Source organism: Brachypodium distachyon, chromosome 5 (assembly GCF_000005505.3).
Source record: "Brachypodium distachyon strain Bd21 chromosome 5, Brachypodium_distachyon_v3.0, whole genome shotgun sequence".
Lineage (NCBI taxonomy): Eukaryota > Viridiplantae > Streptophyta > Magnoliopsida > Poales > Poaceae > Brachypodium > Brachypodium distachyon.
The window spans coordinates 20,699,517-20,750,919 of NC_016135.3; the positions used below are offsets into that span (position 1 = coordinate 20,699,517).

General features: G+C 45.2%; 7 protein-coding genes across 18 annotated transcripts; 5 read left to right on the top strand and 2 right to left on the bottom strand.

Moving 5' to 3' along the window:
* The first annotated feature begins 2,033 nt into the window (after positions 1 to 2,033).
* Positions 2,034 to 10,840, top strand: LOC100840186 (eukaryotic translation initiation factor 4G). 2 transcript variants are annotated; one of them, XM_014903409.2, is made up of 10 exons: positions 2,034 to 2,200; positions 2,621 to 2,804; positions 2,904 to 3,022; positions 3,330 to 3,455; positions 3,577 to 3,641; positions 3,729 to 3,785; positions 4,267 to 4,473; positions 4,554 to 8,938; positions 9,984 to 10,178; positions 10,262 to 10,840. In XM_014903409.2, the coding sequence occupies exons 2-10, from the start codon at positions 2,644 to 2,646 to the stop codon at positions 10,569 to 10,571; spliced, it is 5,625 nt and encodes a 1,874-aa protein (XP_014758895.1). In that variant the 5' UTR covers positions 2,034 to 2,200; positions 2,621 to 2,643; the 3' UTR covers positions 10,572 to 10,840. The 2 variants fall into 2 exon arrangements, with proteins under 2 accessions (XP_014758895.1, XP_014758894.2); XM_014903408.2 differs by having other exon boundaries at positions 4,321 to 4,473.
* Positions 10,841 to 11,148: 308 nt separating this feature from the next.
* LOC100827542 (casein kinase II subunit beta-1) lies at positions 11,149 to 15,310 on the bottom strand. Its single transcript, XM_003580208.4, has 5 exons — positions 14,873 to 15,310; positions 13,693 to 13,911; positions 12,512 to 12,621; positions 12,249 to 12,414; positions 11,149 to 11,689 (listed from the first exon to the last, which is right to left on the bottom strand). Exons 1-5 carry the CDS (start codon positions 15,078 to 15,080, stop codon positions 11,559 to 11,561), a joined length of 834 nt encoding a protein of 277 aa, XP_003580256.1. The 5' UTR covers positions 15,081 to 15,310; the 3' UTR covers positions 11,149 to 11,558.
* A 2,555-nt stretch (positions 15,311 to 17,865) lies between these two features.
* On the top strand, positions 17,866 to 22,581 carry LOC100827844. Of its 2 annotated transcripts, none has more exons than XM_014895949.2 (13): positions 17,866 to 18,076; positions 18,168 to 18,462; positions 18,924 to 19,453; positions 19,537 to 19,626; positions 19,707 to 19,946; positions 20,134 to 20,355; positions 20,478 to 20,784; positions 20,871 to 21,193; positions 21,292 to 21,401; positions 21,483 to 21,577; positions 21,671 to 21,747; positions 21,902 to 21,998; positions 22,185 to 22,581. In XM_014895949.2, exons 2-12 carry the CDS (start codon positions 18,201 to 18,203, stop codon positions 21,995 to 21,997), a joined length of 2,352 nt encoding a protein of 783 aa, XP_014751435.1. In that variant the 5' UTR covers positions 17,866 to 18,076; positions 18,168 to 18,200; the 3' UTR covers position 21,998; positions 22,185 to 22,581. The 2 variants fall into 2 exon arrangements, with proteins under 2 accessions (XP_014751435.1, XP_003580257.1); XM_003580209.4 differs by having other exon boundaries at positions 22,215 to 22,581.
* Positions 22,582 to 25,724: 3,143 nt separating this feature from the next.
* On the top strand, positions 25,725 to 30,951 carry LOC100840495. 8 transcript variants are annotated; one of them, XR_002960819.1, is made up of 5 exons: positions 25,726 to 26,684; positions 28,445 to 28,525; positions 28,804 to 28,934; positions 29,767 to 29,924; positions 30,187 to 30,951. XR_002960819.1 is itself a non-coding variant. In XM_014895484.2 (2 exons), exon 1 carries the CDS (start codon positions 26,073 to 26,075, stop codon positions 26,667 to 26,669), a length of 597 nt encoding a protein of 198 aa, XP_014750970.1. In that variant the 5' UTR covers positions 25,727 to 26,072; the 3' UTR covers positions 26,670 to 26,684; positions 29,767 to 30,128. The 8 variants fall into 8 exon arrangements, 1 of the variants encoding a protein (XP_014750970.1); XR_002960818.1 differs by having other exon boundaries at positions 28,445 to 28,511; XR_002960821.1 differs by lacking the exon at positions 28,445 to 28,525 and having other exon boundaries at positions 25,725 to 26,684.
* Positions 30,952 to 31,658: 707 nt separating this feature from the next.
* Positions 31,659 to 34,370, bottom strand: LOC100840796 (cationic amino acid transporter 6, chloroplastic). Its single transcript, XM_003581429.4, has 5 exons — positions 34,013 to 34,370; positions 33,699 to 33,921; positions 33,278 to 33,608; positions 32,957 to 33,188; positions 31,659 to 32,396 (listed from the first exon to the last, which is right to left on the bottom strand). The coding sequence occupies exons 1-5, from the start codon at positions 34,368 to 34,370 to the stop codon at positions 31,855 to 31,857; spliced, it is 1,686 nt and encodes a 561-aa protein (XP_003581477.1). The 3' UTR covers positions 31,659 to 31,854.
* A 2,918-nt stretch (positions 34,371 to 37,288) lies between these two features.
* On the top strand, positions 37,289 to 39,133 carry LOC100828152 (berberine bridge enzyme-like 18). The gene has a single exon (XM_003580210.4). The coding sequence runs from the start codon at positions 37,387 to 37,389 to the stop codon at positions 38,938 to 38,940; it is 1,554 nt and encodes a 517-aa protein (XP_003580258.1). The 5' UTR covers positions 37,289 to 37,386; the 3' UTR covers positions 38,941 to 39,133.
* Positions 39,134 to 40,680: 1,547 nt separating this feature from the next.
* Positions 40,681 to 51,024, top strand: LOC100841102. 3 transcript variants are annotated; one of them, XM_003581430.4, is made up of 18 exons: positions 40,684 to 41,106; positions 41,190 to 41,277; positions 41,870 to 41,948; positions 43,385 to 44,580; positions 44,666 to 44,767; positions 44,841 to 45,003; positions 45,074 to 45,337; positions 45,407 to 45,478; positions 45,557 to 45,658; positions 45,734 to 46,102; positions 47,303 to 47,367; positions 47,446 to 47,596; positions 48,158 to 48,552; positions 48,646 to 48,741; positions 48,858 to 48,927; positions 49,010 to 49,292; positions 49,483 to 49,808; positions 49,905 to 51,024. In XM_003581430.4, exons 4-18 carry the CDS (start codon positions 43,388 to 43,390, stop codon positions 50,862 to 50,864), a joined length of 4,611 nt encoding a protein of 1,536 aa, XP_003581478.3. In that variant the 5' UTR covers positions 40,684 to 41,106; positions 41,190 to 41,277; positions 41,870 to 41,948; positions 43,385 to 43,387; the 3' UTR covers positions 50,865 to 51,024. The 3 variants fall into 3 exon arrangements, with proteins under 3 accessions (XP_014751549.1, XP_010240196.2, XP_003581478.3); XM_014896063.2 differs by having other exon boundaries at positions 40,681 to 41,106; positions 45,074 to 45,478; XM_010241894.3 differs by having other exon boundaries at positions 40,681 to 41,106; positions 41,201 to 41,277; positions 45,074 to 45,478.
* Positions 51,025 to 51,403: the final 379 nt, after the last annotated feature.

A 51,403-nucleotide genomic window follows, 5' to 3' on the forward strand; every position in this document is an offset into this window, starting at 1 on the left:
CACTTTTATTTGTAGCTGATTCTTTCAAACACTATGTATAAATGCATGTGACTTGAATGTTTAACTCGTGTGGAACTTTATAATATATTTGTTGCTATTCTGTTTCTTTGGTGCTGCTGTATTCCTGCTATTTTCTGTGCTGTGTTGTATTCCTGCTATTTCTGTACTACAGGAATATTTATTTTTATACATAATTCATTTATTTTTTTCGGGGAAAAATAGTACCAGTGGCGGTTATAAACCACCGCCACTGAACATATAGCGGTGGCGGTTAGACACCACCGCCACTGGAAACGGTTCTAGTGGCGGTGACCATAGACCGCCACTGGAAATGTCCAGTGGCGGATACTGCGCCCGCCACTGTTGTACTCCACGCACTTTTCGGGTGGTGCCGGAGGGATTTACAGTGGCGGTTTGGAGGTCTTCGGTGGCGGGTATTTTACCCGCCATTGGTGATCTCGGTGCAGCAGTGGCGGGTATTTTACCCGCCACCGGTGCTAAAACCTCTAGTGACGCAGAGTTGGTGGCGGGCGTGATCACCGCCACCAACCCCATTTTTTTACCGCTACTGGAGGGGTTTTCTGGAGTAGTGCCGGCACCGTAACCAAACGCATCCTAAAATTATAAGCCATTGACGTACAAAAGAGGAGGTATTAACCAACTAAAAAAACTAAAAACTTTTTGAAAGATGTACGGTATGACTTCTTCATATATTTGCGTTCATTCTCTCATTATTGTTAATTACTAGCAGAATGCCCATACGCTGTCACGGTTCAGGAAAGCCACTTTTGGGTCTTCTTCTTTTTTTTCTCTTTTTTTGCCTCTTGGGCCACACCCGTTCTCCCTCTTGGGCCAGCTTCCTCGAGAGCGCCCAGCCCATGTCCGCACGAGCACTCGTGCTCGTCTTCCTTCTCACGCCAAAAGCAACACACACGCGCGCCGGCCGCCGCAATCTCCGCCCTTGACGACGCCTCCTCGACCCGCAACCCGTCCAGGTGCTCTAGACCGTATCCCACGGCCCTTCCCTTCATTTTCCCCTCCTCAATCATCCCCCATAATCACGGCTGAACTGCCTTAGCGCGCGTTGTCGTAGCGGCTCCCGTTGGCCCAGATCAACATGCCGGGGATGAGGGCTGAGAGAACGAACATGTTCCCCTGTTTTCTGTGGAATTAAACGGCCGCTGAATCGCCTTAGCGCGCGTTGTCATAGCGGCTCCTGTTGGCCCAGATCAACATGCCGGGGGATGAGGTCATGACGGCTGAGAGAACGAATCTGTTCCCCTGTTTTCTCTAGAATTAAACAGTGCCTGAAAAGATGGAGCCTGCAGACCAGCGCCGCCGGCTCTCGGATGGAAGGAGGCACCGCATGCTGGACCATATTTTTTGTGAGGAATCAATCTGCCGTTGCACCAACAGATAATGAGCATCACCAAAGCGTCAGAGCAAGGTCGAAGGTGTGAAGAGATACCTTTGGGCTTTTAATTGGGTTTTCTTCGCTGCGTCAGGGGAAGTATTTTTTATGTTGGATTAGGAAGGGTCTCCTATTGGGGAGCGCCAGGAGGGGGGAGCTCGACGTCTGGAGCAGACGAAAGAGTGGTTTGCGTGCGGGCAGACGATGTGGGTCTCGGGGGCTTGACGAAGAAAAGGGAGAAAAAAATGGAACAATCCATATTTTTTACATTGGTAGGTATAGATAGATTCGATGTGGGCTCAAAAAATTTATAGGAAGTTTGACAGACGACGGTGAAAAAACGGTCCGTATTTTCTTTAGACACATACATAAAACTGACGGGCACCACACGTCATCATGACCCAGTTACTATACAGTGGATCCGATATGTCAGCAAAACTAGCTTTGGTTAAGATAGCCATAACCATAAGGGGAGTGGTTAAGGGCTTAAACCCCAACCACTAGTCCCCGTTGCTAATCCTGGCGAAAGGCGGTTAAGCACCGCCCTCGATCAACACGCGTCGCCTCCTCCTGCTTGGCTGCTTGTCGCGTCCCTCTCATCCCCTCTCCTCAGTCCCCCCACTCTTCCCTCCAAATTTCTCCGATCTTCTCGCCTTCCTCCCCAACTGCCCGCCCCCCTTCCGTATCCACTTCCCTCCCTTCCCCTCCCTCCCCTTCACCTCCTCTCGGCTTCCGATCCCCTAACCTAAACCCCTGCCGCCGCGCCACTCCGCCGCTCCTCCATCTCCTGTACGACTCTCTTGGTGATGTCTTTCGCCTGTTTCATATTGGGCGTTTTCCCCTTTTGGTAATCTCGGTTTTCTTTTGATGCCGCGGGATTATCGCGTGTCCGGATTTGGGTTCGCACGAGTATATTTTGCGGAGGATTTTTCCTGCATTTTGTGATATCCTAATGGATTTTGTGTCACGGCTTTGATCGTATTTGGTACCATCTCCACCGAATTGCTCTAGTACTTTTTAATCCCCTAATTTTCTTCCTTGATTTTATTTTGACGCACAATGCGGCCAATTCGTGCCCAGATTTCTTCGAATTTCCGTGGAAATTTTCATTGCAATGTGGTCCAATCGGTCGAACCCTAGCTAGATTTTTATCAGAACTAATTGGGATGAAACCTTCAGCCGATTGTTTTTTTTTTTTGGCAAATGCAGAGGTCGAATCGAACAGGGGATATATGTACAGGAACCAGTTTAGGCCGGATCGCTTCAACGACCACACCAACGCCGCCCGAAGGCCCGGCCGTGGCTTTGCCAGTGGCACGCACCATTGGGTCGTCTCTGGCGGCCGCGGGAACGCGGCTCCAGGCGCGCGGCCGCGTTCACCACCCAACCGGAGGTAAGGGAGTGAGGCTCGTCAAGCGCCACTTGGCTTTTGTTGACGAGAGTATAATTAAGGTGTTGGTGTGTGTAAATGGCATGTGGATTGCATTTGCAGCGGGAGGCCCGGGAGCGTGCAGCAGTACAGGCCAAGGTCACCAGCTAGCGCAGCACCCCAGGGCCAAGGGAATGCCACTACATATGCTTATGCTGCGGGTGTCGAACCGATGAATCGATGTATGAATGTTTGTGTTAAGAACAATTTTGTGGCTATCGCTTTCCTTGTAAATGTACATGCATCACATGCGCAAGAAACATGTTTTTTGTTTTGCTGCTAAAATCATTCAAATATCTGATGTATGTAGCCCTAAACCTTGAGCACTTTTTTTTTTCTGGCCAGTTGTAGCCCTAGCAGATATTGATGAAAGATTATTTGGAAATGAAATAATGAGGCTGTTTTTGTTCGTGCGATAATAAGCTTGGATTCGGGAATGTTGCTAAAGTTGTCTTTCTTATTCACATTGTCTGATGATTTCTATTTTAGCATCTTTAGGATCATTGGAGAACCAGAAGCCTTCTAATGTGACTGATCAAAGTGATGTTCTGAACTTAGAGTCTGCTGAAAGAGCCAGGGCAGCAGATTCTTTGAATCCGACAAAGCACTCAGAAGGTTCGCTCTGCTTCTCAGTTATAAAAAACAGGCCATAACATCAAGAAAGCCCCCTAGCCTCGTGTGACTTTATTGTAACTTATGATGAGATGACTTATCTTCTTGGTTATATTGACTGCAGGATCTTCATCCACTGCATTTACTCTTCAGTTTGGTACTTTAAGCCCAGGAGTCATTAACAAACAAGTATGGCATATCTTTGATTATTGGTTATGGTTGCTACTTTTTTCAAAGCTCTGCAATGGTTAACACTTAATGGTGATATTTTTACAGTGTATTCCCAACTCAACCTCGGCCCCTCCAGATTTTAATGAGAAGAAACATGACAAGGTCCTCTGATTTATCATCGGTTCTCCTACTGGTCTTTTTTCTGCACTTAGAACTGCTGACTCTATTCTTAAGAAAACCATGTGTAATGAATGCTTGAATTGTTTGCTTGTTATTGACTTGTAAAATTTATTACTCGTGCCGACGCCAAGGCGTTAAGGAATCTGTTAACTGAATACAGTTTGATTTGATTTTTTTAGCCTCTTATGCTTTGCGCCTTCTCGCAGTTCTTGTAATACAACATGACACGCATTTCGGTGTGTGTTCAATAAGGAAAAATGAATACCCTTCTTCTGCTCATCATACGGTAGCCATGCACCTTTGCTGCTGTTGTAAATCACCATGCTTTTGTGTAGCCATGAAATAATGTACTTGCATCTTTGGATCATCATGCTTCTCCAATTTGGAATTGAAATGTCACATGTAGCATATACGTGCCTTCCTATTTGCATGTTGCACTTATCTGTATATTTGATGTTGTCAGGCACCCCATGGATTATTATCTGATTATAACACATTGCCCTTACCACCTGACCAGAAGCAGCAAAAGAAAGAAGCGGCAGATAACCAGACTGATTTGATCGACAAGTATGATGGTGTGCCTGCTACAGTTTCATCTAATTCATGTGCAGTACCGGATCATGAATTACCTCAGACACCAGTGCTGAAATCTGTTCCCCCGGCTGAAAAAGTTAGTACCTTTGCCAACTCGCTCTCAGTTGCTTTCACAATTATCTCATAACATAAGTGTACCTTTTATGTGGTCTACAGGTATGTATAGATTCATGTAAGATGTTGGCCAGGAATCCCTCTTCCCCAACCCATCAACAGTTGCAAAAGCAAGACGGAAGGAAAAATGTGATTAATGCTAGCCAATCTGATACTATGCACAAATATCCTTCTACGAAGCCCAAGATAAGTGTGCAGATTCCAGCTCCGTATACTCCCAACATAGCACCGCCACCATTTATGCTTCCGGTAAATGGAAGACCGTTGCATGTGGCTTTCCAGCAGAAACAACCTCAAGTACCTGTTGAATTCAGGGGCCCTGGTGTGCAAATGCAGTCTATTGGTTCTGTATCTGGCTCCGTGCCTGTGAAAATGGCCATGCCTATGGGTAATGCGCCCCATGTACCACCATTTTTTGTTCATGGTGCTCATCCTCGTGCATTACAACAGCCAGCCTTCATTCACCAAGGACAAGGTATGGGATGTGCACCTCCAGCTTCTCCTCACCTTCCTCAACTTGGCAACATGAGGATTACACAGGAGTTATCTCAGCATCAGCCTAGAAGTAGTGATGAACAGAAGAGAACTATCAGGATAACTCATCCAGAGACACATGAAGAGCTCACGCTAGATAGACGTGGTCATAGCTATATGGATGCTGTTTCTGTACAGATGCCTCAGCATAATATGAACCAGCTAGTTCAGCCTGCCCCAACATTTTCTCCCCTCCATAAGGTGTATTACCGGCCAAACATGTACAATGCAGGAAATATCTATCTTCCTAACACCAGTACTGTTCCTGTTTCAAACCGGCAAATGTGCCCCAAAATGCAGCCACCAACACATAACTTTGATCCGACTAACAGCCAGGCAATTACTTCTATCAGTCCTCCTATGGCAAACCCTTGGCTTGATGCTAGTTCCAGGCCACCAACCAATTTATCTGCTGCCACAGAAGTTTCCAATTTCAAAGGCTTAGTGCCATCGACCATATCCCCTCCAGGTCAAGGTGCACTAAAGCCATGCACTATCTTCCCATCATCTCAGACAAGCATATCTACCTGCATGGCAGAAACTCCCATGTTTTTAAGGCATTCTGGTGAATATGCTTTGTCAAGTCAGCAAAGAGTTCACAAGCTTGGGATGGGAATTTCTCAACCTGAAAGGTTAGTTTCAGAAGCAAATCGCAAACTTTCAGGTGCGACATCTGGTATAAGTTGTAATATGGGTCCTCAGTCAGTTTCAACCCAGCAGACACAAACTGGTCCAGCTTTAGTAGGTCATGCTACATCTGCTGCAGATCCTCAAATTATGTCAGCCTGTAACATAACTTCAGCATGTGTAGCAAGTGGTCCATCGTCAGTTAAAGCAAAACCTATTATTATAGAAGAAGAATCATCAGTATCTGCAGTAACTTCATCATCTGATTCAAAAGGCCAGTTATCTCACATTGTGCCTCTGCAGTCTGAGACATTTGTGGATACTGAGGCTTCTTCCGGAAGTGGTAATGTCATTTTGACTGTAGATTCCTTAGGATCAGAGACATCATTGGCTGGTAAGAATTTAAAATGTGATGGCAATAGCATTTTAGGGAAACCTCCACTCAAATATGCACAGCAAATTGTGCCGCCAAAGTTTCCATCAACTAGCATAACTACTGAAGATCTCAAGGGCAAAGTTAATCATGTTCCTTTTCCAGAAGAAACTTATGAAGTGAATTTTTCACTTCCTTTGCAAATCCATAATGTGATTAGAGAACAGCATGTTTTAAATGCTGGAGTGACGTGCTCCAAGTCTAAGGCAGAACACGTCGATGTGACAATGCCAGGTGCTGCTTCTGGTTCGGAGAATGATACTGATGTTACTAAATTGGTGATATTTCATGCATGTGTGGAATCAGGTGATTTGCATCTTTCATCATCCAATGGTGATCTCCCTCAATCAAATAAAAACAGTCTAGCTTCATCAGATGCACAAATTGGACCATGTGAACAAGAGAATAAGCTGGAAGACAGTGTACAGGACTCTCTAAGTATTTTCATGAATACAGCTATAGTTTCCAACTCAAGTATCTCTAAGGGGGAAATGAACCATGATAGTATTGAATCAGGAATATCTAGTCATTGCTCTGCTGCTACTTCAATGGTGCTAACGAAAAAAACTGTTTTGGAGGCAACCAGAGCCAAAACTACCCATGGAAGAAGAAAAAAGAGAAAGGATATACTCCATAAGGCCGATGGACAAAAGTCTTCTGATATTTATTATGCACCTGGTTCCGCCGATGAGAATTTTGCCAGCACTAGTGTAGAAGTTGTTGGGAGTTCTTCGACAGTTGATCTAGCAGAGACCTGTACACTAGATACTGAAATGGGCGCTTCGACAAAAAGTAATGATAACCAGAACAAAAATGATTTCTTCGATTGGGAAGGTGATATGGAAATCTCTAGTGAAAAGTTGAGAGATTATAGCTGCAAGCATTCTAACAATGTGGCAGAAGTAAACAAAGATACATATGGGTATGGCCAGAAAAGGTACTCTCAGGATTTTCTTTTAACAATTGCGCAGAGTTGCGTCAGTCTGCCTGAAGGTTTTAAGATTGGTTCTGATATTTATGATGCAATAATGAACAACAGTAGTGAACATAATCCAAACAGGGCAAGGATAAAAGATCGAGTTTCAGCTAATCAACTTAACCGCCATATGGCTAGCGGCAAGCTTGATGAGAATAACTGGAGAAAATCATATCATTCTCCTGTTGCTGGACGTGATCCACTTCCTGACACCATTCATCGACCTTCCATTTCTAGTTGGGATACAGCACATCGTGCTGGGCGTGGATCTTCAAGAAGTGTTTCGCAGACCCAGTCACCCAACCAGTATACTGGTGAGATTCTCTCCAGAGCTATGAAAGAAGTAGCATCTCAACGCAGCATGTCACGTGGTTCTGTTGATCAGAGGTGGCAACATAGAACTAATGTTCAGGGTATGTCATCTCCTTCTCAAGTTGCTGCGCCACTCATGCACAAAGCTGAGAAAAAATATGAAATTGGTAAGGTGTCTGATGAGGAAGAGGCAAAGCAAAGGCAGCTGAAAGCTATTCTCAATAAATTAACCCCCCAAAATTTTGAAAAACTTTTCGAGCAGGTCAAAGCTTTGAATATTGATAACATAGTTACACTTAACGGTGTCATTTCTCAGATATTTGACAAAGCCTTGATGGAGCCCACCTTTTGTGAGATGTACGCCAGTTTTTGTTTTTCCTTGGCTGGTGAACTGCCAAATTTTGTCAAGGATGACGAGAAAATCACTTTCAAGAGACTTCTTTTAAATAAATGTCAAGAAGAATTTGAAAGAGGGGAACGAGAGCAAGCTGAAGCTGACAAGACAGAAGAGGAGGGTGGAATGAAACAATCTGAAGGGGAGAGAGAAGAGAAACGGCTCCGGGCACGCAGGCGCATGCTAGGAAACATCCGTTTGATTGGGGAACTGTACAAAAAGAAAATGTTGACTGAGAGAATAATGCATGAATGCATAAAGAAGCTACTGGGTGAGTACCAGCACCCAGATGAGGAAGATCTAGAGGCATTATGCAAATTGATGAGTACAATAGGTGAGATGATCGACCATGCCAGGGCAAAGGGGTTTATGGATTTATATTTTGACATTATACAGAAGCTGTCTGCAAATTCAAAGTTATCATCACGTATAAGATTTATGCTGGAAGATGTGATTGATCTTAGAAACAACAAGTGGAGGCAGAGAAGGAAAGTTGAAGGGCCAAAGAAGATTGACGAGGTTCGCAGGGATGCTGTCAAGAAAATGGGCCAATCAACTAGGTTAGGTTCTTCTCCTAATTATAACTCATCTGCCACCTCCATTAGCTCAGCCTTAAGACCAGGGCCTCCACTGGATTATGGTGTTCGTGGATCTTCTGCTTCTCGTGGATCCTCTGAAGTTCGTGCATATGGATCCCACAATGTTAATCTGGATGCAAGATATCAGACTTCAAACAGAGCCATGGCAGTTCCACTCCAACAAAGGCGGTCTGATAAATCCATCCGCCTTAGTCCTCAAGGTGACTTGGGAAGAGAAATGTCACTTTGTGGGAAGCCACCAGGTTCAAACGACATTTTGCCAGAAGTTCCTTTGAGCAGTCATCATGGTCAAACATCAAAAATCTCAAGACAAAGTTCATTTACGGGAGCAGCAAATAACCAAACAAACTTACAAGCCACTGCTGATACTCCTAAAAGTCAGTCCTGGGGAACTACAGATCATGTTTCACCTATAGTATTGACTTGTGTCAATCCTGTTGGCCAAATGCATACACCCTCCACAGTCATTAAGGATATTTGTTACGAAGCAAGAATATTCCCGGAGGAGGTTCTTCAAGAAAAAGCAATATTGACCATAAAAGAGTTCTACAGGCAAGTATGCATATGTTTTTGAATGAACTCATGCTTCCTTTTATATGCTTTAGAATGCATAATCATATTGCTCGCTCTTTTTATCACGAAAATGATGCGGGCGACCACCTGTCCTTGTTAGCTCCAAGGTCGGCACTTCTAGATTTTTATTTCCCATCATTTGTCAAGTATGGTTAACTGACTAAATATTTAGTTCCCAATATCAGTTGTAACTGTATCAACACTCGATTTTTATTTTGCATGCCATTTGTCAAGTACGGTTAACTGGCTAAATATTTGTAGTTCCCGATATCAAGTTGTAAATGTATTACAACACTAGAGATGAAATCCATGCAGCTATTGACTGTTTTACGGGGTACCTGACAATGTTTGGTTACATTTTTCACATGGCTTTCTGACATACTCTAAATCATTAAGAACTTCCATAACTCTGCCCTTCTATTACGCAAGAATTTCATCTGCTTGTACAATTTATTTATTTCATTCATCAATATTTTTTCCTAGACATGCCTTTTTTTTCCATAGCACAAGGTCATATAAAGATGTTATTGGCATGTGTATGTGGCATTACTTAATCACAACAGTAGTCTATAAATAAATTTGTTTAAGCATTTAGAAGGAATGTATGTTCTACTATGAAGTAGGAAAGACCCAAAATTGAAGTGAAGAGGATTTAAACCTGGGTGGTGGGATTTTAAATCTGACTTCCCCGTGAGCTGAGTCAGGCTCAGTTCCTTGCAATATTCTGTAAACTAAAACTCAGAATTTGACATTTTCTCATGTCCAATGATATGAGCGATAGTGACTACTAAAAAAGTTAACATGTTTTTTTTACATATGTACTCCCTCCATCCCATAATTCTTGTCTTTGTTTTAGTTCAAATCTGTACTAAAACAGCGACAAGAATTATGGGACGGAGGGAGTACATGTTTTCTGAAGCTGGATGCCTATCTCTCGTAAGATGGCCCAAAGACTAAGATTTGCCACTAAGTTGCTGTTTAGTGTCTTCGTGGTTTCACCCTACCATGTTTTTTTTGTGTCCAGTGCTAAGGACGAGAAGGAGGTCGGGCTGTGCATGAAAGAACTGAACGCTCCCAGTTTTTACCCTTCACTCATATCACTTTGGATCAATGACTCGTTCGAAAGGAAAGACCTGGAAAGGGAACTTTTGGCCGAGCTTTTGGTGAACTTGTGCAAATCTCAGGAGAGTCTGCTAAGCCAGGGAGTGCTGCTCCAAGGGTATGGTCCATTTGCTCAGTATTCTCCTCTCTTGTACCGTAGTGGTGTCAAAGCTGCTTGTAAGTGCCTGCTTCTTGTGTCAGGTTCCAACATGTTCTTTCAACCTTGGAAGATGCGGTAACTGATGCTCCGAAAGCAACCAAGTTCCTCGGGCGGATATTCGCCAAGGTCATACTGGAAGACGTGCTCTCGCTGACTGAGATCGGACTATTGCTACAGGACGGCGGGGAGGAGCCAGCACGGCCTGCGTCGGACCAGGGGCTCGCTTCTGAGGTTCTGGGGAGCATGCTGGAGTCAATAAGGGTGGAGAGGGGCGACTCTGCGGTGGACGAAATCCGTGCAAAGTCAAACCTGCACAGGGAGAACCTCAGGCGACCTGGCCTGTGCGTCTGATCAGGATAGGGAGGCGGAGTGGGTAGATCAGTAGCGCTTCTTCTGCTAGGTTTGCTGGATCCTAACCTTATTAGGAAGAAGAAACGTCACAAGAAATTTTGTCGGGCCTTGCTAGCTCACTTAATTATCTCTTATTACCAAGTTACTATAGGTGCACTTTTGTTAATATTTTTCTTGGTTCAGCTTATGTTAATTAAAAAGCTCTGCTTTATCTTGTGCTGAACTTGACAGTATATTTTTTTTGACCAGTACTGAACTTGACAGTATTACTGTTAGTCTGTTACGTTATTTCCTGCCTAGCTCCACTCTTGCATTACTCTGAGATTTCAGTTTTAAGCACGACGCATCTGAAAAACATTTATATGTACGACCAGGACCGGGCACTACGCAAGTAAACAATATACTCCCTCTGTCCCAAATTAACTGACGTAGATTTGTATAGATTCTTGTCCCAAATTAACTGACATGGATTTGTATAGATTCATGTCACCTAATTTGGAACGGAGGGAGTATTTCTTTATGCACCGGCATATATAAATGGCCATACCATAACACACAAGTAAGCAAAACTCTCGAATAAAAGAAACCCACAATAGAAGCCTAATAGCAGGTAAAGAATAAGAATTGCATGAGCCCATGTTTTACATTTTTGCCGTTGCCATCATATTTTGACAAAAGAACCTATGTTAAAATAAAATGACAAATACACAACAAGGCTACAAAATGCCTTCTTTTAGTAACTGCCAAGCTCAAATTTAAGATATAGAAAGAACAGGATGCACCTATGCTAAACAAACCAGGGGCGTCAAATCAGAATGTCAGGCGTGGGAGAGAGACAATAGAAGGGAGGTCAGCCTGGGGTCAGGTGGATTTCAATGAAATGCTAAATTCCAATCGAACCAAGTGATAGGACTTGTGCCGGATGTGCTGTGCAACACATCATATCAGATCGCTGCGACTCTTTTGCACCTTCAGTCTTTAAACTTACTATGGCTTATGAATTTTGAAGCCAAAAACTCTGGGGACATAATCCTGTGACGGCTTCTGGGGCTTCAAGTGTGGGTACGTCATCAGAAACAAGTGAGGAAATGTTGTTCCAAAATAAGCTCCATCAATGTCTACATAAGAGTTAAAGAGTACATAGCTGGACAAACCATATTTTCTTTCCAAAGAACAAGAAACACAACTCAAATACGGGAAAATGATAAACAGTTCTCTTTCCCGTCTGCTGAAAAATTCTTTTGATCTATTGGTTTTGTAGCAGTAATCTAGAGAAAATGTTATAATGTTTTGCAATTTTGAGGGAGGGGTTAATTCCATAAACATTTAGAAGGCCAAGAATATCAGTAACTACAGATGCAAGATCTACCTTTTTCAAAAGGTGCGAGAGAAAATTCTAAATATTTAAATTTCTTTTTCTAAGGATTTGCCATGCTACAGTTTCACGCAGAAGCATAATATTTGGTTCATGAAGTGACTGATTTTGTGGGGTGTCAATTCAGGGTAATGGATAAGCTAAACATTCTAACTGAACATACTATGAGAGTACAAGTTACAAAATGACAGTAAAGAAAACATAATCAGGCAACTGAAAAGTTTGTGCGCTACTGGAGGGAGATCAGAATGTGGTGAGCTTTTGAGTTCAAAAGCACATGCTTACTGTAAATAAAAGGATACTGCTTTGATATTTGGATCTCGGGTAGTAGAGATCTTCACACTTTGGGCAGTAAATTTTCACGTTACTAGAACGAGGAATGTCTGATTGGGCAACTGGAAGACATGGTTGACCACTGCAGTGCACCCTAGGACATCTGCCAAAGTCATAGTTCTTGTACTTATCCAACTGCACAAAATAAAACATGGAAGGAACCAATTAATTACCATACTCAAGCTTATCCATCAGAAAATAACTTAATAGAACTATAGAGAAAGAGTTTCACCATTGCAGCCAACCCTTTACTTGTAAGAATATATCGAACATGAATCAATCCATAAAGCATCTCAGCAGCTGATTCAATAAGTTCATTTTGCTCTTCTGTCAACATATCACCTGTGAATTGCACAAATCAAATTTTAAGTGTTGCATCAACATTCAACAAAAAGCAGTTGGTTGAATGAAGCAAAAAAAAGTGCGGCAAAAGAAAGCAACATAAAAAGATTTTTCCTGGTCAAAGATATGAGGCTCTATTTTCAACTATAGCAGTTGCAACATAATATAAGAGAGAAAAACTAGTGGAGGAAGCTGCTGGTAGAATCCTTCTGGACAAGACTGAACTCTCCTCCCTCTCTTTGAGAGCTTTATGCCCAAGCACGACATTATCTAAGTCAGATCCATATGTCACTCTTTTTTTATACCTTGATGGATCCATGTTATCCTATGAATTAACGGTGGATATCGATCCTAGTTATGAATGGTACACTACAGTGAGGGGAGTGGTGACAAACTTAATGTCTCAACCAATATGTGCTTGTATTGATTGCAGGACAATACTGAGTAAATAAATTTACAGAGCACCATATTGTTATGTTTTCTAAGAGAACTTCTGGGGGTGCAACAGAGGGCCCCGTAAGGTTGTGGATGCAACAACCCCAGTTCAAATTTCACTTCTACCAAATTTCATGGCATGGTACCTTGGAAAAAATTCTTCTGCTTTTCATATACACATAACACATTACATCTCACTACTCAGGTATCGTGCTGTCATGAACCTACCGAAAAAAATTCCCTTGAATCTGGATTCTGGGAGGTGCAGCTTTGCTAGAGAAGTAATTAGATAATCAAGCCAAACAACCTCACTACCCAGCCAAGCAGAGTCAAAGAGCTGGAGTATAAATTTTCCGTTGCATTCGCTCAACCTTGGGTAAGGCTAGGTCAAAACAGGCAACTAAACACACCATAAAAGACCAGCTACAGCTGTTGACTAGTCAAACTAGCTAGGGGCGGCACATGGTAAAAAGGGCAGATTTATTTTATGGTTCGCTAATCAAAGGAAAAAGACACCAACAGGATCCAGCTATTTATCTAAGTTATGAAGATTATTGAGGTAACATAATCATCAAATATTTATGTAACACATTTATCTCCAAACATAAGTACCAAACAGAAAAGGAAGTGGGATACCATGTGAAGACTCAACATCCAATATCAGATCAAGAGCATATTCATAATATGGAACTTGACCGCTTAGCCCACAGAGATTGAAATCGTCTTGTATGTAATCATCATCAACTTCACAGAAGAACTCATTTCCTCGCAAGCTGCAGAACCATGAAATCCATGATGTATCTTCTCCATCAGAACCACTCAGATCTGATTCTTCACTGTCAGTATCCGATTCTCCTGTAAGTCAATCGGTAAAAAAATAGTTACAATTGAAACAAGAAATACCAAGAACAACTTCAGGAACATTAATTATAGAAACTAAGTTAAAACAGGTAGGAAAACATGGTTGCAGAACATAAATTCATCAGTATTCGACAACATATATTGCTAATGTGTGGGGTTTCCGTCCAACTAACCAAAGAGACAAAGGCACAAATGTAGGCCCGATAATTTAATCACACCAACATATTGCAGTGCAATACTAACAAAGCGTAAACAAAATTCACCTAACAAGCAATAAAGTGGACTTCGCAGCTTGTCAAACCAAATGGGAACCAAGTGCCCTTAAAATTACTGGCTCAATACTAACGTGTTTTAACACTCCCTCCGTCCGGAAATAAGTGACTTGGATTTGTATTTCCGGACGGAGGGAGTAGCTTAACTGCATATATTACTGAGTAAATAATTTGCACAATTCTATTGGTGATCTCAACATATTGCGGCGCTTTCATGCCTGACACATCCCATGACCACGATCAATTGCAACATTGTGTGTCTGGCCAATTGCATTACCATGCTTATCTGCTCTGTAGGAATCATAAACTAGAAATCTACATCACTCGTCAATATTTGCATCTTCGGGCTACCTCACACCAGCAAGCATTACAGTATTGCACAGAAGCTTGAAGAAAGGATGGTATGAGAGCATGGCATAGAAGTGATCTAACGGTTGAGCACACCATTGCTCCCTTGTTCGTGCACAAATTGCTAAACAGAAAATCATTATCCATCTAATAGGCTAACCCCTTCAGACCTAATTCCTCAAGCTACAAATAAGTTACCAAGGCAGAACAAAATCCACCTATTCCAGTAATCCGGTCGCAAAACACAGTTGATCTATGAACTTGTGACACCAACGAACTAGTAAGATAACAAGATAATCAGCAAACTAAAAATAGCGCTGCGGGAGAGAACTCACCATCGGATAACTTGCTCTTGGACATGGCTGTGGATCCGCCGCCGGAACGAGGCATCTCTGGCTGCTTCCCGGCGGCGATCCGGTCCCTCTCGCGGCCGCCGGAGAACCCCCACGAAGTCGACGGAGAGGACCTGTCCATCGCCTCGCCCACCCGCTTCCTCTCGCCGGCGCCCCCAGCCGCCGCGGATACGCCCCGGTCTCTGTGCATCTCCTCACCCCTCACCCTCTACTCCTCCGTTGTCCCCCGATCTTGAGGCGACGAGGTGGACTAGGAACCGAGGTCGCAGGGCTAGTGTGGGAGGCCGGTGGTGAGAGGCGGGTAGATCACGCGTCCGCTCCGACGCCCGAGAGGAGGACGCAACGGTGGACGGAAGGGGGAAAGAAGAGCACGCGGGGCTATTCGGTAATTCCGACAAACCTTGGGGAGGACGATGCTGCCGCATGCCATGATGTCGTGGGCCTCTTTGTATGGCCCCATGCACTGCTGGAAGAAGGCTTGGAACTTGCCGCCCCAGAAGGCTAGGAAGAATTGGGCTCTGGCTCTGCCAACTGCCGCTCCTGAGTTCCTGGTTGCGTGTGAAATCATGGTAACAGTTTGATACATTACGGTAACAGTTTGAATATGCAAAATTATTGGTAGGAGTAATTTAAGTGATTTTAAATCGATGAAATCATGGAGCTAATTTGTAATTAATTAATTATTGATTTATTTCTACAATTGATTGAAAAATTCATTAGTTGCGATATGAAACCAGTGTGTTGGTTTTCTATTTAATTGATTTCCATAAATAGCTCAATGCCACTGGTGGACAGTTAAAAGTGTTGTGCGACATGCATCATTATAGCGATGTGTGACACTAAATTCAAATTTAAACTGGTTGGATGGCTGACTTTTGAATCTGACACAACTAGTACGTTTAATATTAGAATCTTTATCTTTATTTTCAACAACGGGGGTACGTCACCACTATACCACGAAATTCTTTTATGACGATTGTTGATTTGGTACAACTTATTGTGAGAAACAGTGAGAACGAATATGGATCATAGATTAAAATAATAGACAACAATATGATAATCTTTTCAAAACTTTACTCATAGTACAAAAGACTCAATCGTGCTTCGTCATAAAAGAATTTTTAGCATTTTTTATACCGATTGTTAAATGGAGGTAAACGTTCTAGCATATGGACTGTATTACCTAAATAGTAGGTAATACTATAACAATATCTTTATGCATATGTTTTTAGTTTTTTCTTTGTCAATAGGTTTTTGCTTGCAGGAGAGGCATGAGCATCCCATTTAAATTGGAGTTGTAGTCTTCGGTTTCGACATCTATTGCACATGACATGATCTTTTTTTCATACAACCCAACATATAAATTGTTGAATATGCCATTATAAAGAGTAAATCAAGAAACCCATATTTATCGAAGTTCGGTATAAGAAAAACCACATTTTTGGAAAAATTCACTTAACACAACTTGTGCTAACCATTCTCAAGAGAAACCCATAAATTCACAATTTAGATGGTTAACCGAACATATGACCATTGGTCCCACACGCCAACATCTCTACCTAAAGTAACCCCCTTCTTTTTTGCTTCCCTAGCCAGCAATTTAACCCTGGTTTAGGCTCGGTACCAAACATGCCCCACGACTGTCTATCATAAGTCAAGTGTATAATTGTTAGATGCGTCTGCAAGACACACTCATTAGGTGTGACTTAGAATCGCAACATGAGCATCAGTGTAGTTGGAAGCAATATGAGGAAGATCTCAAAATAATTTCAGGCATACACCCTTAGATGAATGATTTTATGGAAAAACGACACAGTTGTGAACCGTGAAAAAACTGGTCGGTTGGACCGAGGTGTGGATCAGACCGCTTGAAAACTGAGTTATCTTGGGTTCTAGACACTGACTACTGGAGGCCCGTCAGTCGGATATGGTGTTAGTTTGCTATAATGCAAAAGTATAGGTTTTTGACACATTAGTACAAAAGTTGTTGCTAAGCGATTTTTTTCTGAAAAGTCGTGATTTTCTAATACTAAGGGTGTGTTCGGTAGTGGCCTAGCTTCCAGCTTCCAAAAAATTCATCCTGGAGCAGTGCCGAACACAAAAACTCCGCGAAGCTGGATCCAAGAAGCTAGCCCAATTCTCTGTAAAAAAAATTGGAGCACGTCTTTTGGAGATTCCTAGATTTGAAAAACGTGGAGCAGTGTGAAATTACGCCCGTATTGCCACCGCCTAGTGAAAAAACGGTTCGTTTCTCCTCCTCTTCCCGATATCTTTTCTTTCTCGACCCCTTCCTCCGTCTCTCTCCGCCCGATCTCCTTCTCGTTCACACCCAGCCCCCGATCCCCTTTTGCTGTGCCGGCCGAGCCTCCTCCTTCTCCTCCCACGTTTGCCGGCGTCCTCCTCCTTCCCCTTCTCCAATGAAGCGTTCGTTCTAACCAGATCCGCCCCTGCCTCGACCTCGTACGGCCGCCTCCGCCGCCAATCCAGACCTCCCTGCGTCAAGCATGAGTTCGCTATCCGGTGGCCTCCTCCCAGTTCTTCAGTGGCCTCCTCTCCCGAGCTCGTCGTCCTCTTGCACCGGTTTCCAGCGCCGAACAGAAGTCCTCTCCCCTGTTCTTCGATGGGCAAGCTAGCTAGCCTAGTGAGAATTCGGCCCAGCAGAACTCATAGCAGCGCCGACCGTTCTGTGTTCCGCGATCGGGACGTTAGAGTCGTGTGGGAAGCTGGATCGACGGAGTTTCGAAAAGCCAGACTGTTACCGAACAAGTCTAACCTTCCAAAAGTAAGGATTCCTGGTTAAGCTGAGACGCAAGAATCAGTGAGATGTGATCAAATTTCGGCAAATGTCTGGAAAGCTGGCGCAGCAGGAAAATCTGTGTGCACCGACCTAATTATACGTCGCCAAGAAAACGAATTCCACCCGAAAAGACCAAGCGCCCTCTACTGCGCAGGACGCGGTCAGCGGCCTCTGCCGGATGGTTAACCCGTAATTACATCCAGTCCCATCGTCCAGATTGCAGAATACGATTCGACCCACCAGGGTGAAGGCCGAACCAACGATACCTAGGCCGCCCGGGTCTCCGTGACCGTGCTGGCTCTTCTCCGCGACCTAAAGGCCGCAGCTTTTCGTCTCCAGCTCTCGCTAGGGTTTCGGTTCCCGAATTCGATCTTCCGCCAGGGCACGAGGTACGCACGCCCACGGATTTCGACCTTTCTGCCCCCATCCGACTTGCCGCCTGTTTCTGTCTAATCTGTGTTTTCTTGTGTTGATTTCTAGCCGGTGTTTTCTGGTTTTGTTCTGACCTGGGAGATGCCGCCGAAGTCGGCTAGGAGGGGTGGCGCCGCGGCCGCGAGGAAAGGTCCCGGAACAAGGACCAGGGCGGCGAAGGCCCAGCTTGCCGTGGAGGAGGCGGTGCCCGTCGAGGAGGCGACCGTAGAGGAGGTGAAGGCCGCGGAGGAGGCTCCCAAGGTGGAGGAGCAAAAGCAGCAGCCTTCGCCGCCACAGCAACAGCCCACTGCTGAGGAGAAGCCTCCGCCGAATGCCACAGAGAACGGGGCAAGCCGTGCTGAAGGTATTGCGCTGTGCCTCTGTTTATACACTTATTTTCTGCGATCTGTTATATGGCTGGAGGAAGCCCTGATTTGGTGCATCTGTTTGTCGGTGCAACAATCTCCCATTTGTTTTGTGTAAATATATGCGACGCAGTTTTTTCATCACTACCGATGATAAGCAACTAAGCATGGGTTGATTGGTATTGCGCATATTGGATTTACTGGATCCGTTAATACTTTCACCAAGTAGTGTTTTTTTATTAGTTTCGTTTTATTTGTTGGCTGAGCTTTCATGGCATTTTGTTTTACAACAGCCACCCTGGATTTTGCTTATTTACCGTGAATTACTCCCTTAGCAAAGCATAGAAGAAAACATGGTTTGTTGCAACTTACTGTATTTTTACAACAATGTGTGGCCACTTCATTAGCTTATATAGATGGAGTTTGAGGTCTATGTATCTTATGTTTCCTTCTTTTTTAGATGACGGAACTGTTGTGAAAGAAACAGATGAAGAGGATGACAAAGGTGAACGACTGGAGTTCGAGGATGAGCCAGAGTATGAAGAGGAGGCTGCTGTGGACTATGATGAAAAGGAGGAGCAGTATGAGGAGCAATATGAAGAAGGTGATGAAGTGTTTGAGTATACGGAAGATGTGGTTGAAGAGGAGACTGATATGGTCGATGAGGAACTGGATGAAGGTGGGGATGACGGGGAGGGTGAGGAATATGAAAATGCTGATGAAGATCATAACGTGGATGTGGATGATGATGACCATCGTGAAATGGTTAAAGCAAATCGAAAGCGGAAGGAGTTTGAAGTTTTTGTTGGCGGGCTAGATAAAGATGCAACAGAAAGTGACCTTCGGAAAGTTTTTAGTGAAGTTGGTGAGATCTCTGAAGTTCGTCTGATGATGAACCCTGTTACAAAGAAGAACAAAGGCTTTGCTTTCCTACGATATGCGACAGTGGAGCAAGCAAGGCGTGCTGTCTCAGATTTAAAGAATCCACTGGTTGGTGTTAATAATACCTGAATATTTTTGTTTATAGTATATTTTTTATTACAAGTAACATAATCATTATTTTTATGTTGTAGGTGCGAGGGAAACAATGTGGGGTTGCTCCTAGTCATGATAACGATACACTTTTCGTTGGCAATATCTGCAAGACATGGACAAAAGAGCATGTATGATCCATAAACTCTTTTTCTTGATGTTATTTTGTCTTCTTTCTGGTGGAAGGCATAACATGTTTTTGAATTTACAGCTGAAGGATAAATTGAAGAGCTATGAGGTTGAGAATTTTGATGATTTAATATTGGTTGAGGATAGCAATAATCCAGGGATGAATCGTGGGTATGCTTTGCTAGAGTTCTCTACGCGTCCTGAAGCTATGGATGCTTTCAGGCGATTGCAGAAGAGGGATGCAGTCTTTGGAGTTGATCGCAGTGCAAAGGTTTCTTTTGCCGATTCCTACCCTGAAGTTGATGATGAAATGATGGCACAGGTAAGCGCTTGTTTTGTACAGTAAATTTAAGTGACTTTGTCGAGGTAAAATATTTAATATTGCTTGCCATTCAGTCAATTCACTTCAGCAGCTGTTATTAATTTCTATGTTTCTGGTGTTGTTTCCTGTGTATGGTCCAAATATGCAAAAAAAACTGTTGAATCCTCATTTTGGTTTTATGGTTCAGGTGAGAACTATATTTCTTGATGGCCTCCCTCCCTCATGGGATGAAGATCGTGTAAAGAAGTACCTTAAAAAGTATGGAGCTATTGAGAAAGTTGAACTTGCTCGAAACATGCCTGCAGCGAAGAGAAAAGATTTTGGGTTTGTTACTTTTGATACACATGATAATGCTGTTGCATGCGTTGATGGGATAACTAGTTCCGAGATTGGTGAAGGTGATAGCAAGGTCTGTTTCCCAACTTGAGTTTACTTCACCATCCTAACTGATTTATATCATATATTCCTCTGTTGGACAACACATCAATTTGCCATGTAATTCCTTGCAATGACTATTATTTTGTGGTTCAGGCAAAAGTGAGAGCCAGACTGTCAAGACCACTGCAGAGACCTCCTAGAATGAAGCATGGATTAAGAGGAAATTTTAGGATTGGGCAAGGTGCTCCTCGAGGTGGTCGCTTTTCATACGCTCGACCTCTTCCGCCACGCCGTCCTTTACCACGTTTTGTACGACCTGATGTTAGTCGGTTATCACCCATCAGGGGCCGCCCACTGAAGAGGCCAATAGATATTAGAGATAGACGCCCTGTTATGTCAGTACCGGACAGAGTTAGGCGTTTGCCTCCTCCAGAGAGATCCTATGATAGAAGACCCCCAGGTGCACAGATGGCTGGTTATCCATTTTTGCTTTTATGGTAAACCACTATGCTGTCTCAATTTTTCTCATACTTCATCTGTGCACAGCTCCTGTTTACCCAAAGAGAAGTCCAAGGAGAGAATATGGAAGGCGTGATGACCTTCCTCCGCCAAGGAGCAGGGCTACCTTTGCTGACTACAGTCCAAGAGTTCCAGTGGATAGGCGCCACTCTTATAGGGATGACTATTCACCCCGTGGATCAGCTTACTCAGATTTAGGTCCACGTAGCGCTCCCCGTATTTCTGACAGGAGAGCATATGCTGATGACGGTTATGGAGGGAAGATCGACCGACCTTTACCAACCTATAGGGAGGGCCGTGGCCGTGATTATGATACAATGGCTGGTTCAAAACGCTCCTATGCTGAGATGGTGAGGGTAGTTTACTTATTTGATTTTTCATTGTTTGCAAAATGCACTTCCAGTTTATTCCTCAATTGATCTAATTATTGTTAATAATGTTATGCAAGGATGATGTGCCTCCTCGATATCACGATGTTAGTGTCCGTCAGTCCAAGGCACGCTTAGACTATGATGTTGGTGGCAGCAATGCTCGGTATGCTGATGCATATACTGAGAGGTTGGTGCACATTTGATCGCACTAAGTCTATTTTATGTTTGATTTTTAAGTTCATGTTCTTACACATGCTCATCCTTGAAGGCTTGGACGATCCCATGCGGGATACAGTACCAGCCGATCTGTCTCTGGTCATGATTCTGTGTATAGCAGTAGCCGCCATGGTATGAGTTATGGAGGTATACTTTTTAAGGCTCTGCTATTTGTCATGGTACCTTTGATCGTCACTTATAATTTTAACTCTGATGTCGTCTTGCATTTCATCTTTCCAGGTTCTGCGAGCAGTGGGGATCCTGGTGGAATGTATTCTTCAAATTTCAGTGCTGACTACATGCCTCGTGGATCTGATGTAAGTCCTCAAGTCTTGATAGAATTTGATGGTCAAAATGTCACCTTGTAGACAGAAGAAAACAGTTTGCATCTTGGCAGTACAATTTATTTAAAATTACCAAGCCGTTTATCATGTGATTTCTGCTAATGTATTCAAGTTTCTGTTTGGGCAGGTTGGTGGAAATTCATACTCATCGCTTTACTCAGGCCGTAGTACGGGCAGCAGCGGTGGTTATTTTGGGGGCAGCGGTTCTAGTTCGTATTACTAAGGTGCAAACTCAATCAGTTCCAATTTTCCTTTAGTTTAATTGCATTGCACATAAATTTTGTTCACCATTTTTGTCATCCTAATCATCACCATCATCGCTAATTGCTCACATCGAAGATGGCAAATGTTTTCCCTTGTCAAACATGGGATACCCTCCGTGATCAACCACAAATTGTTTAATGATACAGTTTTGGCATCCTATCGTCTTTGTGGAGCAGATTTGGCACCACAGGAGGTTGGTGTAGGCTGTGGATTGTATGGAGCTCCTTATTATAAGGCCTACAGATGTGGACAAGTAGCAGGTGCCTAGAGATCTGGACAGGTGGCAAGTGTTAGCAATCAAATAACACATTTTCGAAGGAGCCAGAAACATCAAGTTGGTTGAAGCAGTAGTCTTGTGGATGTTCTGGCATGTTTATTTATGTAAGGCTTTGCTTTAGTTGGTCAAGAGTTATGAACAATAGCCAGCTATGGTGTGTTGACATGTTTACTTCCAGTGTTTCTATAACATTGTTGAGAGGTATGGAGTGTTTCAATAAGTATTCTTTGAGGTCATTCCTGCAATGCAAGGTGTCTTGGAGATTCCATCTTGTGATGTGCTGGTTGTCGGCGGAAGATCAGACTTACAAATGAAGCCTTAGAAGTGGGCGCTTCGTGTAAGGCTGTTACTTCTGAAACCGTTGGTTCACAGCATGATGCGCCCGTTCTTTATTGGATCATAATTTGCTGCCTGAATGAAAGCTGATTGGTCAGAATGAAATTTTGGATTCGTTATTTATTAAACTGCAGTACGGATTAAATTGGATTTGGTAGCCAAATTTGGGGAGAAACCATTTAAATGGCCCAAGTAGTTCTTTCTCAAGATAACACAACTCACAGCTACAGGACTCTTCATAGAGTAAATGGCACCAGGTAAACCTAACAAGCACTGTTCAACATTGAGCGCCATGGTGTACTCACCGTTAATGAAGTATCTCAGAATACTGCATGGAGCATGGATCAATATACATCTTTGAGTCAAATGTCTGTTCGATGGTTGGAAGTTTTGAAGAACTTTTGCTGGAAGCATTGTTCACTAACTAACTAAGCTGCAGTGGTCTGTCCGAGTTCTTTTAATTCTCTATGACATAATCTAGGTTATGTATGGTAGGATTAGCCTACCGTGCATTAGATTTGTTGGGTGGGAGGGGGTGGGGGTGGGGGCGTGGGGGGGGGGGGTAAAAGAACAGAATTTCTGATATTGAAGTTCCTTCTTTGCAACGACTATTTATAAGCAAATGATATTGTAGACCAGTAAGAGGTTCTACATCATCAAGTTTAGAAACAACATACACTGCTGACATATTATCTTTTGGGAATAGCTGCTGTCATGTGGTAACTCTACAAAGAAGTAGGTCAAAGAGATGGGTTAAGAATACAAGTATACAGGTTACAGTGAGCTGCAAATGAGCCTAATCAAACTTATTATTATTGCAATCCTTTCTGTGCTGTTACAACGGGATGTTGTAAGTCACCTGCATTAACTGGGAATTAGTTGGTTGATTGAACAAGTGAAATTAACCACTATTGGATCTGGAGGTCAAGTGATGGATTGTTGGTTTGGATGCTGTTGGAGAGGGTGCTTTGGTGTGCAGTCTCTTTTCTGAGGCAGGCTTTGGCAGTCTTCAGAAACAAAGCATTGTTTCTTACTGAGCTCTTTGTCAGCTATCATCTAGTGTTTAATATTTGTTGGAGTAGGGTTCCTTGAGTGAAATCGACATTATGTTATCAGATATTAGTAAACAGCATTTGATCACCAATAGTGCATAAAAAGGTTTACACTATTGAGCAAAATGGGAGGGTGACAGTGAATTCTGGGACAGGGATTGTAAGTGGGAGGGAATCAGCACCAGTTGGTTGGTTTGGTGCTTATGGTGAAAAAGAAGGGGAATGAAGGGAAGGGCGGTTAATTTTTAGGACAAAGATAGAACATGGAAAAGCTTGGCTATCAGTTTTCATGTGCCCATTTTTCCTCTAACAGCAAGCGTAAAAGCTTGGTCTGAGTTTTGAAACAATTTTCTTTTAACAGCAAGCACGAAAGCTTGGTCTAAGTTTTGAAGCATTTGTCTTCTAACAGCAAGCATCAAAAGCTTTTTCTAAGTTTTAAATTAGGGATTCTGGAATTGAAGATCTTTCTTCTCTACTGCTGGAGCAAACAGTAAAATGAACCATACAGTTAGGTCCATCTGTTTTTTTGTACAAAAATATTATACTTGAGGACCATGACCATGAGCAGTCAAAATGTATTTTCTGGATGTTAATAACTTATCAGTTAATGACAAATGTTTAATACATCTATCATTGAAATCCCATGCCTACTCTTGTAGTTCTGAGTACTTGAGTTATCTTAGTACAGTATCAATTACAATTTCTAGTTGTTTGCCCATGTTTGTGGGTCCATCTGTTAGTGATTAAAATTAATTAACATTAGTGCACTATCTATCTTTGGAATGTAAGCCCAAACCTGCAATTTTGACCATTTGATTTATCTTAGTAGTTAGCACAATCTCCTTTGCTATCGTCTAGTTGTCTCAAAAAGTTTTTTGTGATGATACTGCATTTCCTTGTCTTGTTGCTTAACTATCTATCTTGCATTCCTTTTAATTCTATTCTAATAACTTTTTAGCCGAGTGCAGCATAACGTTTATTCTGAGTCGAACGTTGTACTAATATATCTCAAATATTGTTCTCTTCTTTTCACGCTGCCCGAGCACGATCCAAAAATTGTTGGAAGCATTGCTGCTTCTATTGGCTGTGCTTCCCAGAAGAGCTTGAGCGTAGAATAGGTGAGATGCAATTGTGCAAGAGCTGTGTAGCTACACGGGGCTTGCTGTAGCCACTGTGTACCGCAGTTTGGTGAACTGCTTTGTGTGGTAATTCTGCTACTGACTGTCTGCCTGATCTTTTGTTCTTTTTGGATCGCTTGTAAAAGAACGGAAACACCTATGTACAGAGCTGTTGAGAATTCATAAGCTGTGCGGTTGTTGTGATGATGCATGATCTGTGATCCTAATGTTGCTTGCTGTGAACTTGTTTATTTTCGTATCCTGTTTTCCGTTATTATCCTGTGGCGTTTGTCATGGCATTGATCATGCTGCGGGTTAGGTTGGTCTTTGTTTTGAATCTGCTGTTTTGGTCGATTGCTCTCTTGTCTGGTATGCTTCAGGCACATGAGAAGCACTGGTAAATTTGTGCGCATAGTGCACGCCTTACCGAGTTCTCCGTTACCTTTGTTTTTACCAAAATCATACTGTCTGGGACCGCTGGAGCCTGGATCTTCCACACGCAGCCAGGCATGGCGGCGGAACGATGGTGCCGATGCGGCCGGAATTGCAGCGCGTAAACCATCAGAGTCCCGGAAACACTCGGGCAGGCGGGTTCCAGACTTGCAACGTCCACCCTGCCGTCTGCCATCACGGATTCACGGCGCAACAATTGACGTGCGACCCCGCCAACCAAACTCGCACGCCACCCGAGCCGAGCCCATGCCGACCGGCCTCAGGCGTGAACACACAGGCCACAACGTCTCTATCTCTCCCCGCCCCGTCGTATTACATCACCGGACCGTGCCCCGTTGCCGTCACAAAGTTGACGCGCCGCCCCTGCTCGTCGCATGTGTTTCCGTAGGCGGTGGGTTCGAGTCCCTCAACACGGCGCGTCGGCGGCCCCTATCTAGCATCTTCCGTGTGCCGCCGCGCGCGGCAAACTGCACGCCTTCACGGCCGCCGCACCCCTTCCCCCTCTTGCCAAACAAACCCAATTGTTTATTCATCTTATTAAAATCATTAATCTTCACGACGAATTTTTCTTCCCTGCGACGGGGGGCGCTTGATGGTCGACATCCGACGGCCCACGGAAAAGGGCAAACGCGAAATTTTTTACGCCCTGCCCGGCTGCTGCTACGCTACGGCCGCGGGGTCAAGGTGGGCGCCGCCGCCGCCTGCCGCCCACCGCCGCCCGCGTGCGCCCACCGCCTAAAGGACTCTCTCCTCCTCCATTATAACCCCCCGCACCGGGCCCTCCGCCACCACCTCGCCATGACGACTTCCCCTCCTTCTCCCACAACCAACGCGATGATGCCCTCCGCCCGCCGCGTGCCGCCCCCGTGCTGGACCCCCGACGAGACCCTCGCGCTCGCCCGCGCCTACACCGCGCGCCGCCTCGCCGTCGGCCGCGCCCACCTCGCCTCCGCCGACTGGGCCGCCGTCGCCGCCGAGGCCACCCCCTCCAAGACCGCCAGGCAGTGCCGCCACAAGATCGAGAAGCTCCGCCGCCGCCTCCGCTCCAAGCGCCGCCGCCCCTTCCCGCTCCTCGACGGCATAGATCTGCTCGACGACCCTTCCCCGTCGCCCTCCCACTCCCGCTCCCAATCCCCGTCCCCGCCGCCACCGGCTTCCCCGCCTCCTCCCTCCGCCTCCCCGCCTAAGAAGAGGAAACGGCCCGATGCCGCGGAGAGCGACGTGGTCAAGGCGCTGAAGGCGATCGGAGAGGGGTTCGTGCGCGCGGAGCTGAGGAGGATGGAGGCGGCGAGAGAGACGCAGCGGATGCGCATGGAGATGGCGCTGCGACACCTCGACGCCCAGCGGCAGCTCGTGGACGGCCTTGTTGGCCGCATCGTCGACGCGCTGGAATGAAACGGTGGCACAAAGGTGTTCCCCCCCTTTCAAGATCTATTGCTTTGTTAGAGCTGTTCATATGTACCTGTAATTGGATCATGGATGTCTGATCATGCAGTTGTAGGCGCCTAGTGAGCTTTTACTGTCTTGTATAGTTGGGTCGCTAAGAGGGAAGCACTTCCTATGGAAAAGAGCTACTAGTTATGTTGCGTTTGCATGTCTCAAAGTTCAATTTGTTTGCATTTATATTATGAGGAAGGTAACATGCTTATACAAGATATAAACTGTACAACATGGAATTGTTGATACTATGTTTGTTCCAGATACAATTTCTGACTACGTATAGTACCCATATGTTCCTTCCCCTTTGGCTGCAAATATATACAAAGCACTAACAGCAAAAATGGGTATGCAACAAAAAGAATTGCTCTGGACATATTGCTATTGTCGAGCTTTGAGGTTAGTTGGAAACCTATCAAAATAAATAGGAGTATGTCAGAGGTGTTTTGCTAGTTAATATGGTTGGTTTACTATAAACTTTAACTGAAGTGCATTTTTTTGGTTATGCAATATCTAAAATCAATTTATCCTAGCTAATTTTGTTTTATTTGAGCCGTTAGTTGGCTCAACTATTTACTCCACACACTAATAACTGAATAAAATTCATGATACCTATGCAACTTTAAAGTTCATGCTTCAATTGTTCTTAGTACAGTTCAGTAGTTAAAACAAATCATAGTAGAATTATTTACTCTTGATTAATGATTTTGGCATTTGTGAATGCACGTGATATGTCTAATTTTTTTTTAATTTGGTCAAAAAGTACATTCTATGTTTAAATCTAGCTTATTTGGCACACAACCTTTCTGAAATTAAAGCTGGAATATACTGGAATAGCCAAAATGCTCTACTTTTTCAATTAACTTGGGTTTTGGTCAGTCTTTTTTAACCCCTGGTTTGCCACCTTAGGGTTTTACTTCACAGCCTCACATGTTGAGCTAACCTAAACTTTGTTGTGCCAATGTGTGCTTCATCTTATGGCCCCCTTTTTAGTCAGTCCAGGCTGAATAGCATCTTAGTAATGCATACTTTATGGCTGTGTGGATCTCAATGTGCGGCATAGTTAGTTGGGCTATGGGCACGGGAAAAACTTGTATCCTGCTGCTTTATTTTTCTATGACGAATGCCCTATATATCTTCCAAGGTTGTTGATTCTCTATGTGGTCAGCCTCGTGAGCAGATATGGATAAGAAGGCAATAGGGATGTTCAAAATTCATACTCCTCTGTCCAACAAAGGATGTCTCAACTTTGACTAAATTTGAATGCATCTATACACTAAGTCATGTCTAGATACATCCAAATTTTGACAAACTTGAGACATCTTTTGTTGGATGGAGGGAGTATCATTTTTTCTTGGGTTTGTGGTAGTGTGCGACCAAACAATTTTTTTCATGATGGTACCCCATATCTACACTTCCGGTGATAAAACAATACCCAAATCAAAAGTTCAGAAATCTCCAATGTGTTTCTCTTTTCTTTACAGCTCAAGCTAATATGCTTGAAAGAAATTGTTTTTGTTTTAGTTGAATTGAAAGCAATTGTTCTTTACAGAGAATGGGTACTATCCGGTCAAACTACCTAGCATCAAATTCAGAAAGCAGCACATTTTCTAGTTGTGTTCACCCTATAAAAGGAAATAAAGTCCACATTCATTTAATAATAAAAGTCAATCATGCAATATTAGAACTTCTAAGAACATTTGAAAAACAAATTTCTTCCTCTCGAACAACAGCCAAATCAGCTAAAGAAGATGATGGCAGGAAAAAATGGCTCGAGAAAAGGATGAAAGCTTACATGGGGTAAGTGTCAGGAGGTAACTATTGCCCTACTTTTCTTATTTCTTAGAAGAATTCGCCCATAAAACATACAGGGTTCCATTCGAAATGACCAGAGGCATTAATTGTAATTCTCCCCTCCTTGTGAAACTATGCCAGTTTAAGTTGATAGATTGAGCAGGCTCTCCTTTATCTTACAGTAAAGTGGGGCTCATCTTTAGGACAGGACCCTGAACTTGATGGTTGTATTATTGCATGGCATAAAAAAGAATATGTTCTCTTCCCCCCTTGAAATTGTTTACACTTGATCACACAGATGCTTCATTGAGATCCCCGATGGTGCTCATAGGCTGTTATTGCAACCTTGAGACCATCATCTGTTGACTACCTTTTTCGAAAGGAAGATTCTTTGGATGATGTGTAGCCAAGGGTACCAGATATTCATTTGTATGAACACCATCCTCTTGTTGTTATGTCTGCTCCTTCCTTTTCCTTCTTAAATCTGTTGTCCGCGTGGTTTCTGTGTTTTTCTACATGAATGCATGAACTTGTGCAACACTAATCAACATTGGATTTTTTTTCCCCTTCCAATTTCCCCTGTATATTGCTGATATGATATTTCTCATTTGTTTTCCTATCACTTGGTATGTGCGTCGTTTGTCTAATGGTAGTTCATCCATGTAAATTTACCATGGTAGCTCAATTTAAGTGGAAGTGATGGGTTCAGCAGGCCAGTATTATTGCTAGTGCTGGTGTGTATGAGTATATCGTGCATGGATTGCAAGTATTTGTCCTTTTTAATTTTCTAGTGTTGTCTGTATCCGTCTTTAGATATTTATTGGAAATATATGCTGTTTCAGTATTAGATGTTGTCCATAACCATCATTTTCTTGACATGAGAACTTGCCACAACGCTAAATCTGTTAGCAAATTTGATCAGTTACAGGTATTTATAAATAGATACCAGTCATGATATTAGTAATGCAACGACAAATCTGCTTTGGTGTCTTGCTGGTAAAAAATTACAATACCTGTCTAACAAGTTTTATAGGTTTGTTTGAATTAATTATTTAACTTGTAGAATTATTTATCAGCTTGATTCTCTCAGCTGAGCTGAAAGTTTAGTTGCTTTGGCCGAAAATGGTCTAGATATTTTATGATCTTCTGCTTAAAATCTTCATAAGCAGTGAGAACTCCACATGGCTAGGTCGTGAGCTATATGCTTTTAAACAATTGATTTAATCGGTGCATTCTAATGCTTTATTTTGGCATCGATCAGTTTGCAGGAGATGAACGCAAGTGCCATTTAAGTAGGATTTAGGACCACCATTAAAGTGAGTGGTCCTTAGCATGCTTCCATCCATCCTTTATCACCTACCTGGCTTGTTCAACAACTGAGCTACCACCTGAGATGAGTAGCAAGAAATGAAAATTGAGGTTTGCACATTGACTCGATGTAGTATTCCTTAGTGTGTGGTCCTTGAATTCTTGATAAGATTGTGTATGATAAACATTGTTTAGATTTTCCAAATATCTTTTTAAAGCCATTTTTCGAATCTTGCAACTTGCGAGAACCGCTTTATGTCGAATATTCCCCAAATATGCTCATATTTTTCGAGGAAGCTGAGCCATTCTTTTGAAGTCACTTGGATGTCTCTTTTCCTTATAATGTGAATATTAGCTATTTAATTCTTTGCAGTGAACACTTCTCTCATGCTTGTTTGTGGGAATACCGGAATAGTGTCTGAACTGGTGGCACATTTCTTGAACAGGTAAATGAAATGTTTATATAGTATCTTGCTTCATTGGCAAGGTAACATTTGATTTAAGCATCACATTGCTTTTGGACTGGAGTATAACATCAGGCAGTGAATTGTATCCGTTGTTAATACATGGATTAAATTGTTGTGGAATGCTTAGGAAAAGTACTATTGAGTTGGCACGTTGCTCCGCCTCCTTTTGCTATTTAGCATGGAAACTTGATGTACGAATTGCTGAAGGAGAATTGCTTGGATGGAGGATTGTAGCAAATTAGATAATCGCACCAATCAAGCATAGAACGATCCTTTCAGTTTTGAATATTTAGTAGATACGTTTTGAAACATAAAATTGAGGGACCTTGTAGAAGAAACTACTGTTCTTATTAATATAGAAGGAATATGTACCCTTGAAGCTACGAGGACTTAAGCTTGAGTGGTGGGATTGTTGTACATCTATTTCGATGGACAGTCACCCTTCTGTTGAATAGGTTCTAGATTTTAGTACAATTAGTTGACTTCCCTTTGTTCATTGGACTGTAATCTGATACTCTCTCCGTTTCTAAATACTTGTCGCTGTTTTAGTGCAAGTTTGTACTAAAACAGCGACAAGTATTTAGGAACAGAGGGAGTAGTAGTTATGTGACACATCACTATTACTCAGAACTCAGTTTTCTTAAAGATTGAAGATCGCATGGTTCGCTCTCTATTTCAAATATTATGAAACACTGGAAGTATTCGAGTGTATCAGCTGCCATCTGCATTATTTACTGGTTTCTGTTTTTCCAATATTCTGAAACTTACGTCTTGTTTCTTCTGTACTCATGTGTTATGTTAAAGTTGCTATCCTTCCGGTTAATTAGTGTAAAGCGCAATCACACTGAACATAGGAAATTCATTCCAATTTTCATTTGCTTGTTCCTTCATCGAGTCGCATGGAACTTAGAAGTTTCAAGTATCACGACTTTGCTGTTCGTTGTCTTCATTAACACTGACTGGAGTGTGGATATAGTTTTTCATTAGCTTTATTTGCATTCTCATTTCCCGTTCCTGCTAATATTTTCATTAGCTCCATCCGGAACTGGTTATTGTTATTTTATTATAGAGGAAGTACTGATCTTTGATCAAACAGCCACATGCACCGCATCATCCTGCATATGTACCTAGAGGAAAAGCAAGTTACAAGCCAATATCCTCTGGATCCATTTCACATCGATAACGCGCCCTCTTCCACCTATAGGTAGTTTGAGAGAAGTTTCTTTTGAAGTGGATACCTAAGGCCAAATATAGCCCGTAATAATCCAACTTCTGCAATATACGACGATTCGCTCGCTATGTGAGGCATTAGTTTACCTACTAAAATATCGCCAGATTCTACCCAGCATCCCAACCTAACAACTCCATTTCTGTCCAAATTGCGGAGTAAATGTTCTTCCTAGTGAATGAGCAAGCACAAAAGCAGGAAAAAGAAGGGATTAACCTAAAGCAAAAGCAGACTCTCTTTTGCCCACATCCTCCTTAGGTTAAAGAACATTTCCAAGGCGGCCTAATTGCTGAGCTGGCAAGCTCTCAAGTAAGTCGTATGTCAAATTATTATTATGCCGCTGTTGCTAAGATATGTCCATATCAGCATGGTGAATCATTGCATTACCAATCTCATTTTCTTCTGCAGCGTATGTGGAGTGCACCCCGTAGCACACGTAGAAGATCGTGATCACAAGGCTCCAGATGCCAAACCTCTGAAAGGACCTCAACTTGAGGGTGGTCATCAGGAACACATTCAGGAAAACCGATGCGGCAGCCGGCCATGGCATCAAAGGGACAGTCCACGACTCCGACGATGGCCCGGCCACGTCTTGTTGTGTTGTATAGTGGAAGATCACGGTGACTGCCACACAGATGGCGCCGAACAATGCCATCCCCCATCGCCATCGCCCGTCGATCCTCCTCGAGAGGGAGAAGCCGAGTGAGCTCAGCGTCAGGAGCAGTAGGAAGATGAGTACATAGAGCGGCCGGTTCGTGCCGAGCTTCACGTACCGGTGATAGATGAGTGCGTTGGCCACCAGGTAGAAGGCCAGGAGGGTTCCGATTGATATCATCTCAAACACTATCTGCAGCTCGGTGAAAAGTGCGATTGACGCTGTGCAGAATCCTGGGCATGGATAGTGCTTGACCGTAAGAAAAGAATGCAAGATATGTTTGCAAGAGGATTGACGCGCATAAATGAGTAGTAACCTGCATTGTCTCGTCTCCTTCACATCTACGAGCGGTATGTATATCCTTGCCAATATTTTACAGAAATTGGAAATTTGACCTCACAATACCCTGACCCCGTGCGTTTCCGTGGAATAAATTTAATGAGAATGTTGTAACTATCATCTACAGAGTATTATCTTAAGATTATATAATTTGTACTTGTTCTCATCTCAATAATTTGTGTCAAATCAATAAATGGTGTAGTCCGAAGGTGTGATGGACCGTCACTACCAATTGAGGGAAAGAGTACATTTTAAGATTTTTGATACAGTGAAATGTTGCAACTGTCCATTTTACTGCAAGTTTTTTCTGCACCTGTGCGCATAGTAGCTTGTACTATCCTTTGTTCTTACAGCAGAGCCGCGCAGAGGTTGGATTAATCGGTGCTAATTATTTCTAGCCCCCCATAACGCGCGAGGGAGATTATTTTTTGGCGTACTACAGACAAGAAGTTACCTAGAAAGACGGTGGCATTCATAGGAGTGCCGGTGGAAGGGTGGACCTTGGCCAGACACGCCGGCACAAGCCGCGCCCTGGCGATGACGCACAGGTACCTCGCCTGCCCCAGCATCGCCACCAGCAGCGACGCCACGATGCCGATGCTCGCCCCTGCCCCGACCACGCCGCTCGCCCACTTCCACCCCACCTTCTCCCTGAACGCCGACGAGAACGGCGCGCTCTCCGCTATCTGCAAAATGACCCACCGAGGAGTATATAACACGATCGGTGAGCGAGCTAATCAAAGGAAACAGCCTCCAATTATGATCGGATCGACACCTCGGTGTAGGGAAGCATGGTGCAGAGGGCGAGGGACATGAGGCAGTAGAGAGCGGAGACGAGGAGCACGGAGCCGGCGATGCCGACGGGGAGCGCGCACGCGGGGTCCCGGATCTCCTCGGCCATGGTGGACGCCGAGTCGTAGCCGATGTAGCTGAAGTAGACGACGGCCGCGCCGTCGAGCACTCCCCCGACGCCGTAGGGCGCCAGCCCGTGCGGCCTCACGAGGTTCCGCGCTTTGCCGTTCCAGAAGCCGGCCACGACGATGAAGCCGAAGAAGAGCAGGTGGAACCCCGTCAGCACCATGTTCAGCATCGAGCTCTCCTTGGTGCTGCACACACACACACACATCATCGGTACAGTACTTCTACGGTGCAATGTGTAGTACTGTACTACAGTACAACATTGTGTATGTATATACCTGTAGCAGAGGCAAATGGTGAGGAGGAGGATGAGCGCGACGGCGGGGAAGTCGAGCGCATTGTAACCCTCGGCGATGCCGGCCACCTGGATCCTCCACGCGTTGGGCTCCGTGACGCCGCACGTCGACGCCAGGTAGTCCGTGAAGCTCCTGGCCACCGCCGCGTTCGACAGCACGTACTCCATCAGGATGTTGGCTCCCCCGAAGAACCCCACGAACTCACCTAATAATCAATAAAAACCTCAAACCCCAACAGTTAATGCACAGTTTGCATTTGAACGAGTAACATATAATTCGAACGTACGGTGACGTACCGAAGGTTACTCTGAGGTAGCTGAAGGCGCCGCCGGCGACGGGGACGCGGGCGGCGAACTCGGCGTAGCAGAAGGAGGAGAGCAGCGCGGAGACGCCGGCGACGGCGTAGGAAGCGAAAACGGCGGGCCCCGCGGTGTCGCGCGCGACCCTGCCGGTGGTGACGAAGACGCCGGCGCCCAGCATCCCGCCGACGCCGATCCCGACGAGGTCGTACCACTCGAGCCGGCGCGCCATGCGCGGGCCGGAGCGGTCGCGCACCTCGTTCAGCTCCTGCGCCGGCGTCGGCGTCACCAGCGCCCGCCGACGGAGCCGGTGCGGCGTCTGCGCCGCCGACAGCAGCGCGTCCCGCAGGGCCATCAGTAGTCTAGCCAGCGTGTTATGTTAGCCTTTGATTGGCAGCGCCACTCCAGGTTTCCAGGTTCCAGCCCGTCTTCTCCTTTTTGCTCACGATCGGTTTAATTTCCCCGACGATTTGTCTCAAAGCTTAGAGCTGCTTGGTGGGCACATATTTATACACTGCTCCAGCATTTCATTCATGAATTCAGCTGGTGTTTAGTATTAGTGGAGTAGTTATTTCGACGGCGGGTAATGTGTCAGGCGGTCCGGCCGTCAGTCAGCATGGGGGAAGCTTGCATTTGCACGGAGGTAGCGACTTCCAGTTAAAACCTTGTCTCTTGCTGCTTTTTCATGCAGACGACTGACTGCTCGCTGCTGCAGGTTTAGCTTCCTGCTCTGACGCCGGGGACGGTGGCATGAGAGCGTGAGCCATGTGTTCACCTCAAAAGGCGTAAGCAAATAATGCTTGGCACGGTTGGAATGCACCACGCAAATACTCTTCTCGTGACAGATTCTTTGCTGAAAACCCCTGCTCTCGATCGAGTCAGGAAATGTGCAACCAAACTGAAAAAGACTTGATCCTGGAAAAGGCTCACATGGCACACACATTACACATATATATGCACATAGGTGAGTATCCAGTGACTAGCTATTTCTAAATGGTCATCTATCGAAAGCTAAGATTCTCCTGCAGTTGTGCTGACAACTGTGGTTTGGCAGGAGCGAGAGCATGGAGGCCGGTCAAATCTACATGAGCCCCGTGAGGAGACCATCAGTTAAATATAGGCTACGAGCATGCACTTAGCCACATCAGATGAAGTGGCGTGGTGACGTGTCGACATGCAACTGGGTCTTCTTTATCTGCTGATCTGGGGACCATCTTTTCATAAGTTCGCACCATCCTAAATTAGGGCATGGTATCAATCAGTGACACTGCATCTATATATTTCGTTTTTACTGTTTGCCTCAAGTTTTTTTTAAAAAGGCCAATTTTGTCATTTTGGCCCTCTGAGTCTCTGAGCACAATAGTGTGCCTAGTTAACAGCTTAACATATCAGCACGAAGAAAACAAAGCATAACAAATATGATCCGTCAAAATATTGCGTACGGCAATATGAATAATCAAATCATCGACCTAGCTGGAATATCGAGTAGTACTAAGGAAAAGCTTTAGCTTGAGATATAAAACGAGGCAAAAGAAAACTGCTCGGATCGAAAGCGACTCTGACCGATGCATGCATTTTGATCCACTCCTGATTTTGTGGATCGACGTAGGAGGATACGATCGACGAATGATCTGAAGGCTTCAAAGAGAGGCCAGGCCAAGTTCAGAATATATATAGAATATGAATATAGTCAAAGTTTCAGTCTTTCAGAGAGCCATAATGCTTTTAGCTAGTCTCAAGTTAAGGCATACACACGAACTGCTGCATGAAAGAGTATACGGAGTATTAGAAAATTCAAAAGGTACGGAACATATTAGAAAAGGCAGGGACGAGAGAGCACTAGCTGCAGTGCAGCCTGCGCGAGAGCATTTGCATTGGATGCTTGTTGAGTTACGGGCTTAATTAAGAACAGTATCTCAGCGGCTGGCACAAGGTACGTATCTCACGCACACGGCACACATTCAGCTACCGGCGCTAATGATGGCCTTGTGAAGGAAAGAAAAAGATAGGATATATGGCCAGATGGCCTTGAAATTGTTAATCGTTTTGATTTGGCCATCTGGTAAACAAATTGGAGATGTAGGACATGCATGCACCCTTGAAATATAGCCCAACTGCCCGTGCCTGCGTGTCTCGCGCAGAAAGGTGTCCATGTCATGTGGGCGTGACACTTTTGCTAACATGCAGAGAGTGAGAGAGAGATGATCGTCCTGGACTGGAAACAAAATTAGATTTATCTAAGGCATCAAAGCTTTAAGTGATACTAGTATACTTTCATTAATTCATTTCTAATTGACTTTCAAACACTAGTCATATCGATTGTCGAACTAATAGTTAACACCTCAACAATCATATGATTTCCTCAGTTCTAAGCTGTAATTGATTGACGGTGTGCATGCTTTGCCCGGCGCAAGAAAAAGAATTTTGCAAATTAATCTGGTTTTTTAGGAATGGTTAATCTGGTTTTAATAATATTAAGATACCAAAATCGACTTTAGAGTGAGCTCCGCTAGGATATACCTTAGGGTGCAATGTATAATTTTCTTTTTCTTCTCACGCGTTTCCATGTTGGAGTTCTGGCCAGACACCGTACTGTTCTTGCTGGCTTCTGCTGCTTTGTCACCGTAGTTGGGCCGCAGAACGACCATGAAACTTGAGCGCAACCATACAAGAGAGGCCCATATCAGCCCGGCGGCACGCGGCCGAGCATTGATTTCCGGCCCATACCAGACGCAAGCAAACTTTGGGACCTGACCCCGGCCCGTGCTCGCGTTTGCGCGTTCTCGAACGGTCGCCGATGTGTCGCAGTCACCCGATCTGCATCAGTGGCAGTGCACTCAGCCTAGCCGGCCGAACAGACTTGCTCTCTTGTTGACCAATATAAAGTCGCTTACGGGCTGCGAGTATCAAATTTGTGCACGTCGACCCTGAGCTCAATTCAACACCAAGTTAGTACTGTACAAAGCTATACTCAGTCCAATAGCTCTTGGCAGATGCTTTGCCGAGTCTCGACAACGTACATTCACATACTTCTCGATCTGGGGTCAGACTAATCAAACATCGGTCATGAATTGAAGGCCGGCCAGCTAGTTCCGCCCAGGCCTGGTTCCATCCATGTAAAATCCATGGATCGATTACGACGGCCGCCCAATAAAGGGTTGACCATGACTTTTCCATCAACTGGTGCGCGCACGTTTCCAATGTCGTACCTGCAAGTTACACGTACGTGGCATGCCGGCCTGCATGGTGATGCTATATAACTAAGAGAAAAGTCCGTTTTCTCTTAGTTATATAGCAAACGAAACGAGCTTACGGCAAGAGCATAATAAGCTCCTCCGTGTCCGTGTAGTACGTAAGTGAGCCCGGCAAAAATGGCGATTTCCACACGCATGGCACTCCTGCTCACGGTTTGCTGCTTCGTGCCCGTCCCGTCCTTCGCTTCCTCCGGGGGCGGCGGCTTCCTCCAGTGCCTCTCGGCGAGCCTCCCCAGGGAACTCGTCCTCTCGCAGGACTCGCCGTCGTTCGGATCGGTCCTGTTGTCATCCATCAGGAACCCCAAGTTCTCCACCCCGGCGACGGTGCGCCCGCTCTGCATCGTGACGCCCACCAACGCCTCGCACGTCCAGGCCGCCGTGCTCTGCGGCGTCCGCCACGGCGTGCGCGTCCGCGTGCGCAGCGGCGGGCACGACTACGAGGGCCTCTCGTACCGGTCCGAGCGCCCCGAGGCGTTCGCCGTGGTCGACCTGGCCCGCCTCCGCGCCGTGCGCATCGACAGTGCCGCGGCCACCGCGTGGGTGGACTCCGGAGCCACGGTCGGGGAGCTCTACTACGCCGTGGCCAAGGCGGCGCCAGGGCTCGCGTTCCCGGCAGGCGTGTGCGCCAGCATCGGCGTGGGCGGGCACTTGAGCGGCGGCGGGATCGGCATGATGATGCGCAAGTACGGGCTCTCCTCCGACAACGTCATCGACGCCACGATCGTCGACGCCCGCGGCAGGATTCTCGACAAGGACTCCATGGGGGATGACCTCTTCTGGGCCATCCGTGGCGGCGGCGGCGGGAGCTTCGGCATCGTGCTGTCGTGGAAGGTGCGGCTCGTGCCGGTCCCACCGACAGTGACGTTCTTCAACATCCAGAAGACCGTGGACCAGGGCGCGGTCAAAGCCGTGACCAGATGGCAGACGGTGGCGCCCGCACTCCCCGAGGATCTCAGCATACGGGTGATCGTGCAGCCACGGCAGGCCCTGTTCCAGTCCCTGTATCTCGGCAACTGCAGCGCGCTCCTGCGGACGATGAGCAGCGAGTTCCCCGAGCTCGGCATGATGCGCGCCGACTGCCGGGAGATGACCTGGCTGCAGTCCACGGTGTACATCAACTCCGGCGACCTCAAAACGCCGTTGGAGTCGCTCCTCAACCGGACGACCAGCCTGAGCACATTCACCAAGAACAAGTCCGACTACGTCAAGGAAGCCATAACAGAGGATTCATGGGAAGAGATCTTCCCCTGGTTCAACAGAACTTCCGCGGGGATCATCATCCTGGAGCCTCACGGCGGGAGAGTCGGCAGCATCGCCGACGCCGACACGCCGTACCCGCACCGGAGCGGCGTCCTCTACAACATCCAGTACGTCGCGTTCTGGACGCGCAGCGGGGCGACGGACGCGACGAACTGGATCAGTGGCCTGTACGACTTCATGGAGCCGCTGGTGAGCAAGGACCCGAGGGGCGCGTACGTGAACTACCGGGACCTGGACATCGGCGAGAACACGGTGGTCGGCGGCGTCACGAGCTACGACAGCGGCAAGGTGTGGGGCGAGAAGTACTTCGGGGGGAACTTCGAGAGGCTCGCCATCACCAAGGGGGAGGTGGACGCCGGTGACTACTTCCGGAACGAGCAGAGCGTGCCGCCGCTTGTCTCCAGGAAGTGAGCAGGACTGTCACCTGGCAAAGCTAATTTAAGGAGATAGGTCTGGCAGTGGTTTTTAAAGATGGTTGGTAATTTCAGTAAATAGACAGACCCTTGGTCGTTATACTATTTGTTTCTCTTGGAACTGGTTATAGGCGAAGTATCCGGTGAAAACCGTTTCTATGATGCAAACTGTGAAAACTCCATTGAAAAAAGTTCAAAAAATTCTCAAAAAAATCACATATGTTAGAAAAGTGATGTTTTATATATGCGTAAAATTTTAAGTCCAAACTCAATTTCGTTTGGTAGCAGCGAAAAAGACAAATTCTGCATGAATAGTGGTTTTTCAGTGCTTGACACTATTCATTGTAAATTTCTCTTTTTAATTTCTCCCAAATGCTTTTGATTTTGAACTTGAAATTTTGTAGGTTTGTAGAACATCATAGTCCAAACATATGATATTTTTTTAGAATTTTTTTGAAACTTCTAAACGTGGTTTTTATGGAGTTTGCACGGTTTGCACTGAATGAGAGTTTTCACCGGATACTTCGCCCTGGTTATATCAAACCTAAGATCTTTTTGAGATCCAAAGGATTTTTATTAAAAAAAATTGGAGCATTCGAATCCTTGAGATCTCTTCCTACGTTGGTTGTTTGATCTATGGATTGACTTTCATGGTGATGTTGTTTTTAAAGGATCTCGTTGATCTAAACTTTTGAGAAAAATTTCCATCCACATTTTTAATGTATTCAAACAAAAAAAATTTGGTGCAATGGAATGGCAACTTGGATACCCACGCTTATTGTAGTCGCAATACAGATTTTTTAGTCAACATTTCAGAACATGGGGACATGAACACTCACTTTATGTAACTTAACCAAAAACTTACATGCTTTTAAGTTAAGAAAATGCACCTATAACATAAGTAGATACTTAACCCTCTAATTTTTCACTAAAAATACCATCACTTGTGTTTTCTAGAGGAGCAACGCCAGAAGAAAGATGAAAATGAACGTCAAGAAAAGGAGCTTCTTGGGCAGCAGGGAGGGAAGAAGCGACAAAGGGCGCAGGAAGATGCTGAAGATGATAAGGGGAAGGGTAGAAAAAAATAAGTTCACATCGAAGGAATCCAGAAATAATACTAGTGCACAACCGTACTAATTTTTTTTACACAAATCGTTACGCTAGACCGTCACCTTTTAGGGCTTCCATTTGCTGTTTTTTTTGCGGAACTAACCTCCTCCTTAACTGAATTGATAACGGTGCATTCTAGAACTCGCCGCCACAAAATCACTTGCGGAAAGGGACACGTGTCCAATTTCGTCACTGAAATGACGGAAGTAACATCTCGTCAAAAAGACGGAAAGACCTTGTCAGCCGGCGGAAGGGAAAACGGGCCCCAGTTCTTGTTGATGGTCCTATTCGGAGTTCATCCAAGAGGGGGACAACTGCCCCTGGACACTGAGAACCATCAGCCGCTGGCTCTGTCAGGCTAAACACTAAAGGTTCCTTCGTTGTTAGTTCGGGTGAAGCTGTTCTTCGCGACCACATGGGCAAAGTCGTCTTCATCGTTGTCGATGGTTTCCCAACTGCACTAAACCCCTGGAAGCAGAGCTTGCAGCAATTGAAGAACGCCTTAACCGGACGTTACAATGGTCTGTGCTGCCTGTTAACGTTGAAACTGACTGGCCAACGCGAAGACTGACGATAAATCCCAGGCAGGCCTTCTGCATTGCTGCGATTGTTAACTCCTCAGAGAAAGGAAGGGTGAATGTAATATTCGGGTAGGACCATTGTAATCTGGTTAATCAGACTCACCGCAAAAGAAAAGGCCGCTGTCTCACGCGGGCTCCTTTCGCCATCTGACTCGGCGGACCGTGAGCACGCGGCTGCTTTTCCGCGCCGGCACCCGGCAGCAGGCAGGCGACGGGACGGCACCGAGCTAGGATTCCCACGCGCGGATTCCCTCACAGCAGCGCCGTCTGAAGCGGCGGAAGGTTCTCCACCGCGCCTTCGCCCCGGGCGGCCATTCCCCCCTCTCCCTCCGCGCCCGCCCGTTTCTGCTCCTCACTGTATCGCAGGAGCAGAGGAAGAACAACAGCTCTTAGCTGGCCCATTTCTAGGTCGATTTTGAGTCATTTGCAGTTCGATTCCGAAGCTGAAGCAGCGGAACTAATGATAGATCAAGGTAAGATCTATCAAATGCGGGTTTTATTTTGTACATGCATGATATTTTTGTTTGATTAACCCTGAAGTGGGTATTTTCTGAAGTGGAGCATTAGGGAGTTGAGTATCGTCTGCGGATGGATTCTGGAGTACGAATTTTCACTTGAACTTAGTGAAGAAGTTCCAGACCAAGGTATGGGCTATGAAATTCACTATTGTTTGACATGGCTGGTACTTGTCGTTTAGTTGCTAGATTAGGAGTAATTAGGTATGCAATGTAATATTTTCTGTGAATGTAACATTGAAACTCGAAATCTCGAGGTGACATAGTTGAATGTATTATATAGATCGATGTCAGATGTGTCAAATGTGTTATTTATTTTGACACGCGAGATGATATTTAAGTTGATAATGAACTTGCTAAATAAATTATAATTAGCCGATTCATATTTGCATGGTTGAATGCACTGCTATTTTTTGTGGTATGTTTAATACTCACCTACACATCAGCGTATTGTTAAATGTAGTTTATACTCCGTAGTAATAGTCATGCACAATATTTGTAATCTTCTAATTAGATTAATCATCATGGTCATTAGGATGGTACATGGTATTTGGAGCATCTCAATTTGTATGAAACTAGAAGATAATGTAGTTGGAAATATACAGGAGTATTATAATCGATGGGTGCTCACCATTTTGAGATAATGATTTGTACAGGCAATGTATGTTTTCTTCATAATTAATTATTGTTAGCTCATATTTTACATTGTTTCTCTTAATAGATGGTGAGATGGTGATTATGATGACTAGGTGATTCTACTGGTTATTTGGAGATCTTGTGTCGACAACCTTCAGGTTCAGGTACATAAAAGGACACTGTGGATATATATTATATATATATATAATAACGTATGAATTATTATAATAATAATAACGTATGAATTATTAAATGTAAAATAGTTAAATGATATTATGTTGTGATGAAAAATAAAACTGGACGCCGTTAAGGCTTCTATTGCTGCCAGATGGAAAACTCCCAAAAGGAAACTTGCTCATGTCCTCCTAAGTCATCCAAATATAGGTCCATTTCCTTCTAAAAGTCTTAATCCTGAAATTCACAAAGGAAAGCAAGGTTTCTTCGTTTTCGATAATAGTTGTTAGTGAAGAAGTGGAAAGCGACAGAACCTTGGACAAGACCAAGCAAAACTCCATCGAAATACTCTATATCAAATAGCGCCATCATGCGCTGCCAGAGGGACACGGTAAGGGTGGCAAAGGAGGGCCAGGAATCTAGCTGAGTGGATCAACCAGAATTGCCCTCGGTTGGAAAAGAGGGCACCGCAGGCTCGCGACACGGGTGTTTGCTATGGCATAATGACAACCAACATGTCAGAGGTGTAAAATGGTGTCCTTAAAGGTGTGCGTGGTCCCCCATAATTTCCTCGTTAGTGAAACTTGGAGCAGGATTGTTGTGTACTTTGCTGACCGATTTGAAGTTTCGAGGGCACGCTTGCGTCTTGCTGCAGAATAAGCAATAGTCTTGAAAGATGCAGAAACAATTGGACTGGAAAACAAAGAAAGCAAGGAGCCATAATCGCTGACAAGCTTAGGAGGAGGTAGCTTGATCGCTCGAGGTCCCAATTTGTGAGTGGGCACCTTAGAGTAACACAAAGCACCAGGTCACCCTCATTTCTAACTCCTGTGAGTGCACTTGCAAGAAGCCTAAGCTAATCCACGACCCTTGCAGTCATGTGCACCAGTTCACCGGATGGTTGCAGACCAAGAAATTTCAGTCGAACCATACATCTCCGAATACTACATCATTCATAATCTTATGCATAGATGGTGGCATGGGGTTTTCATGCTCATTACATCCTGTGTGGCAGTGTGGGTTCCAGATCCAGCTATGAAGCGCAAGAAGAAGGGGCGTCGTACGACTCGTCGTTAGAGGAACAACATGGACATGAGCCTGCCTGGAGAAGGATGCAAGTGCCACACATGCAAGATACCTGAGCATACATAGAGGAATTTCCATTTAAGATGTAGTGTTATGATGTTAATTTCTGTAATGTTAGTGGAATAATCTATTCATATGTTGCTGCACTCATGTAACCCACTATTAAGATTGATTTTGTTCTCCTCTTCTTGTGATGTTAAGTACCATCAGATTAATCTACTTGTACTAATAATTGTGCTCGCACATGTTGTCTACTTTACTTGGTGATGGTGCTATCTATCTATTTTACAGTCTTCGTATAATTTCCCTAATACTTTTGCCGATTGTTTCTTGTTTGCAGGCAATGTCTGGTTTGCCTCCCTTGCTAAATGCATTCTACGATGATGGCCACCGATGCCAAGGCTGGATCAATCCTGCTGGCGATGGGATTGAACCCCCTCCCACCTTCAGGCTCCGAGGTCCGAACAAATGGGATCTTGATCCGCGTTTTGTGCCTCGTCTTGCACAGAGTGGCCTCCTGCCGTTGGCTAGGATGACATCTACGGGGCAAAGCCTCATGCTTGACAGTTCTCTCTTGACAGCACTGGTTGACCGGTGGAGACCGGAGACACACACTTTCCACTTCCGTTGGGGGGAGATGACACCAACTCTGAAGGATGTGGCGATGATCACTGGTTTGCCACTCCGTGGTCCGCCGGTTGTACCACAACCAGAAAGTCTTACCTGGCGCGAGGATCTGGAAGCACAGTTTGGTATTCCACTTCCAAGAAAAGAGGGTGCTAAGGAAATCCGGGGGGTGCCCAAGAGTTGGCTTAGCCAGTTTACTGTTGTACCACCTGATGCAGATGATTACGTTATACGTAAACACCTGATTGCATACCTGTTGTTTCTGTTTGGTTCGATTATGTTCCCGTCGTCGTCTGGTGATACAATCCCCCCGAGTTATATCAACATGGCTGTGGAAATAGCAGACAACCAGTTTGATGATATTATAGCTTATAGTTGGGGATCTGCTGTGTTGTGTCACACATACAGGGGTTTGTGTGTCGCCGTTCAGAAGAAGCCAATAAGAAAAGAACCGGTACTTAGTGTGTGCTACATCCTTCTACAGTTGTGGTCGTGGGAGCATCTCCCGATCGGGCGACCGCAAATAGAGCATCCTGTCCACCCGTACAAGCTGGGTGACACACGGTTTGAACCAGCGACTTTTGGAAGCCGGTGGACATATGGAAAATTAAGGTGGGCTCGACAGTTTGCAGGCAAGTGTTACCCTCTTTACCACGACGATTTAGAGAGGCTGCACGACACCGAGGTGATATGGGACCCGTTCAGTCAGGAGGACATATTGTATGTAGGTGGAGCTCCGGGGTTGTCAATGCAGTGCACATGCGACGCTGACATCTGGATGACGCGTTGCAACCTGGTCTTTGCATACATGGTAGAGCCATATCAGCCTGAACGGGTCATGAGGCAGTTTGGTCTGTTCCAGGAGGTACCACCGCCCCCTCCCAGAGAGCTTGCTCATGATGTTCATACGTAAGTTCCTAACATCAACAAATTTCTGGATTTTTCTTCGCTCTTAAATGAAACAATGTGTCTACAATTGTTATATGCATTTCAGGCAACGAAATCAAGGCAAGAGCCGACATGACTGGAGACACACCAATCATGCATGGATACAGAATTGGAGTGATGCTTCAACTAACACAGTAGATGAAGCCAGGTATTCTTGTTTCAATTTCCATTGAAGTTTAATTATGCAAGATATGTTCGACACTCATATCATTCTCTTCCAGAGCATACGACTCGCAGACATACGAAGCATACGTGCAGTGGTACAGCCTTAGTACGCGTGTGAGGCTCACAAAAGCTCCACCGCAGAGGCCTACTGAGCTCACGCGTGATGAGCAGCGTGAAAGAGGCATGGATCGTGCCGTAGCGGGCCGTCGTGATGACACGGTAGTTGTATTTCTCGTACTTCCAGTTTCTGATCTAATTCATCATCATAACCATCATTTGTTTATTTCAGATTGACAGGGCCAACAGTATCATCTTCGATGCACAGGATATTATTAGAGAGAATCCAGCAATTCGTCATCAACTGAAGACAATGCTGAAAAGTATTTTGGACAACGCAAAGGGCATTGTTGCAAATTGGAGTTGTGGTCGTGTGGACGACGTCTATTTAGGCGCTTACCACATGCCAGAGGTGCGGTTGGCACGACCGAGTGAGGAACGCTCTTCACGACCAAGTGATGTGGAGTTCACCTGCACCACTTCAATGCATCATGAGGTACATGCACGTTTCAGAGGTGTAATCTATCCAAATTTCATGTATGTATACTACATTATGATTTTACAGACCGGTGCACGCCTAGACTCAAAATTGTTGCGAACAGCACCGAGGTCGAGGTCACCGTTACAAAATGTTCAGGTTCAGCTCGTAATTATTGTATTTACATGTACATATCTCTGCAATGTTTTTTTTTACTAACACACAAAGTGCCTCCAGCTTGGCCTAGGACCGACGCGGGAAGAAAGCCCGCCACACAATACTGCTAGAGAAACCAGGGCACAATCCTCGTGTGATCGAGGCCAGGGATCTCAAATACAGGTATGCAATTATTTTGATCAAAATTATTTGCTGTCATTCCGACATTTAATTCATATGTGCTATTTTCATGAACAGATGGAGTTCACTCCTGCTGCTGGTGATGAGAACTGGGACCATTTAGATGGTTCTGACGCTCGCAACCTTAACTTTCCGATCCAGAGAAGCATGTATGCAGGCCAGCAGCATGTACTGTCCCAGCTGTTCCAGGGCTACTCCAATGGTGCACAGTCGTCGCAGGCAATTGATACCTCCTCATATCCACCGCCACAACCTACGCAACCTACTGATGTGGACCGTGATATTTCTCGTATTCTTATTCCTCAAGCACCAGAGCGGCCACGAGAGACACCGGAACGCCATCTCTACCCCAATCCACGAGCAAAGTCACCATTGACTTACTCGGCTGATCACTGCGCACGCAAGAAGAAAAAAAGGCGGCGAAAGGTACAAGAGGCAGAGGCAGAACCCAATGATAGTGCTACTGTATGTCTTGCATTGCCTCATGTTTAAATAAGTGTGATGTACTCCCTGAACTCCTAAGGTGACTCAATTTCTTTAATTGCTGGAAGATATACTAAGTTCAATTAAAAAAACATTATGGGATATTACATCTGAAATTAGGATACAACAGAATACTGAAATTAAGATACAGTGTTGAAGTTAAGATAAAATGCCCAAATTACGATGCATTGTGAGATTCTACTGAGTCCAGTGGGACCATTTTCGTGATTTGAATTGTTAGTATACATATGTTCACTTGCGCGTGACAGCAACTTCTGATGATTTTTGCTGCGACGAGGTAAAACTTTGAATATTTGCTCAGTGCTGTGAGATAGCGCAAAGATTGTTCTCAGGGCCAGGAAGCTTTTTATGTTGTTCCCAAGATGTCGTGCCTTATCAATTTGTCATGCAGCATCACACGAATCTTTGTGTGATTTTGGTTGGTGCCAGGAGGAACAGAGTGGTACATCCCATGGTTCTTTCTTTTGCGTAGAAGACATGAGCTGCCTATGAATGTATCTGGGCTGGTTCTTGTTGTCACACAAAGCACACTAACGGGGGGAATGGTTTTTTTTTCCTCCATTGCAATTTTACTAATCTTGGGTGAAACCAAATCAGATGCATGATGCTCCAGAATAGAGGGTTTAACTTTTCAGTAGTTCAGGATAGAACCCAAGCATATGATATTCTGAACCTAAGCTCTGAATTTGATAATTAGAACAAGCTACATGCATTTCAAAGAGAAAATAAAATGCTTCAAAAATGTCTTATTCGTTACTTTTTTAAGATGTATGCATTTTCAAGGACAAGTAAAATCCTGCCAACAGCTGATAATTTAGCAGTCAAAGAAAGTCTCACGGAGGTCTGGAACTGCTTACAGCATTCTTTCGGTCGCCTCGTTATGAGCAAGACATTTCTTGATGTACCAGGTGCATGGCCCTTTTTAACTCCCTCTAATCCTCACCTAACGTTCTTTCAGACAAAATATATAAGCACATATGTTCAAGCATAGAAGTTTTGGAAAGCTTCAGACAATTGTGCAGTGACACTATTGCCATGGCCTTTCCCAAGCCATCTCTAGTGTTATGTTCCATTCTTACTTTCCTGAGCCTAAATTGCAGTCCATATCATGTATTTGCCAAGGTTTATATGGTGGTGATGGAGGATGACCCAGTAGTTTCCTACAAGGCAAGTCGGAAGAATATAATGTACGTGGCCTCCATGCTTAAATCTTCTTTACCTTGTTCTCTTTGGAAAATAACACTTACTTATGGAATTCCATTCAGGAGAGGCGAGGAAGCTCAGAAGTACAAGCAAATCGCCACAACAAAACATGACATCTTCCTGGAATCATTTCTCCCTACTGGATCTTACAAGAAACTATACAGTTATACTCACCTGCTTAATGGCTTTGCTCTCCATGCAAAATCTGTAGAGGTGCTCCTTTTTAGCCTCTAAAGTGCATAACATTGTATTAATTATTTTACCTGTTAAACTAGCAAATCATAAAACTGTTCTTACAACCAGTATCGTATTGAACATGTTGAACAAGCCGTGATTCTGTTACCTGTTTTACTCGTATTTCCAGGACTAGGAATAACCTGTAGGCGTACATACAACAAGAGATGATTCTGAATTTAGCAGATACCGAAAGATAAACTAGCAAGGAAGTTTTGTTACTGTCGGATATTATCAGGAGTTATTTTGCAGAAAAGACAGATAATTTGCTTCAGTTTGTCTTTGAGCAATTAGCAGCTCTGTGTATTCAGAAACATCATGGAGATGATGAATGCAGCATCAGAAGTTCATATAAACTACTATTAAATATAAGCACATTTGCTCTTGACCGGACTTGCTTGAAACTTCTTAGTTCTTATATGTCCTATTTGTTTGCAAGTTATTCTGAATTTCTTGTCCGATTTTTTAAGATAGGAATAGTTAAGTTATTTCTGTCAAGGTTGAAAACTGATTGCTTCTCTTTTGTTACATGTGCAATAGACAGCTCGAATTCTTAGTGGCGCGAAAGGAGTTAGACTCGTTCAAGAAGACATCAAAATGGCCAAGATGACCACATACACTCCAAAGTACATTGGAGCCAGTGGGGTATGGCCACTGCTCGGTGGTGCTGAGAATTCTGGTGATGGAATCGTGATTGGCATGATTGATACTGGCATTGACCCCAAAAACCCAAGCTTTGCTGGCTTCTCAGACCAAGCAAAACCACCACCGGCCAGTTTCAAAGGAATGTGTCGCTCTGGGGATAGATTCCCTCCCGATTCATGCAATGGTAAGATAGTGGGAGCTAGGTGGTTCGCGCGTGCTGGTCAAGCAACTGGAGAGTTCAATGCTACAATTCACTATGCATCACCTTATGACCCTGATGGGCATGGCAGGTGTGTTCCCTTAGCTGATGATTACTCTATTTGAGTTTTTTTTCCCTTTAATCCCAGAAGAGCTACCAAGTGATCATAAGAATGTCTGGACAGCCACACGGCGTCAACCGCAGCTGGAAATTTCCATGCACCAGCAATTTCCAGAGGTTACAACTTTGGATATGCAAGCGGTATGGCCCCTGGAGCTCGGTGAGAGAACAATCCATATTCCACTATTTCAGATGTTGAAAGTGAATCCAAAAAGGAAAACAGAAACAGTTCTTACGTAGTCTTACATTTTGTTTCTCTTCTGATTGTACTGACAGTCTTGCAATCTACAAAGCTGCCTATCCTTTTGGTGGATACATGTCAGATGTAATAGCTGCAGTCGACCAGGTTTGCCGATCATATTGTTTGCAGAAAGCTACTACGTTCAATCCAATTTGTATGTTAAATTCCCTGTGTAACTTGTTTGTAGGCAGTAGAAGATGGTGTCGATGTTATCAGTCTTTCTATGGCACCTTCTTCGGTTTCATCTGGGCCAGCATCTTTCCTCAATCTGCTTGAGACACAACTGCTCCTTGCCACCAAGGCTGGAGTCTCAGTTGTTCAAGCAGTTGGCAATGGAGGCCCTGATGCGAGCTCAATAGTATCCTTCAGTCCATGGATAACAAGTGTTGCGGCTTCAACAACCGACAGGAAGTATAACAAATCAATCATAACTGGGCATGGGCAAGTCTTCTCTTGCGGCGCCATTTCCCGTAATCCATTTCAACCTATCTTGGTAGACTGATTTCTTTTGGTGAAAACTGTAGTTGATGATCGTCCCTGCAAAAAAGAAAAGAAGTTGATCTTGCATCCCGAGAGTACATTTTACAGTTACTAGTACGAATCGGTTTCAGATGTTTCCTTTTTTAATTCTGTTTCTACACTTGTGCTTCTTTTGTCCAGCATCAACACCAGGCGAAACAATGTACCCACTAGCATTGGCTGATGATGTGAGCATCGCGAATTCGACTGACGGGTCTAACAGCTGCCAAGATCCAAAGGTCTTCATAAGATCTCTTGTTCAAGGGAAGGTCATAATTTGCATGATCGTGTCGTCAAACTACTACGAAGGGGACAGCCTTACCAACATCATCGATACGGCTCAGAAAATCGGAGCTGTTGGAGTCGTCATCGCCGACCGTTATTCGGGTGACGTTGACATCGAGTATCAGCCCACATTCCCCACTGCGATCCCTTCAGCCATTGTTGTGAACGGAGTAGACACGATGGTGGGTGTTTAGTTTACACAATGCGTTGTTCGTTTGTTATTCAGACTTGCAAGATTGTGTTTTCAGCAGCTCTGAATATATGCTTTGGTTGTGCAGAACCTACTGGAGTACTACGACAACAACACGGCTCGAGGCGACGACGGGGGCGTGATGGCTTTCGGGGCATCCGTCCGGATACTGGAGGGGCGACGCGCGAGCTACAGCGGGGAACCACCCATGGTGGCGGACTACTCGTCCAGGGGCCCCAACGTGGAGAACGCGCAGATGCAGGCGGCGGACGTGCTGAAGCCGAACGTGATGGCGCCGGGGCACCACATCTGGGGCGCCTGGAGCCCGACGAGCGACGCCATGCCGGAGATCCAGGGCGAGAGCTACGCGATCCTGTCCGGCACGAGCATGTCCACCCCGCACGTGGCCGGGGTGGCCGCGCTGATCCGGCAGCGGCACCCGACCTGGAGCCCCGCCATGGTGATGTCGGCGATCATGACGACTGCCGAGGCGACGGACCGGTCGGGGAGGCCGCTGATGGCGCGCCGCGACGTGGGCGCCGTGGTGGCCGCGACGCCGTTCGACATGGGCGCCGGCGCCATCAACGCGGCGCGGGCGCTGGACCCGGGCCTGGTGCTGGACGCCACGTACAGAGAGTACCTGCAGTTCCTGTGCGCCGTCCCGGGGGTGGACGAGGCCGCCGTGCGGCGCGCCACGGGGGCGCTGTGCCCGTCGGCCAGGGCGAGGTGGTGCTCGGACCTCAACACGCCGAGCGTCACGGTGGCGAGCCTCGTGGGTTCCAGGCGCGTGGACCGGAGGGTGTGGAGCGTCGGCGCCGAGAACGAGACGTACATGGCGTACGTGCGCGCGCCGGACGGCGTGGCGGTGCGGGTCTCGCCCGACGAGTTCACCATCGCCCCCGGCGCCACGGCCGTGCTGAGGATCGTGCTCAACACCACCGCGCCCGGGAACGCCTTCAGCTTCGGGGAAGTGGTGCTCAGGGGCGACAAGAAGCACAGCGTCAGGATCCCGCTCGCCGTCTACCCCGCCGCCGTGCTCGGCCCGTGAAATCGATCGATCGTGTATTCTTGAACAAACATGTACTAGTAGTAAGTATTGCCTGATGTATGCGTAGCCGCGTAAGCACGTATAGCTGTGCAATTTGCAAAGGAGAAACCGAGAATGGAAAATCTTTGGGCAGCAGGCCAGGCAAAGAAGATGTGAGCCATGGTGAACGTGTTGATTGCCGCTGAGTTACCTGTGCTCAGGATTTAGCCTGGGCTGCTTCACGACTCCTAAACAGAGTCCCTATCCCGTTTTAGGAGGTGGAGCCAGAAAAAAAACGTCTTCAAGAAAGCCCTTAAAATAGGAAGCCCCCCGAATGCCCCCTCAGGCCCCATTCCCGGGGGGGGGCCAAGGAAGCCCTTATCCATGCCACGTCAGCCCAGCTCCTCCTCTTCTCTCCTCCAAACTCCCGTCTCTGTCCCACGCCGATGCTTCGTCCACGACCGCCGTTGCCAGTCCGCTCCCCTGCGTTGCTGCCTCGGCCCCGCTCTGCTCGCCGGCGTCAAATTCCGCCGGAACCTCCCCCTTGCCGCCGCCGCCAT

What these genes read in the sequence shown, in the direction of transcription:
- LOC100840186 (XM_014903409.2), top strand. Translation starts at nt 2,644, where the DNA reads ATGTACAGGAACCAGTTTAGGCCGGATCGCTTCAACGACCACACCAAC. An exon ending in CGTTCACCACCCAACCGGAG is followed by an intron (nt 2,805 to 2,903) that starts GTAAGGGAGTGA and finishes TTGCATTTGCAG; the next exon opens with CGGGAGGCCCGGGAGCGTGC. An exon ending in CAGGGAGTGCTGCTCCAAGG is followed by an intron (nt 10,179 to 10,261) that starts GTATGGTCCATT and finishes TTCTTGTGTCAG; the next exon opens with GTTCCAACATGTTCTTTCAA.
- LOC100827542 (XM_003580208.4), bottom strand. Translation starts at nt 15,080, where the DNA reads ATGCACAGAGACCGGGGCGTATCCGCGGCGGCTGGGGGCGCCGGCGAG. An exon ending in GGATGTTGAGTCTTCACATG is followed by an intron (nt 12,622 to 13,692) that starts GTATCCCACTTC and finishes TGCAATTCACAG; the next exon opens with GTGATATGTTGACAGAAGAG. An exon ending in GAGATCCAAATATCAAAGCA is followed by an intron (nt 11,690 to 12,248) that starts GTATCCTTTTAT and finishes ACTCTTATGTAG; the next exon opens with ACATTGATGGAGCTTATTTT.
- LOC100827844 (XM_014895949.2), top strand. Translation starts at nt 18,201, where the DNA reads ATGCCGCCGAAGTCGGCTAGGAGGGGTGGCGCCGCGGCCGCGAGGAAA. An exon ending in ATGATGAAATGATGGCACAG is followed by an intron (nt 19,947 to 20,133) that starts GTAAGCGCTTGT and finishes TTTATGGTTCAG; the next exon opens with GTGAGAACTATATTTCTTGA. An exon ending in AACGCTCCTATGCTGAGATG is followed by an intron (nt 21,194 to 21,291) that starts GTGAGGGTAGTT and finishes ATGTTATGCAAG; the next exon opens with GATGATGTGCCTCCTCGATA.
- LOC100840495 (XM_014895484.2), top strand. Translation starts at nt 26,073, where the DNA reads ATGACGACTTCCCCTCCTTCTCCCACAACCAACGCGATGATGCCCTCC.
- LOC100840796 (XM_003581429.4), bottom strand. Translation starts at nt 34,370, where the DNA reads ATGGCCCTGCGGGACGCGCTGCTGTCGGCGGCGCAGACGCCGCACCGG. An exon ending in CTACCTCAGAGTAACCTTCG is followed by an intron (nt 33,922 to 34,012) that starts GTACGTCACCGT and finishes ATTGATTATTAG; the next exon opens with GTGAGTTCGTGGGGTTCTTC. An exon ending in CCATGCTTCCCTACACCGAG is followed by an intron (nt 33,189 to 33,277) that starts GTGTCGATCCGA and finishes GTCATTTTGCAG; the next exon opens with ATAGCGGAGAGCGCGCCGTT.
- LOC100828152 (XM_003580210.4), top strand. Translation starts at nt 37,387, where the DNA reads ATGGCGATTTCCACACGCATGGCACTCCTGCTCACGGTTTGCTGCTTC.
- LOC100841102 (XM_014896063.2), top strand. Translation starts at nt 43,388, where the DNA reads ATGTCTGGTTTGCCTCCCTTGCTAAATGCATTCTACGATGATGGCCAC. An exon ending in CTCTTGCGGCGCCATTTCCC is followed by an intron (nt 49,293 to 49,482) that starts GTAATCCATTTC and finishes TCTTTTGTCCAG; the next exon opens with CATCAACACCAGGCGAAACA. An exon ending in TGAACGGAGTAGACACGATG is followed by an intron (nt 49,809 to 49,904) that starts GTGGGTGTTTAG and finishes TTGGTTGTGCAG; the next exon opens with AACCTACTGGAGTACTACGA.